Here is a 69,704-nt window from a genome sequence, read left to right on the forward strand (position 1 = left end):
GAGTGGAATAATACTAGTTTGTTTTAATAATTTGAGATAAATATATTCTCTTGCAAAATTGCACTGAACTGAGATTAATAGATGGATTCAGTATCTACTATGTGTTCTTATTTATGTTCTTGAAATCTAGGTATGCAAAGCTATTTGAAATCTTGGTGTGGATAAATTACGCAATTGCTCTGGGAAAGACTTTTGATCCACTGAATTTCCTTTCTAGATTGAAAACCTGGTAGCTGTTACACCTTAATTTTAGTCTCTTTTCAGTGTGAGGGACGATATCCAGTCTCTCTGATCTGAGTCTCTCTATTGTCCTTTGTTACAGGTTGCGAAGATGGCACAGTCCGCTCTTGTGTCGCTACTGCTGGCAGCGTAGAGTTTAAGACAGCGTGATTATCAGTTGCTGCTGCGCTCGCTATCTGATGTTTCAGACCGATTCAAGGAAGTAACGCTCTCCTCTTTGGAGAGGCCGTAAAATGCATGTTATGAATTGTCTCTCCTTGGTCAATGATAAAGAAAATGGGGCTATCCCAGTTGCAACGGGATTAATGAACGAGGATACGACAACAGCTTCTCAACCTTCCCAACCTGCCGCGCCACCGCCCCCTTCGCCATGTCCCCTCACAGGGGCGCCCCCGGCCCCTCCGCTCCCCCCAGGGATGCCGCCCCCCCCACCGCCCCCTCCTCCGCTGCCTGGCCCAAACGTACCTCTGCCTCCGCAGCTGATCAATGGGCATGACAACCACAGCAAAAAAAAACGAATGCGGAGCTTCTTCTGGAAAACTATCCCTGAAGAACAAGTCCGTGGTAAAAACAACATCTGGACGATTGCTGCAAGACCGCAGTATCAGATTGATACAAAGACAATCGAGGAGCTTTTTGGGCAGCAGGAAGAAACCAAGCCCCAAGACCCCCGAAGTCGATCTTTAAAGTCTTCATTTAAAGAGAATAAAGAGGAGGTAAGAATTTAAGTAAAACCTCTCTTTAACATAATGCTGTAGGAATTGATGTGAATTCTGACTCATCTTTGTCTCTTTTTCTGTCGTGTTTCATCCTTACAGCAAATTTGTCTTGATTTGAAGGGGAGGGGAACGACAGGGAGGGTAAACTCTTTGTTCTTAGTGGCACAGATTTGTTTTTCAAAGAGCTAAGTGTTTTATTATTTTAAGTTGGTAAGCGCTGTGATTTGATCACCTGTTAAAATAAATACAAGTAAGCGGAGGGAGCTGAAGGCATCTGTGTTTACACATGTTGGATAGCCCTTGAGTTTTCAGTGTGAAACATGGGTGTGTTGTATCTTTTTAGCTCTTCCACTGTGTCTGCTGTGCAAACCAAATGTTCTGCATGCAAATGTGCACCAGGTGGGAGGGAAGAGAATCCTATTGCAAGGGTTAATGCTGTAGACACTCTTGATGTCCTAGAGACATCAGGCAGGGAAGTACCAGTATGACAGCAAGGAAATAAAATATAACATAGCGATTAAGAGAATTTTTTATGTAATGGTAAAATTTCAGCTTTCATAAACATTGCTTTCTTGCTAATGAAAACTTTGTCATTTGCCCTGCTTTTTCTGGACACTAAAATAACCTTCCAAGAAGGTCTGAAGGTTGTTCCTGATTTGTGTTCTGGTGGTGAGAAGGTATATAGCAAACACTTTCAGGTTCAAACACTCTCCAGTGAACTGATAAATAGCTTTTCTAGTTCTTAGATCGTGATTTATAGACTGCCTCTGTGAAGCTCAAGCCTCAAGTGATCATTCTGTGAAGTAATTGGAGGGTTGACATGCAGATGTAATCACTGCTGTGTTTGTATACATGTTAGCTTGTAAACAAAATGCAGAGGGCACAGTGTTGAGAGATGTAACAACGTAGCAGTTTTTGGTGAGAAAATAGGGACTTGATGGTATCTTGTGGGATTCAGAAGATGTTAAAGTAAGATCAGCAGGGACAAGGTGAGAAACCAGCATACTGATCGTGTGCATGTTGTACATAGACTAAAATAAGGGGTTTGAAACAGGCATGTGTATCGCAGACTCGGAAACCCTGACATCGGGAAGGTGTAATTGGGGCCATCGTCAGAGGTAGTCATTAACCTCTGCGCTGTTTTCAGGCTATGTTCATCTTTGAATCAGGACCGCAGTGAGTGGACTTCCTGTACTGCCTACAGACGTACACAACTCCAGCTCTGTGGATTTCGTTAGAAGTTCCCCCTTTTTCAGGACTGCTGTGTGGTGAAGATCCCGTTACAGTAAAAACGATGAGAAGTTTCATAAACTGAATGTGGCGTCTACTGTACAGTAGCCAGGGCAGAGAAGACCCCAGCGTGCTCCAAAACTCAGGCATTTTCATGTACAGCTTGAAACTCAGGGCATCCTGTGGAGGTTAAGAGCAGTGTTAGAGATTAAAATTACAGGCCGGCAAAACAAGAGTTTCACCGAGATACAGTGCCTTGGAAACAAAAACCTGCCTTGCTACAAGTTAATGTTTTCATGCATCCGTCTAGAGCCAATACGGTCGTCCAGTGCATCTCTACGACCTGACGTCTGTCCGCCCTGGTTCAGGGCTCCCACAGTGCCTTTGCACAGGGCAGGCAACAGGATTTGCCTCTGAGTTATGCTTGTGCCACTTAAGCGACAGAATGTTCAGCTCTGTTGCTAAGCTTTGTCAAGCGTGCTGCAGCAGTGTGTCAGACAGTGATGAGCAATTTAGAGTGTGTTAATGGACTTTGCAGTGCTAGCTGCTTAGTAAGGAGGGAAGGAGATAATCCTGAAGAGCTATGTGCTGTTGGAAGTGCGGAAGCACAGGTACGCAACAGCTCACATGCTTCACGTTACTACAGGCATCGTTCAGTAAGAGTGCGGAGATTTGACGCATAGGCAGTGTTTGTGATTTCTGTCATCCGTGCTGTCAGCTGCTGCTCGCTTACTTTAATGGTATGATGGGTGTCCTCAGTTCACTGTAGGAAAACCTACGGAGACTGAAAGGAGCTGGGGGCAGGCTGAGGTACACGGCATCCGTGTGACCTTGTGGAGAGGGCATTAGCGTGGTGCTGAGGAAGCTGTACCTCCGTTCTGGCTGCGTCACTGTCCTGACAGGGGAAGGTGGACAAGGCATTTTGTGTTTCAGTATCTCTGTTCTTTTTGTGTAAAATACAGTTGATTTTAGAAAGTATGGTCTAACAGTGAAAAATGTTCTTTGGAGTTTAAGTAGTCGAATTATTCCAATTGCTGTAGTGTATTAACAGTGAATTTGCAAGAGAACTTCAAGTGCCTAAATTCAAGTACTGCATAGATCCAAATCTGGAAAAAACAGCATGCGTCCAAAGTGCTGTACGTGGCTGGAGAGTCAGCTCTCTTGGCTCAGTGGGGTTCCTCTCGGGGCAGTGGCACAGCTTCAGTGGGAGCAGTGAAGGGCCACTCGTCAGCCAGGGTTGAGGGCGCTGCCCCAGAGACTGTGGTGGAGATAGTTTTCGTACCTTCTCCAGAGATCACTGTTGATTATGAAATCATAGGCAGTTGTGGAAAAAGTTCTCTCATTGTGTAGCAGCTTACTAACTACACATCCTTTTTAATTCCTTGCTCACCGGTGTTTTATACAGGGAATTCAGGTGCCCAACACAGGTTATTGAACCCCGATTCTGGGGGCTCAGCACTAAACGTCGTCATTGTAACAGAAGTACCTTTTCAGATTTGAGTCAAACTCCTACAGCAAATGCTTTCCTTTTTGTAAACAATCTCTCACCAAACCCTTAGGAGACTAATTAACATGTTTTCTTGACTAAAGGCTTGATTTGCCCTACGGTTTAATGTAATTTGAGCCTCTAAAAAATAGGGGGTGTAGAGTTAAGTGTACACACCAATTTACTTTCCCCATCCTTTAGTGGTGTCACAGTGTGGCACAACATAGGCTCCCCTAGGCTATAGCTAGCCAGGCAGTGGAGCGGGCAGAACAGCTCCAGTTTCCAACCAAGGGAGCTGGTCTTGCTTGCTCCTTTGAACTGTCCCTCTGTCCCTGTCCCTCATCTTTCCCCATCTGTATGCTGGCTCTGGCATACATTGGACCCTCTGTAAACAGATTTAAGTCAGTACAGAATGCTGTTTAGGTTTTCTGTTTGTTTTCTGCTGTGTCAGTGAGTTTTGATGGCTTGTGAAAGGGCACAGTAAATTCCAGAGCCTGGGCAAGGGGCTAGTGAGAGGAGGAGAGAAGGAAGATGGAAGGAGCAAACAGGATGTCTCTTCTCCCCTCTCCTGGCTATGCCCTCTCTCTGTTTATCTTGTGCTGGCTCTGATGCTCATTCCACCTTCTTGAGAGCTGATTCAACCTGTTAATCCAGCAGAGGACTAACACAGCAAAAAAAACCAATGAAATGAGTACCAGTGCCTGCCTAAGGGAAAGAGCAGGCTAGGAATGTGACAGGGAGGATGACATGGAGCGGGACAGCCCTCTAGCAAGCTGCTAGGTTCACTCTGCCATACTGTGGTAGTGCACCTTTCCTCAGCTACTCCAGGCAGCGCGCATGACTCGGAGAATAGAGGCCGAAATATTAAACTCAACCGTGATGGTTAGTGTGTTGTAAAGCGAAGTAGAAGCTGAAGCAGAAAGCTGTTTATATCCTTCCTAACCTCTGCCTGTGTGCCGAGCCTGCGCCGCCAGGCTCTTCCATGCTTGCTGTAATTTGTAAACTGTGTCTCACCATGTGAAACCCCATTGTTCTTATCCAAAGAATACGTATAATGTTTTGCTTTCACTCATCTGTCATAAATCCACTTTGTCATCTTCCTGTTCCTCATTGACAGTCTCATGGCAATAAACTCCTATTGCATTTCGGCAGTCACTACAAAGCCAGTATTGAAGTAGGGCTGTTTGTGTCTCGCAGAACACTCTGAATCTTTCCTGCTGATTGCAAATTTCTGTCAGAGTTCAGGAGCAGACTTCCTCTTACCATCATCACAACTTCACCATGGTACTCTAGCTAATATTCCCCTTCTCTTAGTACATCTAAAACAGTGAATATTTCAGTGGTGGATTAACATTTGTCAAACTGATGCTGTTATTACCCTACATGATCTGTGCCTGCTGCAGATTTCAGAAATATACTCAGTTGAATACTAATTTGCTTCAGTGGTGAGAAGCAAATTCATGAGTGAATCAGCTGTTCTTGCTTCCAGGATTGCGCTATTTATGAAGGAAAGGTGGCAAGTGTGTGAGGCAGTGACATTTACATTGGCTGGCAAAGTGCAGATGTTGAGATAGTGCAGAGTATCTGAGAGAACTGTAGTATTTCAAGAGGAGGATAAATAAAAAAATAATCATTTTCTCTGGCAGGGGAGTTGAAGATGAGAATGGAGAAAGCTCTCCTGAATTTATTTAAAGTCTATCATAAGAAACCATATGAGAGTTTTCTCTGGCATAGAGGATCCCTGTGAGACTAGGAAAGTCTCTTCTCAGTTCTTGTAGTCCAGTGTAACTTCTAGAGTCAAGAAGTCAAAGGATGTTAGTGGTGGACAGCACTTTAACGTCTCTAGGTGTTGAACATAGTTTTGGAACATGCTGTGCTAGCACCAATGCCGAAGGTGTGTATGAGTAGAAGATAGGACCAGATTTTACAAAAAGCTTGCATAATCTTTAAAGGGTACAAAGCGACAGCTTGGTAGGAAGTCAGATGCAGAGAGCTTTCTGCAAGGACAAAATCAAATGGAAGCTCAGTGGGGAAGAACAGTAGACATTAGGAACAGATGTTCAGGCTAAGATTGTGAATCTAATATGCAGCATGGTACTGAATGTGAGACGGAAGATACCGTATTTGTGTGCAAGGAGTAGGAACTTGTATGTACGGAGGATCTGCCAGGTTCCACTTTTCTCCTCCTTGTACTCCCATCTGGAAGCTCCTTGAAAGTAGTTAAGTAATGGCAGCTTTTTCAATCAGTTCTGGTTATCTTGAAGGGGACACCAGGCAAAGAATGACTAGAAACTTAGCCATGTGTTTTGATTGTGTGCTTGAAGAAGAAAATGGGAAAAAATAGAGTACAATCATATATGGAGCAAGAAGTATCCTTGTACTTAAAATGAGGAAACAGTTCTGACATTTAGTTATGACATTTGTTTTATGTTGTGCTGATAAGGCAAATGCAGCTGTATATGTTGCCATCTGTTGTTTTTCTTCAAGAGAAGATGTTTAAAAAACCTCTAGTTTTGTTTGAGGTTGTACTGTAAATCTGAATTGTGCCATGGAAACCAAAGGTTTACCCAGCTGATGGTCACTTTTATTGTCACAGTTACCAGCTGTGACTGAAAATACTATGTACAGGTTAGCTGTGAAAACGAAAAAAAAAAAAAAGAAAACAAACACCACTACAACAAACCAAATTATAAATAATGATGGCAAAGGTTATAGGCTTAAACTAGTACAGAGAAATTGGAGAATTAGGAGTGAGCAGAGCCATTGGAGACTGGAGCTGCAGTTTGAGAGGTCACTGAGAGGTCCCTGCAGTAAAACGTTTGAAAAAGATCAGATACTGCAAGGGGAGAGATAGTTGAACCTGTCCTATGCTAAGGGGCTTTCCCTTAATGATCTGTTGGGGGCCTCTCAACTCCTAAGATAACAGAAGAATAAACCACAATCTGTCTTCTTATTTTTGCATTTGCTAAAACTGAAGGGCTTCAGGCTGGCAATCATCTAATTAAAACTAATACCCTGATATTTCCTGTGTTTTCCAGTATTTGCTGGTTTCGGAAGAGAGCAATTCCAAAATTTCAGAAAACCTTTTAATTTGACTCACTCTTTTCAGCAGATGAGGAGGCTGTCTCTCGGGTGTTTGCTGAGGATTGCACATTAATCATACCTGTATTTTCGCTGTCACCAGCTCACTGCAGGCTAGTTCAATTTCATGATGATGCCAACATTGCATTTATTTATTTTTATATATATATATATTTCTAATCTGTGCACTGTCACAGAGATCAAGACACCTGTCCAGTTTTCAAAACCTCAAACGTCATGTGAGTCCAACAGCAGTCGTGAACATCTGTGTGTACTGAGTTGGTTTATTGTAGCAGTCGGGTGGCACTGCTAACGTGAAACAGTTCTCTTGTCCTTGTAAATCTGAAGACTTTTGTAGCTGTTATCACCAAAATAGCTGTGGTAAAATTTTAACCTTAAGGACATGATTCGCTAGAACAACACAAACATCTCAGATTTGAATTTGTATGCCGCTACAGGAAGAAAAACAAATATAAGAAAGAATCAACACTTTTATTTAAAAAAAATAAAATAAAATTAATTACGGGAAAAGAGGTTTGTTTGGGTTTTTTTCTCTACTTAATCTCCAGAACTGTACAAGTGAGATAATATAGCAAATCAACTTTAAAATATAAAGCAGGGAAGAGTTTTATCTTATTACGGGTTTCTGTTTGCTTCTAGGTAAAGCAAACAGATTTGAGCATTATCTGTCTCAGGTTTTGATTCAAGATTGACTTACTTATCTTTCCATGGATCAGCGTGGCTGTTAGTTCGCATGAATGAAATCAGTAGCGCGTAGGGATCTCTGCTCCGAAAGCCCATCCTCACATTTGTTACGTAACCTCTGAAATGCATTTGTTTTGAAGTGTGGTGCTCACCAACTGTGAGGCCTCCAAATGCCATACAACATATTACATGATGAGCAACGTTTTGCAGATGCAGCTTTATGAAATAAGCAAGAAAAATGTTTTTACTTTGTAATGCAATTGAATTTACCTTGATTCCTTCCTTCTATAAATGTTGCTATGGTTTTTTTTTTGCTTCACTTGAAGAGAGGTGTTATGGATGTGCTGTGTATTTCCCTGGTAAAAACTAGTTCTGTAATATATGGTCTTTGTTGAAGTGACTCCATGTGTTCATGTGGCTCGTGATTTGGTGGCGACTGCAAACAATTATCTGTAGCAATTTGAGGAATGATATCTGCATTAGATGCTTTTTTTTTTTTAGATATTAGTAGATTAATCTCTTGTTTTCTCTCTCAGGTTTCCATTTTGGATGCAAAAAGAAGTATGAACATTGGGATATTTCTCAAACAATTCAAAAAGTAAGATTTGATTTTTCCATGCAAGCTACAGATGTGTGAAATTCTTTGTAGTTCTCATCAACTGTAGTGTTTATTGTGCTCAGTTCTTTGTGGAGTTTACAGTTCTATACAAGTTTGTTATAAGTAACCACATTTCATAATTTGTTTTCTAATATGTTTAATTTTGAGTGCCATTAGGACTTAGCACTAAACATTCAGAGTTTGCTACTGTTAGACCAATTGAAGATATAGTTAAGGGAAGCCCTTATGTCTCTTCTAATACTACATGAGAGCTGCTTTGCATTGTCTGTCTGTCTTTATAAAGAATTAATAGAAAGGGATGAGGTGAGGATTTTTTTTTTTAAAAGCAAGGTGATTTAGTGCTGTCTTTATTCACTGATAATGTTGCCCTTTGGTAAAAGCATCACTGAAAGCAGTGATAGAACAGTGCTGCTGCAGACATTGATACATAACCTCATTATAATTCCTTTGAGTAGCCCAGACACGTTTTTTTTTTTTTTTCAATGTGTGTAACTGTTCACTCTTCAAGTGTTAGAAATGTGTATGCTCAATTGTTTTTTCAAGGTCTGCTGAATCCATCATTGAAGATATTTATCATGGAAGAAGTGAGCCCTATAGTTCTGAACTGCTGCATGAATTTCTTAAATTATTACCAGAAGCAGAGGAGGTAAATAATGGTTTTACATGGAACTTATTTTTTGTAGAGTTCTACTGCCTGGGATTCCAGCTGGAAGGTCTGTAAACAAGGAATCCCAAAGTCTTCCTGAGGTCAGGGGATAGGAAACCACCGAGTGCAAAGGTTTAATCTTCATTTGACATGTGGTATTGAGGGTGTAGTGTAGTCGTTCCCTTCTCATCACATAATTTCAGATACTTTTGAGGTGCTTCTTAGTGCTAAGGTATTTTTGCTTCTCTGATAACCATTATGATGTCCCTTTTAACCCATAAACAGTTTGCCAAGACCTGGAACCCTTCTATGTGCAGTGTAGATAACTGCTCTGGCAGGTCAGAAAGCTCAGAATCAAAGTAGATCCTAATGCAAATAAACTGAGTTACACTTCTTCTGCATCTACCTCATATTTTGCCATTGCAGTGCCTGCAAGTTGATTATTGGTAGCCCTATGCTACTTCTCCTCTCCCTTCTGGTTTGCTACATGCTTGGTACATCTGGGATCTGCCTGCTCCTAGGCCCAGGTCATTGAATTCCAACATGAGACAAAGGCTGCTCCGCTGTGCAGCACCCGCAGAATTTGCTAGCATGGCTTGGTGCTCCAAAGGAAACATGTTGGAAGGCACAGAATTACCAGCAGCGCTTTCTGCAATGTCCTCCTGCTTGCTGTATGACCAGCATGCAAGTGCTGCTTTCTCCCCTCCCAGTTCCAACCTCCAAGTCCATTCACATGATTAAAGAGGTGAAGCTTCATCGACTGACCTGGGAGCCCTGCTTAATGATGCACAGTTCCTTGTCTGCTCATGTATTTGCACTGACCCATTTGTATGTACTTGGGAGAAATGTATACCACAAACTTGACAAAATTAGCATTAGAATTGCTTGAGTGCATCGTATCAAAGCCATGTCTGAAAGCTGGGAAATTGCTAGTTAACGTGCACCTATAGATCAACCTCAACTCACATGCTTCACCACTTCAAGGTCATACTGCAAAGCACTGTTTCCTCTGTGCAGCCGCCAAGCTCAGATCCAGTCAACAGCAAAACACGTATTATTTTGCTGTCAAGTATATAACCCTAAATTGGGCTGCTTTTGCAGGGGATCTTGTTATAAGTGTGTTATGTTATTATAGTTGATTAATATGTTTTTTTAGAGTTGGGGGATATCAACAAGCTGAAATATAATTAATCTGAAAAAAAAAAAGAGGTGGCAGTAGTTCTGGGAGCTGAAAACTATTTCCCCTTCCATCTTTGTTTGAATTTCAATACATATTCCTGTGTTTAAACAGAATTTATCTCCTTCCTCTGAAATCAGTGTCAGACAGAGGAGAACAGTGAAGTACTAACTTAAAGTAAAGAAAGTGACTTCTAGTTAACTTTGGATTCAGCAGGTTAGACTGGCATAAAGGTTTGGGTTTTTTTCTTTTTCTATTGCTGGTTTAGATCTTGACTGTTATTTTACCATAAGCAGAAAATCTTTCAAATAACTTACTCCTATGTGATATAAATGTTGTAATTCAGGTAGCATTGTAATGTAAGTTGTTTAATTTTATTTTTTGGTGCACGACAGTAGTGAAAATGTGCCCTTCTGCTATTGGTAGGTAGTGCATGGTTTCTGCATCTGGAGGAGATTGTCTGCAATACTCAGCTAGACACTTTAGATATCCACTATATTATGCTGAAAGTGAAAAGGTATATTTATTTCCTAGTAGATGATTTGACAACTGGCCTGCCCCTCAAGATAGTGGGGCCACAGCGCTTAAGAAGTGCTTTTAAGGAGGTGCTTGAGAAATTAACGGAAGAGATTTCGTGGTGCAGAGGAGTATTAGAAATTACGAGGCATTAGGTGTTAGATTTGTTGCTATTCCCAAGGGAAAGCTGGAAAGAAGCTTATTCCCAAATTGCAGGTATTTGTATGTATTTAATTATTTCCATGCTTCAGAGATCTCGCTACTTACCATCAGGAAAAGGAAAGACCCCCTTTTCCCTTTGCTGTTCTCCCTGTAATTGTTTAACTTCTTGGGAGATTTCCCTGCTTCTGGGAAGCACCACAGTAAGAGCTGGAGTGGGGCTGCAGGACAGGAGAAGGATCCCAAGTGTGAGGACTGATTCTTCTGCTGGTATGGAAAAATGTTTCAGTGCCTTCATGCCCTCGTGCTTTAAGTGTTCAAAGAATAACTCATTTATTGTTTGAACTCTAGACTCCCAAGTCCAATAACTCATTTTCTGCTGTGACTCCTGAAATTTTAGCATAGTCGGTTAAAAAATGCATTCTCTTTAGGAGCCTTACAGCTTTTATTGTTCATCTTTCTCAACATTTTTTTTCCCTAAATGTATTTTCATTATTCTCCTTGTATATCTCCATCTTTTTTGTTAGTTTATTGTCTGCCTCCTAGTCTGCATACCTGTCTCCTAGAATACTGATTCACTGTTTGCTAAGGGGAAACCATCAGAACTATACAGTCCCTCCCCACATATAAATAATCTAAAATCAGGAGAGATATCGGATGAAGTGATGTTATTTGTTGTGCTGTTCCCTGTTCTGTTTCGTAGTCCCTAATTTATTTTTGATCTGATGGTCATATCACATCAGGTAGCTCTGGCAAGGTGTCATCGCATCGGCATGTCCCTGTAGAATGTTGTATCCATCCTCAACAAGGGTTTCCTGGGATTAACCTTAGATACTTCCCGTTCTTCTAAAGACATGCTTTGTTTTTGTGAGGATTTACTCTGAGCAGAGACTTAAGCAGTCATATCCTAAGAGGTTAGTTGTTATTCAGTTACCAGTGCTAACTGTCTTGGTGTAACTGTGGGTGGGCTTCTGCAGTTCCCCTTTGTAGACTCCTCTTTTCAGCAGCTCAGCTATTTACAGTCACGTTTCCCAGGAGCACAGTTGTCTTGCAGGTTGGAATGAGCCAAGTACCCCCTGCCAGGGGTGTGCTCCATCCACCCCAGTAACTGTGTTTGGAGAGGTCTTCTACTTTTTCTTTTATATGCTAACGTAAATCCTTTGTAAAAGTGAAAGGAGGGGAGAGAGCAACACCATGCCCGTCATAGCTGTAGAAAGGGCAACTCTGGATTGTCACGTTTCTTACTTTTCACCAACGATCTTTACGGTTTATCTGGTGTGAATAAACAGTGGCTTTATACTCTAATCTTATCTAGAGGTGTTGTTATATATAGTCACATTACCTGAATGTTCCCCTGGCCACCACTCTGACGTATGTAACGTATGTAGATCATTTTAGTCTGTATTATCTCGGGCACCTGCTGGACGTTCCAGTGGCTTTGAGATGAAACAGCTTTTTTAGAATGGAGGCTAAGTATTCGGGCAAACAAATACATTATTTGTTCTTTTTGCAGTATTGTAATGTGACAACTCTGTTTACATACAGAAATAGATGTCAGTACTAGTAATTCTCTAACTGTTCTCTATGAAAAATCCCAACAGCTATGAAAGCTGTTGGGATTTCTGTGTGTAAGTGGAAAATACTGGCTCTTTGCTGGGTGTTTTTGTCAAACTCAATAAGACTATTATTGAAATATTGGCACTGCTGTGAAGTTTTTTGTCAAACTGAAAATGTTTGGGTATTTTCTAATGTTTAGTTTTAAAAACTTGAGTTCTTGAAGCTGGCAAACCTTGCTCCAAGGTTCCACTCAAAGTTTTGTTCAGGGCTGTGAGTGCGGCACCAGCACCTACCCATCACACAGTGGTGAATAAAAAGACCAAGTAAAGGTATAAGAATTCTCAATACATTAATAAGTAAGATGAAGTCAGTGATTTTGTGTAAGCCTTGTTATAAGTCCTGCTGTTTGTACCTTACTGTGGTTAGCAGTTTTGTCAGACAAAGAAATGCCTGTTTGGTATCTCCTCTGCTTCATCCGTCTTGCAGTTCGTGTTTTTTTCCAGGGAGCCTTTGTCTTGACTGAAGCAATGGCCTTCTCTGCTATATCAGTTCTAAAAAGAGTCCTAGCTGTTTCTTGACGATACCCTGCTAAATTGTCATTTACTGCCATCGTGACCAAAGCAGAGGAGAAGCTTTTCGCTGCTTTTACGTGCATATCATTGCACTCTTCAGCAGGCCCAGACTGATAGAAGTTGAGAGTCCAGTGTTTAATGAGCTAGAAAAGCCAGGATTTGTACTTTAAATACATACAGAAGAGAGCTTATCATACTGCTGATCAGCTCACCCACACGCATGAACACCCAGGTTATCAACACAACGTCTTAAATTCCTTTATAATGTCTCAAGCCTGTCCTTTGCTCGTATACTCTGTTTTAAAACCCTAGTCATCTGTCACCTGCTTTACTGGAATTGTTTCTGTCTGTCACCTCTACCCTTTTCAAACCATGTTTGTGTAGCTAACTGCCCCCGCCTTTCCTCAGCCAGTGCTGTATATGGCTTTCATCTCCTTCTTTTTTTGCCTCTTATGATAAAAGCAGGTTTTTCTCCTTTTTTTTTTTTTCTTTTAATCATTTGCTGATAGAGGTTTGCCACTGCCCAAGCATGTGCCCCATAGTGCTTCCTCACCTAATACATTAGTTTCTTTCCCACATGCCCTTGTAGTTCCGTTCCACTGGATGCCTTTTGGGGTTTTGGTATTTCTTAACTCTGTTTTTCTTTAGTGCTGTGAATGATCACAATGGTATGAAAATATTAAAAAAAAAAAAGATGAAATGTTGACTCCTCTGGGCTATTGTACTTGGCTTTACTTATCTATTTGTAACGTGGGGAATATTTGACATACCTGTTCTATGCCATAAAGTACCATCCCACTAGTTGTGAGTAAGTGCTACTAGTACCTCAAAAATAACTGAAAGCTTGAGTGGCAGGAATGCAGTAGCTTTCCTGTCTGTAAGGAGTGATGAGATACTTGCAATAGGCACATCTACTCCAATTCTTCACAAATCAAATCAAAGATCAGGCTTTCTCTGCTTCTTAACTGTTTTTAAAATTAAGCAAATTACATATGTGAGAACCTTCTGTATCTAAAATCTGGTTTAGTGTGCACGGGCATGCATGGACAGTGCAAATGCATATTCCATATACAAATATAATGAAAAATTAAATTAGTAGCTCTGCACCCACTTTGAGTAATACAGAACTGAGCACACATGTAATTAAACTCTCTTGCATGTATACATTACACTACCATATCTTGGTACATGGCTGCATATTGTTATGGAAAAGATTTTATTGTGCTTGAAGAGAGGCAGTCAAGGCCAGAACTGACAGAGTTATTCATTGCAATTTTAAAATAAACCACATTTTTTAGCTCTTTTGTGTTCTCAGGCTAATTATAAACCTATCTACTATATCTGTTAACATGATTAATAGTGAACATTGTTGTCAATCCCCATAGTTTCTTTAGTTCCTGGCTGCATTTGGTATTTGAGTTTGACCTCCACTTCTAGGAGCCATCAGAGAATTTCGGTTCTCTTTGGGAACTCCTGGACAACGTGGCTGCAGAGAGAAGAGGCCAATCCCGCTGGCTTTTGAGTAGCCTCCCTTGGAATGTGTAGGGGCAACCATCCAAAATGTGTTTCAGTAATTTTTAGCTTTGGAGTTCAGAAGCTGTTATTTTAGTTTATAGGTAATGTCAAGTAAATCAAGTAACTTTTTTTGTTCCCTGCTTCATGGTGAGATAAAAGGTCTTTTTTTTCAGTTATGAAGTTTTTAATAAAGAGGGAACACAAATTGTTTTCACAACTTTACCTTAGCTATTCTCCAGAATATTTACTGTTTTCAGGCCAAGTTAACAGAAGATTTAGTTTCTTGTCTCAAAAACTTAGACACGTATGGAGAACCAGGCTATGTTGTACTGAATTCCAGGATGAAAAGGACCTTATAACTCTTGTGTTTCTGTGTGTCTGTTTGTGGAATGGGTCACTATCCTCCACCTTGCTTGAGGTTTGGGCCTTTCAGGTGAGCTTCTTTGCTGCTTCTTATAAAGATAGTTTTGGACATCTAAGGCAAAAACAATGGAAGTTAAGATGGTCGATGCCCCATTCAAGGGGAATGGAAACATTCAAGGCCAGGTTGGACAGGGCTCTGAGCAACCTGATCTGATGTGAGATGTCCCTGCTCCTTGTTGGGGGGGGTTGGACTAGATGACCTTTAAAGGTCCCTTCCAACCTTAACCATTCTATAAATCTGTGGCTGATGTAGGATGGAAGAAGTGTAACGAGGCAGTAAGCACATCTTTCTTTTAAGGCTGATTACACAGACTGTCTTGGGTTGACCGCTGCCAAAGCTTTTTGCATTGTGACATTCACACCCCGTCCTACCCATCAGAAGGCAGCCTCGTCTTCTGTTGTGCATGTATAGGAAAGTTCCTTCTCTAGATGAATTCTAGGATTTAGTATTCCCTTGTACCACTCCAGGCATTTTCCATAATATAATAGAGTAGAAGAAAGATGATGTAATCCAGTGTCTGTAAAATGCTTTGAAAAGTTCAACACTTGGGAAACAAACTTCACATTGCAGCATTAACATTCCACACAGATAACATTGATTGCTACTTACTGTCAAAAGTATATTTAAATATAGTACAGGTGACATGAGTAAGTTAATATTCCTGCGAGTATCTCAGGATCTCTTGTTCTTTACTTTTTGTGCATGTAAATCTTAAAATTGCGTTTTTTTTATAATTGCCCGTGGTTTATACAATCTTGAGTTTGGTGATTTGGGGTGGTTTTTTTGGTGGGCTGCTTCCCTCCTACCCCCAAGATCTGAATGCCTGTATCCTTTTCAGGCAAACTTTGATATTGGAAGCACACTAAAAGTTAGGTTGGAGAATTTGCAATTATTGTTGTTTAGGTTGCAGACGGCTATTTTTTGGAAGCTAAGGTAAAGAATGCCTGCAAAGACTAATTGAGATTGTAGATATCTTCCCACCCCCCCCCACTTCATCATGTAGGAAAAAGTGTTTATTTTGGTTCTGTTTCTTGCTCATTTAACACCTTAGAAATATCAGGAATGTCAAGTCTGGTCTGTCCTGTTTTCTGTTGGCAGACTTCTGGAATGACTGTAAATTAGGAGTTTTCTTAGGCCTCAAAAAAAAAAAAAGGGTATGCCATTTATCTTTAGAGGGAGCTTTTGTCTGAGTGTCATGAGTTAAATGCGGGGGGGGGGTGGTTGGTTGTGGTGTTGGGAAATGCAGTTAGATAGCCTGAATAAAAATTGCCCTTTGATTAGAATTCTTGGTCATGTTTTTGGGTGGTTTTTTTTTTTCTTTTTTTTTTTTTTTTACAATTTGAAAATGAAGTTTTTTGTATTTTAGATTTAATTTCTCATTTTTGTTTTCTGTTTCTTAATGTGCACTCAACATTTCTGCTTTTTTATGATGTGGAAAAAGACTGTGAATAAAGCAGAACAAAGCTGTTAAAAGAATCCTTTTTTTTCTACTAGTCCAGAAGTTGTTCTAAATCCCTGATTTAGCGTAGCGTATGTTGTCTTCCACTACAAATCAGTTACCTTTTTTTTTTTTTTACTGTGAAATCAGAAAAATAATATAAGTTATTTGAAACCTGATGCTTTAGAAAACCTGTGGATATCTTGCTAAATTTTGGCAGCATGCAAATAGTTGATGCCCTGATGTAGTGTGGCTCTTTCCAGGGTAGCTTAATATGCCCTCTAAAACTGAAGACCGCCTGTGCAAATGTGGTTATGAATGGACTTTAAGTGTAATGTTGTAGAAAGGAAGGATGATAGGCTGGTGTGTAAATCAGTGGAAACGTACAGCTGATACGGGGTGTGAATTTGTTGGTTGGATGAAGAAATAGTGAAATTGAGAAGAAGCTCTGCTTTTGGACACAGTTGCTGTGTTGGAAAATGTAGAAGAAATTCCAGTTACACTTAAACATATGCGCATGGATTTTTCAGTTCTTCTGTATAAACAGATAGTAAGTATGTGGACAGATCTGTGGCTGCCAGATCATGCAAATATATGGATTTTAGTGGAGCTGGGAGGGAAGATTGACAAAATTAATGCGGTGCTGTTTCCTTTGCATGTAAATGGTGTTCTGAAAGTACTGAAAGCAAATAACTTACAGTGTGAGATGGCATTTATATTTAAAATATTTTGTACGAATGAAAAAAAGTAAAAAACTCAAGAGCATGAAGTTTACCCCTTAAGAGAGTTTTAGAGGAAATGGTTGAAGCAAGTATCTGGAAAAAAGAAAAGGTAACTTAAACTTTAGCTGCATTGTGCCAGAGAGATCTAGGCAGTCGTATGCTGGAAATGCTGAAGACAGTTAACTTCCAGCTATGCCGAAGTGTGCATCACAGTTATTGAAGAGTCCAGGATCATTTTTCAGATAATTGCTTAAGCAGCTATTTCCTGGGAGAACAAAAATTCAGCTAGAGAACAGCAAATGAACCAGTCAGAAAAAAAGCCAGTTCTCCTGAGCAAACTCAACAGCAGTGTCGTAAACGTAATGATGAGAGCAGTCATTGATGAGAAATCAGAATGATGAATTGGAAATCAGATATCATTGACCAGAAATCAGAATCACCAGTCAGACTGGTGGCATCGTATTTTTTTCCGCTAGACTGTGTAGATAGATTTTTGGGAAAAGAGTGGTTACTGGTTTTATTTTTTTTTCTGTTTGAGGTATCTGCAAATTACAGGAGCTTGGACAGTGAAGCCGTTCAGTCATTCACTGAGTGGACTCTTTAATGCTTCCTGTTAAATTTACTGCTTTTCAAGATGTTTTCCTTCCAAAGTCAAGTTAATCTTGATCTTTGATAAAGTTCTTTGCTCGTGTTTTTTTCTCTTTTCTAGGTAAAGAAATTTAAAGCCTTTGATGGAGATGCATCAAAACTGTCTCAAGCTGATTCCTTCATGTATTTGCTAATCCAGGTGCCAAAGTAAGGAGATAGTAGGTCTATTCTGTTCATGATAAGTGTTCTTTTTTGGTTGTCACTTCTAAACATGTTTGTTTGTGTGCTCCAGCTATGCTCTTAGGATTGAAGCCATGGTGTTAGAGAGGGAGTTCTCACCCTCCTGTGCTTCTCTACAGGATGACATGAAAATTATAAGACGGGCAACAAAAGGTAATTAAGCATGTTGGGACATGCATAATACTCTTGTTTTTGTTAGCATGTTAATTAGTCTGCATTATGAAGACCAGAGCTTGAATTTCAGGTACCTTAGCTGTTGAAAAGAAGCGAACTCCTCTCTGACAAATGCCATCGGGGTGTGCCTGGCGAATCTTTGCTTCCAAAATCAAAAATCTGGAGGCTTTGGACACACTAGCAATGAGTTCATGACCAAAGCTTGCCAACAGTGTATCTGAAATTGACAGAAGCAAAGGCGTCTAAATTAGGATAAGTTGTCTTTTGAGTATGGTTTGCTCCTTCATGCATCGCTTTCTCTCTGATTCAGTGCAATTGTTACACCTTTCTGCTCACCCTTTCAGAGATCCGTAGAGAAAATCACTGTGTAGTTTCCAAATTTCTCTATATGCCCTTGCCTTTTGAGTTGGCAGTATTGATGGGCTGAAATCTTTTATTGTAGAGACTTAATACTCTTTCTGTTCCTCTGTTTTATGATTTTGTTCTCTGTGTTTCTCTACATTTTTATTTTGTTCTCTACATGTTCTCTACATTTCCCAAGTTTTTAAATGTTGCAGCTGGTTATTTGTAAGGTAATCTGGTGTCTTCTACTCTGCAGGAAAATAGTTCATTTCCTGGTTTCATTTAAACATTAATGCTGACCTTTTCAAAATGCCTTGAGTGCCTATTTGTCCTGTTTCTTAGTATGAAATTCCCATCTCATGCTGGCAATTCTTTTGACAGGCTACTAGAGCACTGTTTAGACTGCTTCCAGTGGTATAAAAAGGCACAGTAGTAAAAATGAGCACTATGAGAACTACTGCTTAGGGTAGTAATTTTTAGTGAAAGGAAAGGGAGAAAAGCCCTGTTGTGTTTTTCCTACCAGTGAGGATTGAACTGGTCCTTCTTGACTCAGAAAAATGTGCCTTAGCTTAGGCTGAGGTTTGAGTTTGGCTTTATATTGGGATCTCTTTCAAATCATTGTTCTTTCTGTTTTGAGCAACAGACATATGTGAGGGAATATGTTATGTATAAAAGCAGCCGCACCCTCTAGTCCTTCATGTCCTTCACCCAGGACATCTGTGAACTGTTTAATTCCTTCCCTCCAGAGGAGACACTTTGGTCTCCAGCTCCTGCACCAGGCCAGTCATGCAAATCTGACTGACTGAGCTTCCCTGTTTTCAGTCCACTTGTGTCATGTGCTCTCCTCCATTTGATCTTTTCACTTCAGGGTTTGTTGATAGCCCGAAGTTGTTTAGGAATTACGTCTGCTTTTCTATTCCTATCTCCTATGTTTCTTTCCTTGTAATTAGACTGAGAGAATATTTACTTAAATTCTAATGCTGATAATCACTAAGGATTAGGATGGTCTAAATAGCCTGATGGATTCTCATCTAGCCTGCAAATGGATGTATCTAATAGTGATGCTGAGCAGGCTCTTACTATGCAAAATCTTCAGTTGTTGCCTTCTCTCCTTGGCCTTATGAAATTTGTTATTCTCTTTTGTATTCTCTCCTCTTTCTTCCTCACCTATAGCTTGTTAGATCAAATATTATTTAATTAGTTCTGTGTTTTTAGGCTGCTAATACTGAAATCCAAAGATACAAGGGCTGTCTGCTTCCAAAATGATAGATTAGTGTATTGTGTTGAGCAGTTAAATGCAGGGTAAAATATAGAATGTGAACTTTGAAGCAAAGCAATTTTTAAAAAATATTTACACAGCAGTCAAAAGGATTCCATCTTTTATTATGTTCATCAGTGTAAAATATATTACCTTACGTTAAAACCAGGTCATGTTATTTTTTTTTTCCATACAGGAACTTGTAAATTTGGCATTACTTGGTTTGCTCTGCCACTTGTGTAATGCTGATTTATTAACTCTTTACAGTTCTGAATTTCTGTATCTTACTTCTAAGGCACTCCCTCCCGGTGACTTTCAGGCACATATATTGTTTTGTGTTCTCGTGTGGCTGGATGAAAAGGTTTATGGATTCAGATAGAGCACTATTGTGCATTTTGAAAAAAATTGAAATATGTACAAAACAGGTGTCTGTGATGGAAAAGCTTTAAAAGGCAGTTTTACTCCATTTGACTCTTTGCATCACACAACTCTGTGCTAAATCATCTTTGATATGACTGAAGTAAAATAAATGCTGCTCTGAGTTGGTGATCGTACAGAAATAAAATGATGATTCATAGTGAGAGTGGGATAAGCGAGAAAAATTTAAACATTGCCTGTTATCTTTTCAGACCTGATGGCTAAGTCTCCCAAAAAAAGAATAATTGTTCGAAAGCCCATTCCTGGCAGATGGCAAATGGATCATGCAAGGTGCAGAACACTTGCCTCACACTGAACGTAGTAGGTGGTGAGGATACTTGACCACTTGTGTGAAAAACTTTGCCCATTGCAGGATTAGGCCCCAAACGTTTTGTGAGCTACTGGGGGTTGCCTTCAAAATACTACACTTGCTAAGCTAAAAGCTGAACATATACTTGAGGTTTGTCAATTGTTCTTGTAGCTTTGAATTATAAAGTACCATTTTTTTCCCACAACCTTTTCAGTTTGTGGTAGTTTTCTGTTAAAATAAAATTCTGCACCTTTAAAAGCTTGAGGTGAAGAAGAGTTTGGTAACTGACTTGTGTATTTCTAAACAAACAATTGTTAGACAGCAATTTTCTTGTTCCTTACAGAATTAATGACTTGTGAGGAACTACATTCCATATTGCACTTGGTCCTTCAGGCTGGGAATATTATGAATGCGGTAAGTGACGTTCCACATGGAGATGGCTAATTGACCAAACTTCCTTGTTAGTGTGGCAGTCCATTGATGTCATGCCTCAGCTTTTTGCTCATTTCTTTTTAGGGAGGTTATGCTGGCAATGCTGTTGGATTTAAGCTGTCATCACTGCTCAAGCTGGCGGACACAAAAGCAAACAAACCTGGGATGAGTCTGCTGCATTTTGTTGCTCTGGTATAGAAAAAATATTTTGCTGGTGGAAGCAGTTGCTACAAATGTAGAGCTGTAGGTGTAGAAGGGGCCATGTGCCTCAGAAAAAGTAGCTTTTTTTCAGCTTTAATCCTAATCTTCACCTATCTCCTGCTGCCACAGAATTCAGCAGGTTACCTGCATCTGGTCATCCTCTCCAGAAATCCATGGAAAACTTCAGGTTTTTTGTATCATGTAAAAGCTTGCCTTTGTCTAACTTCCTCATTGTAGCTTTTCTCTTATTGTCATGAATTCTTACACTGTGGAAGTGGCTTATTTTGATAAATAGTCTTTCAGTCTTCCTCTTGAATCTTACGAGTAGCATTTTTATTAAGGTTTTTTTTTTTCTCTCTCTTGGTGACTGACATGTATTTTTAAAGCTGCTGCAGACTTTTTTTCAAGTTATTTTTCCTTCCTTTCAAACTTACTGATTTTAGAAGGGAGAGAATTTCAATGCTTCCATGTATGACTGGTTATCTGTATACAGACTAGCTTAACAGATTTCCAGTCAGCTAACAATGGGGTATTAATTGATGTTTGTGCAGGAAACATCGTATCTACTCAAACAATGGGCATCAGTAAATTGTTCTTTCCCTGACATTCCCTATTAATACATGTGGCTTGTGTTCACTGGCAGAAGCAGCTATTATTGTGCACCGCGAAACTGAAGCCGTTGTTTAAAGTTTCTAGTTCTGATCCCTGCCTTTCGTTAAGGGATGTCCACCGCTCCATTGTGTTAGGATTGAATGGGAAAAAGAACAGTGCAGGAGAGAAACCTTTAAGTGCCCTCCTAGAGGCTTTAGAACTGCTAGACTTAACGGATTTTGGCATGATGGTGGAATGTTAATGGATTGTGTGTGTTTTGGTTTTGTTCTGTTTGTTTCAGGAAGCCCAAAAGAAAGATGCTGCTCTTCTCAACTTTTCAGAAAAAATTAGGAGTGTTCATGATGCTGCCAGGTAAGTCAAAAGAAAACAGAGAACTTTGGGTTGGATTGTGACTTGGAATTTTCTTATTTGTGAAGCAATCAGGCTTACTCAGAGGAGTCTTGGCACGAAACCAGGGATCTTTACAAATGTTTACTATAGCTTTGAGGGCTTCATTTCCATTTGCTAGCAGAAGTATGCCTGCAATGTTCCTTCAGGTATGAGGCTTTTTATGACGTGATCTCTATAGGGTTTTGGTAGTTTTGTCTCTGTCAAATACATATGCATGTATGTTACTTTTAAGAGACTGAACCAAAGCATGTTACTGTTTTTCCTTAAACCAATTTTCATCTGTCTTTGAGCAGGCTACAGTACTTTTCCAAATCTGGTATCAGGTACAGGTACTGGCCCTGGCTTCTGTTAGATGCTTTTGGATATTTCGCTTGCCGCTTCTTTTCTGTCTTGGATGGAAGATCTGAAGGGTTTCGAGCTCTGTATTGTTTTCATCTTAAAATCTCTTGCTGCATAATTTTAAGCTGAACCTGATCCGTACCTCGATAACTGTACTTGCTTTTGTGAGACCATGTGATCTAAAGCCCCAAACTGGAAGCTAGCAGTACTTGAGTTCTGTTCCCAGTTTTGCTACTTCCTTACTCTTGAGCTTTGGGCAATCTATTTACATTCTTTTCCCACCTGTAAAATGGGTCCAATCTCTTAGATCTGATTCAGGGTTAAGTAATGTCTGCAAAGGACTCTGAAATCTTTTGAGGAAAGGAGTGGCCATGGAGTTAATCAGAAATTTTTTGAGGGACCACCTGTGTGGCTCTCTGCCATCCAACCTACACACACCTTTTTGGCAGTCTGCCGTGTGGCCTGCTGGGGAATGCAGCTTCACTCGGCATCCAAGCCCCCTAGCAAACAGCAGGGGAACAGGCAGAATCACAAATCAGGTGATATTTTTTCTAACCACTTTGATGTTTGATCACATTTGTTAATGCTGAAAATCTTCTGTTATAACTCATGCAGAAATCCATTCAGGGAATGCACTTTGTATGGGAAAATGAAACAAAATGAAAACATGTCTCACCATTGGGCATGAGGAAGAGACAACTGTCATGTACAAGTTGCTCATAAATCCCCCAATTAGAGCATGTTAAAAGAACTGCCGCTATGTTCTTTCTTTTTAATTGTTTTGTCTTCTTTACTTGTAGGCCATCCTCTTCCTCCTTCACAGGCAGAAAAATACAGCCTGTATCTTCTACTGCTTTTTTTATTTGCAGAAACACCCATCATCTGCCCAGAACAGGGAACTAACCTTTGCAGATGAAGTAAGCAGAGAATAAATGGCACACATGATACTCATTTCTCTGTGCACTGACAAACTTTTGTCATTTTGGAAACTGTAGGTAAATTCCTAGGCAAAGCTCAGTTCTCTTGTGAAGGAAGTGTCATAGATTTAGAAGCATTTACCCTCAAAGTGACTGAGAGATTTGGGTGGAAGCTCTTGTTTTATGGAACGTGGATCTCCCAGGATAAAGCTTAGATTACATCAGATCAGAGCTCTTTCCTGTGGTCTTCGATTTCCGAGTTACCTCTCCACAGGAGCAGCTCTGCTGCTGATAGATGCTAGAAGGATGAAATGTTATAACTGCTGGGTTGAGACTGTGTAGGCTGCATTGCTGGGACTACTTAGAAGAACATAACGTGCAATTTCATGATGCCAAGTGCTACTGACAAAGTGGGTAGTCCTGGCTGACAGTCCCTTGGGACCCCCTTTTTGTGCCAGCTACTGTGCTCGAGCAGTCATGTAATCAGCTGTACCAAGCAAATGATCCATCTGGAAGCAAATTGTTTTTTTCCTTCTCCTAGGTTAATTTTCAGTACATAGATACAGCTGGCCATCTAGAAAATGAGTGCTAGCACAGGCACCAGGGACAGAAAAGGAACACCTGGTCAGAGGCAGGGCAGCATTACTCTTTCTGCTGGTAAGGTTGGGTAGGATTGGCAGGAGTTAATCATGAAACCACACCCAGTGGGAATCTTTTTCAGGTTTCAAATAAGAAGAAATGTGCTTATCTCTCTCCTGACTTTCAGTGTCTACTCTGGAAAGATTTCCTGAACAAGCAGGTCTTGTTTGATAGCCAGGTTGCACCTCATATTAAAAAATCCATTTTTGAAGCATATTGTGGCTAACCTGTGGGCAACTCCTTAACCCTTGATAAACATTCTCTGTATATGCTATTTTTAGGTTATCCATTGACAATGTAGAAGCAGAGCTCCACTCACTGTCTTTCAAGGCAAGATCTGTTAAAGACAGCATTCGGCGAGACCCAAAGCTCTTTCACCAGATGGAAAGCTTTCTCCAGGTTTGTAGGATATCCATGTTAACATGCTGCTGTCACCTGAATACAGGAGCATTCCTCAGCTCAGTGTTACGTGTGTGGACATGTTAATAAACAGAAGCATTGTTTTAATATGCCTACCCTATCAGTTGTACAGAGGTGTTCCAACTACATGCTGTTTGTCAGATAAGAGTGTAGGAAGGACTGTTTTCAGAGGGAGGGCTATTGAGTGTACATTGCCCGAGGCTTGTTAGGCAGGCATGTTACATGCCAGTGAAATGACTGATAAAGATCTGTAGTTAAAATATAAGACAATTTGGATCAGTCTTTGGTTTTGTACTTCACAGCTGCCCAAAATAGAGCATCTGCATGTTATGTTGTACTGGAGCATGTCAATTTTAGCTGAGGCTGTGTGCTATGCATATGAATCCTCATTGTTGAGTGACTGAAGAGATATTGTTAGAAGCTGGAGGGTTAAGGGACTGTTTTCTCTACTAATTTACCCCTAGCACAGAATGTATTATTCTGAGCCATACCATTACTTCTGGGTGGATTCTCCATTTCATTTTTAGTACTGCAGTGACTTTATAGACATGAATGTGCATAGCACTTAACTTTGGAACAGAGCATTTAACTTTGAAGCAGAGTTCTTGGTATTTTCTGATGGTGATGCCTGGAGAAATATGTATTATATTTCAATTAAATCATTTTTCTGTTTCACACTGTAGATAATTAGTAAGAAAGCAGGTGTTGATCTGGAACTCAACTCGCCCTGATTTTCAACTTGCAAATGTAGTTAATAGTCCCTGCAATTTTTCAGGAGATGAGAAGTTGATGAAGAAAGGGGCAGGTTAAGATTGAAATACCTGTCCTCATTCACTCTGAATTATTGGCTTTTATCCATTGCACCCAGACTCTTTAATGTTATGTTCTAACATGTTTGGGATTTTTTTCTTAATTTAATAGCTGGTTTTATGTAACACTACAACCTTGTTTGGGCCACATTCCAAAAGAAATGTTGGGAAAAAAAAATAATTTTACGAATGCATACCTTACATAAACACTTCCGGTTTTTGTTTCTAAATTACAGGTGATAACAAAGCTGATTTAAAAGTCAGCTTTCATTATCACATCCTCATGAATAAATTATTGACATATGTGAGAGGAACTAATTTTCTGTGTATGCTTTTATCAATTGTCCAGTTTATCTTCAATCCAGCTTTTTATTGGGTGCTTTTTTTTTGTTTGTTTGTCTTTAAGACTAACAGGTAAGATTTGTTCCTACCCTAGTGGTGTAATTTGCTATGTAACTTTCTGACAGCAGGGTTGGCTTAAATGGTCACCAGTCTCTCCAGCTGGCTACTCCCACCTCCATGCTGCAGTGTCCGAAGTATTTGGTGATCATGAGTTAGACAATGTCAGAGAACAGATTTGTGTGAAAAGTAACCTTTCTGCCCAGTTTACTTTCAGCCACATGTGTTCTGGGATTGTGCAAGAATGGGAGTGAATGACTGGTGATGCACACAGGGGAGACAGAGGGGCAGCTGCTGGAAGTGCTTTAAGCAGTTCTGCTGCTCGGAGTCTAACCACAGCCTTATTCGCTTTCTCCTGAATCTTTTTCCACTGGTCTACTCCAACCATACCTGTATAGCAATACATTTACGACTCCAAGTGCTGCTTTACGGGAACGTTTTCTAGTTGTCTTAAAATATACATATTTCCAGCAATTCCTTACCTTTCGGGCATGAAAACCTTTTTTTACTGTGGTGTAGGGTCAGTTTAGGAAGGAGTTGATTCTGTGATGTATATCCATTAATTTATCCACACGTTTTTTCTGGGAAAAGTAGGGGGGAGGAATTAATCCATTTATGCTTAGATGAAGGTTGCAGGGAAAATGGGAAAATAAGGCACGTGGAGCTTTCAAGGGGCTCCTAGGTGGTCTTTCAGTGTCCTAGTACAGTCTTTGATTTTACTCATCTAAAAATTAAAGTTCTAAGTTTGTTTAAGGACTTTTGAACTTTTGCCTGGTTTGTATCCTAGTCACAAGAATTTACATTTTGATTGATCAGTTTTCCCTGACCCTACTTACTTTGCTGAAATGACCTATTTCCTTTTGTTAGTAGGATTCCTCCTTCAAAGTATTAATTTCCTAGGCTCTGTAACAGCTTCTAGGTTGGAGGAATTTCATAATTGCCTAAAGTATACCTAACCTGTTGTGACTTTAGTTTTTCTGCCTGCTTCATGTCATATATGGTTTTTTGGCTACAGTTTGCTATAAGACATCTAAAGGAGCTTGAACATCAGAAACGAGACTTAGAAAAGGAGGGAAACGCTCTCATTGACTTTTTTTGTGAAGACAAAGGAACTATGAAGTTGGATGAATGTTTCCAGATATTTAGGGACTTCTGCATAAGATTCAACAAGGCTGTTAAGGTAAGAGCACCGAATGAAATTCTCACGCATTAGAAATGGATATTGGCTCACACGAATTCAGTTGTTTTTTTCTGCTTGAGGAACGTTTTATATTTTGTGAGATCCGATATCTTTGCTCAGATGGCTATAGCAAGCTGCCCTCTCGTAGGCAATCCTTGCCAGAAGCCAGGAGCGAAATGGTCATTCTGCGCAGACCCATGTGCAGTCCTGCTACTCTGCATCTTCTGCCGCAGGCTGACTAGACCATGGGGATGATACGTTAGGGTAGCCTATTGGCCTGCTTGTAAGTGGGTGCCTTCCTTGTCTTTTGGTGAGGAGGTTGGTGATTGCTAAGCTGAGCAGTGAAACAGATTGCGCCGCTTTCCTGACTGGTGCTGACTGTTCAGGCCCTGGACTGGTAATGTTAGATCACTGGAAAGGCCTTGAGATGTGGCATGCCATTACGTGGACATACCATCCTGAATCAGCACTAGCTCGGGCTCTCCCCTGCCCTCCTTCACGTGACTAGGTACTGTTTGTCAAGTAAAGTAAGGACCGTGTCTTCTACTTTGTTCTTTCAAATGCTTTTTGCAGGTGAAAACTCAAGAAATTAAACAGGCCTACAGTACAAAGATACTTCATCCCCAGTGTGACTGTTCATTTGCTAAGTACCCTGAATTGGTCCCAAATAATTCAAGAAGTATTCTAAGAGGAAGGAGCAGTATTGGCGTTGTTTACAGTTTTAGTTCAGCAAAGCCTGCCTGTTGTTACAAATATTTTTTTGGCCTTTATAAATAGCATGACTTAGATGGATCCACACATTTCTTTATTTTTTCTGCCTTATGCAATCTGCATTTGACAGCACTTTGTATAAGAGCTTTAGTTCAGAAAAGAGAGAACAATCTTGATTTATAGCAAGCTGACAGGATGTTCGGTTAACATGCTTGTTCTATTGTGAAACTCTTCAGTAGGCCCTGTTGCAATAGGATGAGGGGTAATGGTTTTAAAATAGAGGGAGGTAGATTCAGATTAAACATTAGGAAAAAAATTTTTACACTGAGGGTGGTAGAACACTGGAACAGGTTGCCCAGAGAGGTGGTGGATGCCCCACCCCTGGAAACATTCAGAGCCAGGTTGGATGAGGCTCTGAGCGAACTGATCTAGTCAAAGATGTCCCTGCTCTTTGCAAGGGGGTTGGACTAGATGGCCTTTAAAGGTTCCTTCCAACCCAAACTGCCCTAGGATTCTATGATTAGCGTCCCTACCCTTTACCACCCAAGACGGCAGGTAGTTATGCATGTAGGTTAGCATTATACAAACATATAAAACCAAATGATGGTAACCATTGCAGACGTTTTAGTGAGAGGTGACTTCATGCATACATGTTCAGTGATTTAGGATTTAATTGATAGTCATGCATTACAGGTGGTTGTTGGATAGCTGTTACTTCGAGGTCCAATGGGGATCTTCCTTCCCCTCTGTGTAGTAAGTAGTTACAATCTAAAAATGACAAATTAGTCTCTTATTTGCAAATATTGAGGAGATTTGCTTACTAGGTGTTTTGTGGGAATTAATATCCCTGCAAAATTAACAGAGCAATTCAGAATGAAGATTGCAGTTCTGACAAATGAATATGCTGTGTGGAGAGCACAGCCAGGAGTCTAAAAAGATGGCTCATACCACAATGGCCATGTGCACATATTTCAAATGTTTAAACATTTTTTTTGCAATTTTTTAACATGTCTGTGTGTGCTTAAAATAGTTTTTTTTATTTGATTAAAATCTTCTGAAACATACTTTGGGTGAGGGTAAAATGTTCTGTGTCTAATACACAATATGATAATATCTACAACTATTTTTAACCGTTTCTCTTGACAATGGGATTTTTAAAGTTGAGCTTTTAGCATTTGGCAAGAATTAATTCTGTAATTCCATACCTGTAAAAGAAAGCTCCCTGCCACAGACATTTTTCCTGAAATGCAAGTTTTTTTTCTTTTTTCCTTTCTTTGCTGTTCAGATTTCTTAGGCCTCTAATGCATCTTATCTTTCAGAGCCTAGTGTAGTATCAAATCCACTTTAAGAGGTGTAGATTAACCCATTCATCAAAAAGAGCTTCAGCATTAGGCTTTTGTTTACTGAAAGCTTTCAGGTGACTTTTTCTAGTTGTGCAGCTCTTCTGTTGTCACAACAATGCTTCAGATAAATATAGGTGTGTTTTTTTTTTAAACAGTGTGTCATTGCCTAGAAGAGATTTAACAACATGCTGGAAAATTATGTAACTTTTGAATCCTCTGTCAAGACTAGCCTTCCGCTTCTTTTTTTTTGCTACAGCTGTACTGGCTCTAGAAAATCAGGTTCTCCATTTCAGAAAATAACCTGGAAAGTTCAACATGATGCTTCAGCTAGATTAAAACTGAAGCCTAGAGGTGACAGTTAAAATGTTGATTTTGCAGTAATCCACTGCTAATGATTTTATTAAAAAGGTGTCACTGTGTTATCTTTCAAACACAAACTGCCTCTTTCTATGGCTTCCTGGAACAAAACCCCTTGGCCTAGCTGCCAAAATCTCTAGCCTGCCCTGGGCAACTTCTGTGCAATACTTGCCAGTTTTTGAAGCCAACAGTGAATATGAGATCGAAAACCGGAATGAGGCACTGATTAATGGTCCTTGAGTGGCGTCAGTTGATGTCTAAGTAATGGTTGTGAGGCATTGTGCAAACTTTTCTATTTGCTTTCATATGCAATTAAGTAATGTCTTTTCTCAAAATTTCCGATTGGGAATGTTCCAGTCAGAGGTAAGTAGCACCCTGTAGAAACTGCACTTGCTGAGGAACCATTGTAATTGTAATAAGGGAGGATAGAAGGAACACATTGGTTATGTGCTCATCAGGCAAGTTTGTTTCAAAATTTGAACGTAATGATCAAGTAGAGGTTTGTTCACCTGATAAAACTGCTGACTTTAAACCTAATGGGGGCTTGAAGCTCCCCCTGTTATAGCAGGAACTCTTTGGCTGGACTTGACACCTAGTTGGGTTTGATAGGTCAAGTTCTTGGTCTCTGCAGGGACTTGTGCGTTGTTTTCTTGATGCGTCGCCAGCATTAGTTATGCAGGGCACTGCTCTCCATACGGTTAATGGTTGCAGGCTGTGGTTGCCATAGTGATCTCATGTGTGTAAGTGTTGGGGATGAAGGAGAGTGGTAGCAGTAGGAGCAAACTGTGATGGGAAGAAATAAAGGGAAAGATAAAGGAGTGTGACGTGTTCTCATGCATAGGACATTGTCCTCTGAGACATGTATTTATGCTTTTCCTCATCAGGAAAATAGGGAACGAGAGATCCAGGAACTTCATAGTCTGCAAAGGCAAAAGGAGCTGGAGGAGAAGCGTCGATCCTGGGCAGCTGGAGAGCTTGGGAGCTTTGGGCGGAGCAGCAGTGAAAATGATGTGGAGATGTTGGCCAAAAAAGGACTTGAAGAATTTCTTCCCTTCCTGCAGCAGAGACCTCAAAGCCCTTCATACAGAAACCCCAATTCCAGACGCTCTCGACTTTCCCTGGGGATTACTGCAGATAGGGAGTTGCAGAGTTTCCTGGAAATCTCAAAAGATGAGGATCCAAACAAGTTTAACAGCCTTCCCCGTGCAAACACCCGACAAGCAAGACCCAACACAGCCTGGACTGAATCCAAAGAAACAAGAGATCTCAACTTAAATACCTTGCACTTACACCAGCAGTCTGAAACCAAAGTGAAAAGTGATGGCCTGCTGCAGGTGCCTCCAGCTCAGCCCAGTCACTTCGGTGGCTCAACCGGTCCTGGTGCCCGTTACTCACAGAGAGGCATGGACTACAACGCACACACTTCCAATGTGTCCTGTGAGGAGTCCGCAGATATAAATGCTCTGGCCCTTGCAATTGAGGAGCGTGAACTTGTTAAAGGGTTACGTAAGTTTGATATTCAAGGAGCAAAGCCTGCAGAGGATACACCTTTAATATATTTAGAGGATACTGGTGGAACAGACTTGGAGACTTTAGATGATCTAAGCTTTCATTCCCTTAGCACTGCCGACGATGACATGCCTCCAGCTTGCAGAAGTTCCAGAGAGGCCCACAACCATAAAGCCAAGGCTGTGGCTTGCAAGAGTGAAGCTTCAGAGGCCAGCTGCAGCAGCCCCATGTCTGTGGATACAAGTGTTTCAGGAAGTAGGGAAGATGGGCCAATGTTCTACGTGTCAGATACAACGACTGATTGTTCTTTGACATTGGACTCCGAAGAGGGAAATGATTTTAAATCAGCAGGCAATGAAATAAGAAGTGAGGCTGGCAAAGCACACTCTTCTGAGAATGATGCTCAATACAGAGCTAGAACATTCTTCTCAAACCTGAATTCTGCTTCTGCCAAGGATCTGTCTCTTCACACTTCTGCAAATGATAAGGATGATTCCAATAGCAAGCACACCCTTCCTAAAGAAAAGCCCATAAAAAATAAAGACCCAGCAGGGTCAAAGAGAAACTCTCTAAAAGATAGATCTCCAAGCTCCTCAAAATCCAGTGGCACTCGCCCTAGCCACGCAGCTCCTTCCAGACCCGTAAGAACTTTGAATGCCTCTGAGAATGAAAGCATGAGGAAAGTGGTGCCTATTTCTCGGTCAAACAGAGCACCAAGTAGCGTGAAAAAGCCGGAAGCCAAGCCAACACTTCGTGAAACTAGTACAGTGGAAAGTCGTCTGTCTCGTCGCAGCTCTGTCCGAGGCACAACAGACACACTGCCGAGAAGTCCTTACAGGCATAGCATGTCTGTAGAAGAGCCAAAGTTACAAAGGGGCACTGTCACCTCAAGCAGTGCTCATTTTGAGAGGGACAGAGTCTCTCTCAAGAAGCCAAGCTCTAAACCTGTTAGAAGTAATGTCAAATCAAAGACAGACGAAATGAAGATATGTCGCTCCAGTGGAAAACCCCATACCCCTACAGATGACACCAAAGTTGCCACAGTCAGTGTTCCCAAAACACCATCCTCTGTCCCAAACTTTGCGAGGAATACAGTGGCTTCTTCTTCAAAGCGTGCGAAAGTGGATCTCTCCAGCTCGTCCAAACCTCCAACTATCACAAGGTCTGTGTCCCAGAGGCTGCCTAAAGTGAAGCCAGCAGCGACTTCCGATGATCTGAATCCAAAGGAGAACAGTGTGAGTACCTTGAAGAGAGCAAGTAGTGCCAGAGTGATAGGAAGAAGCATCCTGCAGGGAGAAGCTGTCAGCACTAAAGCAGAGCTTGCACCAAAGGAGCAGGGAGCAGCAGAAAAGGCCTCTCTTAAACTGAAAGATGCAAACCGGACCACAATTGGTAAAATACTGAAGCCATTACTGAAATAAGAGAGAGGGGTTTTTTTAATCTTGGAATGTGAACACTTGTTCAAGCACTGGATACCTGTGTCATGAAATTCCTTAAAACAGTAACATTGCTAGTAAGCAACATCAAGTGGTCGTTAAAGTACACGCTGTTGGAAAAGGGCAACTGGTTGTGTTCTGGTCTAAATCCTTCTTACGAATTTGAATGTATTTGAAGCTACTGTGATGGGATACGAGTGCTAACAGAAAATCATTGCGTATTTGTGATACCGAAGGTCACCAAAAGCCAAAAACTTTAAAGAATTTAAACTACAAAATGAAACACTTTGTGACAGAAATGGATAAAGGCCAGTTTTTGTGTACATAAGATTCTTCCTAAGACTCGAGCCGTTGTGCTGGTTGGATTCTTATTCAATGTCAAAGTGAATCCTGTGGAACAGTACTGAAAACGAACATAGGTGATTGTGCTTTCCGTTGCTTTCAATGCCTTGGATTCAGGAACTCTTTTTTTGCCTGTTGCGAAGTCCATTGCTGGCAATTGGACAGACTGGGAACTGCTGGCCAAAAAATAGTAAAATGGAACATTTGCTGTTTGTGGCTGTCTTTAACCTCACTGAAGAATTTATAGCATGTTATATGAATGTGTATGTATGTCTGGAGAAGGCTTTCTGCTGGGCAGGAGGCTCCAAGAATGTGGCAGCATTGTCTTGCATGCACAAGTAGATACGGCTGGTGCGCATCGAGTAGCATGGCTGGAGGCTGTGCCTGTCGGAAGGGCCATCGAGTAACCACTGGGATGATGACTACTCCTGACTTGTTTCAGTCACAAGCAAACTTGCCAGCTTTTGGTCAAACAAAAGTGCCATTTATTTATGATACATATCAAGGATGTTTGCAGTTCAACTCTTGAAGGCTGCAATGTAGTGCCGAGCACTTTCTTACCATTCCATGTTTCCACTGGTTTATCTACTACCAAATTACTTGAATGTTGCAATGGCTCTGACTGAGCCATTAGTTTCCCTGCCTCCTCCTCCTCCCCCTCCTCTCCCTCTCCTTGTCAACATGAATATTTAGCATGAAACACAGAGCTTACGCATGACAATGTTTTTGTAGACTTCTTTGGTTGCTTCAAATGTGGTTTTTAATGTTTAAAGACTCTAAAGGATGAATTAAACTAGTATTTGATAAGCTTTTTACAAGATAAAACAACTCTTTTTTCCTGCAGATACAAATTTTAACTCCTGTCAGACTAAAGTAGAGAGAATGAGGGAAAACTTGTTCAGCATGCTCTGCATCTTCCCAAGAGAAATGTATGTAGGTGGGGAAACTGATCGCTGTTCTCCTAAGCATCTTATTTAAAGAGTTGCCTTTTTATTCACTTACGAATGAAGCCTCATTTAAGAATGAAATAAAAAATAAAATCTCTTTGGACAAGTGACATTGCCTACCAGTGGTAGATCTGTTTGTCTGCTCTGTCCCTCAGTGCTGGGAGTGCGTAGTTCAGTGAGAATGAGCCATTTAATTGTTCAGTTACTTCACACGGGCTGGTGTCAGGGACAGCTAGCTTTGTGTTTGGAATCTGGCACGGGGCCTTTAGCTCTTCCCACGTACCAGCAAATCTTGATGCAGACATCATACCCAAACACCATAAAGTATTACATAGGGCCTCTTGTTTGAGTCTGTCCCACAGGGGGAATTTGTATAGCCCACTTTTTGGCAAGGGTGAATTTTTGCTTGAAAACCCTGTAAGCTTTTTGGATACTGCCTCCCTTGTGGGTTAGATACAAAAGCATCTCCCTTCTTATTTGTATCTGTGTGTATGCGCATCTGCAAGGGCAGATGATTGACTTTTTTTTCCTTTTTAAAAAAAAAAAATGAAAACTTTTATTGGTAGTAAGCTTGAAAAATAATTTAAATGTGTTTGGATTATGTAAATAAATTTCTATAAATGTGTGTAAAAGAAAACTGAATGTATTTAATGGAACATTTATACATTTCGGAGTAACTCGGTAGTTTAATAAAGTTCCCATTTACTGGGTATGAGGTTTGTACTTTCTCCTTCCTTTTGTGCTTTTGACTTTGGTCCTGGAGATCTCAAGCAACTGGAGTCTGGGTGTAAGTGACTGTGGGAAAGTCCCAAAATGAAGGACTTTGCAGCAGAAAGCCTGGCATTTAAAACGCTAGGTTTGTTTTTATACCAAGACACGCAATTTAACTTCAGTTTGTGAATGTTCCAGAGGTGGGACTTTCTGCACAGGTTGGAGTATAATGTGGAAGGTATTAGATGGTAGATGCGGCACTTCGTGTACACATTTTATGTTGTGGCCAAGACAAATGTTCGTGGCACTAACAAGTCTGGATCTGTCACTATCTTCATGCCTTTTAGCTTAGCACACTTTATTGAGAAATCCTGGTTTACAACTCCCAGGACTTTGGAAATAAAGAATAGCCTGTTTTGCAGGAGCAGGTGCTGACTTTTACACTGCAATTCTGAATTTTTACATTTTGTCCTACTCTCCCATCATTTTTCCTTCTCTACTGCACACAAAAGAACATCTATTCAGCAGAAAAAAGCAAAAACCAGCCAGCCTCCTTGTCCTCAGGGAGCACTTCCTCCCCTCTGCTATGGAAATGGGTTTTGGACTGGAATTGCTGCTATTTGCAAACTTGTTTAGCCCCTGACTTTTCTCGTTTGGTGAGTGCATCTCTCCCCATGCGGAGTGGCAAGCACCTGCTGTCTGCCAGTGCTGAGTGATGGCTGCTGGTGGAATCTACGTGGGAAAGCCCTTCACCATCAAAAGGTGTGTCTCAAAAGTTTATGTTTTTTTAAACTTCATTTTTATTTCAAAAGGGTTTATAATTACCAATTCATTATTTAAACTACCAGCTGTCAGAGACAGGGATGCCCTGTAGGTTTAATTTCCCATGTCATGCAATTTTCCCAAACACTGACAGGCCATGGGGCTAGCCAGGTTGCAGTTGGTTTTTGAGAAAGAACAGAGAGCTTTCCTCTAGCTTTGTTCTGCCCAATGGCCGCTGCTTCTGACTGTGACCAGGGGCACATCTGTCTCCCTCGGTGGCTTTTGAGGTGGCAGCGAAGTGGGGGAGAGCAGGAGACCATGAGGGTATCTGGGGCTGTGGAGCTGGTGGAGATTAGGAGATAGGGGAAAGATCTGTGGGAGTAAGAGGTGCTGATTCATACTTAGAGGAATTTAATATTCACATCTCATGTGGGAACTGCATACAAATGAGGGGCTCGTTGCATCCCTCATTACAACAGCTCATTAAATTATCAAGAAAGACAGAAAGCGTTCCCATCACACCTCCCACAGTGTGCAAGTCCGGACCATGTCATTCAAAATAACCCTTCGGTATCTTTCTCATCTCAAGGTACGTCTGCGTGGACGGATGCAGACAGCCGCACGTTGGCTCCGACCTAACCAGACCTGAGCCAGCTCCAGGCTGGAGGCGTACGGCGCGTTAGCTCGGCGCTGACCCCGAGCTCGTATACTGCGGCTGTAATTGCATACCCTCCTGCCTCCAACTCTGTGCGCGCTGGCAGGGCTACGCTGCTTCGGCAGCGCTGCCGCAGAGCCCCGGCTGTCCCCACCCAGGGAGACCTGCCCTCCGAAAGTCATTGCTGCTGCTGCTACACATGAGAATGTAATCCCTGCGAGAGAGGCCCAGCTAAGCACGGCTCCTCTCAGATTTGGCTCTCAATGTTTTCCATTAACTTGATAGTCGCTGTTTACATCCTACTGCCGCCAGTGCCGGAGATAACTGCCTTGGGAACAGCTCCCTACAGGTATTGTTAACAGCTGCTGAAAACAAAGGAGTTTGTTTTAGCCACGTCACTATCTAAATAGCCAGAAATACATTACTTTTTTATTACTCGTAAGCCAATAGTAAAAAATCTGTCTTGCTCTCCTGGCTGAAAGATGCGTTCTGGAAATCTCGCGTGCTGTTAAAGCTGGCGGCTGAGCAAATATCCCTGCAACTGTAAAAGAGACACTGAGGCAAAGGACGTGTGAAGGTTCTTGTTGCAAGAAAGTGTGTTTCTCTTCCCAACAAGTGATCACCACCAGCATCAACTACTTGCACTTAGAGAAAATTTTTTTCAGCCAGCAGTTGTTCTTTGCCGTATAGTTGGTTTCTGTGTCTCTGAAGGCTGAGGTTGCAGGATACGCACTGCCTCAGATAGCAACTTGCTTCCTTAAAAAAAAAAAGAAAGAAAGAAAGAAAAAACCTCATTAACCTCCAGCTGCTGATGTCCTTCCTTTTAGCAGTGAACCGCTGGGGAGCACGAATGGTACCTCAGCACGTGGACTGTAGTGATGGTGTTTAGGGTGAGGTTTGTGGTGGCTGAGCAAATGCTGGGCAAGGGTGGCCTTGTTGGCAGAGGGGAGCGTCTCACACATTTCTGAGAACATCGACCTCGTCTGAAGCTGAGGCTCTGGACAGACTCCCTTTGAATAGGGATGTGTCTCTCTGCTTTTGATCAGATCTGAACAATAGCTCCTTTTTTATTCTGTTCCATCCTTACTTCTTGAGAAGAGAAGGGAAAAAAAAAAGAAAAAATCTTTGATGCCTCCTGGGTCAAATGGAGAAAAAATATGAACTATACCTACTTTAAAAAAAAAAAAAAAACCAAAACAATAGGACTTTGATAGAGCTGTTTGCTTCAAATAACTCTGCTGCACAGGGGCACCAGATGTTTTCAGTGGCTGCAGTGATCCAGCAGCAAAATAGGCACAAAAGCAAGAACTCTGGTTAGCTCCAGAGCACAAGCAATTGACTGTTTCCTCTTTACTCTGAAATCTAAATCCTAGCAACTGAACACAGACAATGTTCATTTGGGCACCCAAATGGAGCTGGCTAGAGAATATTTGATTCTACTTCTAAATAATTGTTTACAAATAATTTTATTTCCTGTTACTCTTCCATTTAATCGCCATTAGAAGTAAAAAAGTTACTTCCAACGCACAGCGGTAAAGGAGGGCTGATGGGTGCAAACCCACCACCCACAGCTGCATCATTTTCCTGGTGCTTACTCCTCATGGTCCTTTTCTGTAAGGCTGGGGAAACAAATGAATTGACTCTCCGTGCACTTTTGATAGTTTATTCAAAAGGGTAAGATTTTTACATCTTTTCAGTGGGCTAGCACAAGTTCTGGGGAGGAATCAAATATATTTCTAAGATGGATACATGTGCAATAGGTGTTAGGAGTTACTGAAGCCCAGTAACTGATCTGCTGCCTATGAAAATTAGGGAAGTGGGCATAAAGGAAAATGTGATGGTGGTGACAAATGGAGAGGCACAACTGGAGACACATTTTCAAAACCGATACAGGTCCTTTTTTCTCTATCACTAGCATCCTCATGCTTCTCTGAGTGTCTGCTGTTTCTGGCAAGTTCAGGTTTGAACCACAGTCTCCAGAAGAAATGGGGACTCCCCTGAGCCTGACTCCACCAAATCGCTGCAGAAGGCATTTGACGGGGAACTGCTGGAGTCGCCTGAGTGCTGGGGCTGAAAATACGACATGTTGCTAGCTTTGTGTTTTGGTTTCTGACGTTTCTCACGCAGCATTTTAAACTGATTCAGACGTATTCCCTATGCAAATCTTCAATCTTTTTTTTTAGAATGAAAAATGGGCGTAAATGTGGTTTTGATTTTTCCCCACCCTTTTACAGCTGTATTTGCCCCTTTATGTCCCACGACTGTTTCCTCCCACTCCTATTTCCTCTATTATAGTTTTCCACCCTCCTCTTAAATTTTCCAGCCTCTGCTAATAACTCATCCCTCTTCTTTATCTTTTCACACGGCAGGCTTTCCGTACTCGTCCATTCATTTCATCCTCCTTTCTCTCCATTTCTCGCCTCCAGTGGCCATTTTGCTCCATCGCTTGCTTTCTTCTTTCTGCCAATGTGAGTCTTTCCCCAAACGCCTGTCTGCAAAATCTGCAAGCTGAGGCTTTTTGCTGCCAGCTTCCAGTAAAACAGGGGAGTAGAGCAACAAGAACGGACTCAGTTTTTAAGGTTTACGTGTCTGTATTTTGCAGCTTTGCCTTGTTACTGCGAGCCAGTAGCTGGGGGTGGCTGTTACCAAGCAGAAGGGCATCTCTGGGTCTTTTCTAGATGAAGGTTGCTCACCCCCTATGCTGAGCAGCCTATGGGGGTGCAGGAGGGGGAACTGAGTGCATGGGGTGATTTTGCAAGGCTGGGTGAGGAAAGTCTGTTCAAATAAAGGTGTGAGTAATTTAGCTTTGTGGTTGGAGTCTAAAAAACCCTAATGAAAGACTGACGATGACAGCTTGAAGGGCCACAGCTTGAAGAGCCGTTTGGCGAAGTGATTCCTAACCCCACCCCTAATCTTGGTACCACAAGCAAAAAGATTTGTGCAGTCAGTCTGGTGCCATTTCCCTGTGCATCAGAGGAAAATAATTGTATTATTGTTTCTTAAGTTAGCACATAGCTTTTCATGGTACGGGTTCAGGCTCCAGGAGATTTTGGTTTTCTCTCATAGAAAGGACCAAGATGTTTTTACAACAAGAGAGGGCACTCGGAAACCCAAAGATGGCTCTTGGAGAATATCTACTCAATTTTCCTTCTGCTGCAAGTGACTAATCACTGCATAAAATGGAGAGCACTTGGAATGCATGTGCAGTGTATTTTATAGGGTATGCACTGTTTGTGGCTGCGAGGACTACGTACTCACACATGCTTTGTCTAAAAAGAACTGAATCCTGCTTAAGACACTCTTTCCTCCCAGGAGGTCTTAGCCTCAGCCATTGAATAGCTGAGCTGAGAAGGCATCTCTGGAGGTCACCCAGCCCAGCCTCCTGCTCCAGGAAGGGCTGACTTCACATGTAGGTCACTTTGCTGAGGGCTGGAGGATGTTATTCTTTGCACAAAGTGATTGTAAGAAGAAGGCGTATGATTTTGCACCTGAAATAAGGGTGCTGAAGATGGGAAAACATTAAGGAAAATGCTGGTCTTCTGTAGGCTATGGCTCAAAAAAATGTTTGCCACCTAGTCCAAGGGATATATTGCAATTTTTAATGCTAGTCTGCCTTAGGTAGCTGATGGTGATGAGGAGTCAGTAAAGCGAGTAAAGGCAGGAGCTGGGAAAGAAATCAGGAAGACCCAGAAAACAGAAGGGGACCTACAAGGTGCAAGAGAGAAATCAGTTTGTGGCTTAAGAGAAATCTGAGGGAAAAAAACACTGAAAGTTGCAGAGGCTTGTGGGAAAGGGTGGACAGTTGCGCTTTGGACGAAGAGAGGTGAGAGATGTTCAGTAGCCAGGACCAGGGCTGTAACCTGAGCACAGGCGAATGTGGGCAGCTGCTGGCAGCACTGTCACGGATCCGTGGGAACAGAGGAAGGGCCCTCGTGAGCTCCGGAGTCTGTCCCTCTGCCCCAGGACAACCTTAGCTCTAGCTCAGCCCTGTTCTTAAAGGACTTACGGGCTGTAGATAGACTAGTAAGTTACAGTAAGGATTCCTGTTGGCTAGCTTGTGTCCTCCAGGATGGGACGCCTGTTTATGTGTATAGAGCTAAGCAGCAAGTCTCCTGATAAATGTGACACCTGGACGCATGTCTCTTCTTGCAAGGTGGCTTTTCTAATGAAATCAGCACCCCACACTTAGAATAGAGCTGCTGTGGTCATCCCAGGTAATACAAATGCTCATATTGAGTGTGTAAAGCAGCAGCTAACTAGTAAGGCTAGAAATCCAGCAAATATTTTTCATTGCAGAAAGTACCGCCTGTGTTGCTCTGAAGGATTTGGTGCAATCTGTTGCCACAGACTTGTAACTCAGCTGGATGGAGCGTGGGCTGGATCATGTGGCAGCTCCTGCGGGTGCTTTTAGTGGCTGCTGCAGTATGTGACACTGGTCCATCCCCAGTGGAGATGGTCCCAGCTCAGAGCTCATGCTCTGAGGGACCTCACATTGAGTAAGGCAGCAAGGAGATGGCTACAGGGAAAAAATGAATGCTGAAGCCAAATCTTAGCCCCCGCCCTCCTCGTGTGTACCTTGCAGTAGGTGCATAACCAATTCTTACTGACCACTTGGACCCACTAAACAAAATAACCAGCCAAAATGGGACCCCTGCAAGACAACTTATAGATGAGTTTCCAGCTGAAGATACAGCACAAAGGCAGGAATGAGTGGCTGGGAGTGGGGTGTTAGCAGGGGGAGCTCTATAAACTACTGTGAGAAATATCCTTAAAGTCATGGGCTGCTCTTCCTCTGCACAGCAAGAGGAGGAGCGAGGCCACAGGTCACAGCCCTGGGGGCCGTGGTGTCCCCAACACCCACAAAGATGGTATCAATGTGAAATGGGGCATAAGCAACCCGTGGGAGAAGGGCATGTGGAAATACCGCAGGAGACATTTTGTCATTGTAGAAGCAACTGACAGCATTATAAAAGACTATAAAGCAGAGATTTGCGAGAATGGGTAGCTTGAAAATTCAGCATAAATTGGCAAAGTTGGTCCATGACTAATCACAGAGGTCCATTGTACAATCCAGTCTAACCTCTTGTTTAATGAAAATACTTCTCTGAATAAGTCTCATTTAAACGACAGTAAATATCTTTGAATAAAATGTCCAGCCTTAATATACAGCATTTTAAATAACAGAGCGGTCACCCCAACCTTTGGTAAATAGTTCGAACAGATAATCAAGCTCTCTGTTTAAAACTGTCATGGTATTTCTAGCACAAATTAATTGGGGTGGAGCGTCTAATTGCTGGTAACTGGATCTGTTACAATGCTGTGTGCCAAACTTGCGAGCTCTTATTATCGGATTTCTGCTTCTCGGATTAAGCCTTTGCAGAAAAGGAGCTGTGATTTCCTCTGGCGAAGACCCGCAGCGGCTCTGGGGCCAGTCCGCGTGCCGGGGGACTGTGTGGAGCGTGAAAATACGTGGGAAGGGGCGTCCTGCTGCTGGGCTGAGGTGGGGGGATCAGCAGGGCATGGTGGCTTTTGGCATTGAGGGCAGTTTTCCTGCTCGCAGGCGCTGGCTCTTGGCCTCTGGCTGGGCCCCCAAAGGCTACACCGGAGGCTGCCCTGGGAGAGCAGCTCTGGCCGGTGGGCTGCCACCTGCCCGCTGGCCTTGGGAGACACCCACAGGAACTCTTTAGAAACCTGTTCAGCAGAGTTTATTTTGACATGGGGTGGAAGCTCTTAGAAGGTCAGACCTGTGTTTGCTGAAGTGGTTTCCCAAAACCACTCTTGGTAACCCAAGTTTAGTCTCTGTCCCATTAAAGGAGTGACTAACAAAAGGGACTTGTTTCAGAACTACATGATGGTTCTGTTTAAATATTTATTTTTAACTAGGCACCCACTATCTGGCCAATTACAGAGCCTGAATGCTGCTGGAAATCACCAGGGCTGTCTTTTGTGGAACCTGTTGTACTCGCTGTTCCCTTCTCCCTGATGGGGACAATGTGGACGCTGATAAACCCTATCAACTCGCCCCTTTGTTGTCTTCCGCAGCTGGCCTGCGGCTCTTTGGCCTTGTCCTCCTGTCCCTCAAGATAGGAATATGCTCTCCCTCCCACCTTGGGACTCTGTTAAGCATTCTGTAATTAAGGAGACAGCGATAACATCTAATGATTCATTTACTGATATCCTTTAAAAAGGGAGCTCTGGCTCTGTCCCCTCCTCTCCTGGGTTTCCTTCCCTCCTTGCCTAAGGCTGACAAGGAGCCTGGAGCCATTCTGCAGATTAAATGGCAGCTATGCCACCTGCTTCTCAATTGACCATTTTTTGACTGTGTTGGCCATTTTCTCTATTTTAAGGCAGCCTTTTAGAAAGAGGTGACCCTTTTTATATTTCTTTTGGTTTTTTTCCCCAGTCTTTTTCCTTTTTTGAGCCTCCATGAGCCATAATGCTCCCCGATTATCCCTGTTCGCTGTGCTACAGAAGTGAAACTTCTCTCAGTTGAGCGCAACACCTTTGCTGCGGTGCCTCGAGGGGACTATAAAACAGATGGCCTAATCCCGGGTCATTTTTCTGTATTGATGTTATTGCGGAGCCCCATGCCATAGCAACCGCAGGAGTTGTACTCTTAGCTGGGAGCCGGCACGGGGTGGAGGGAGGAAGGACTCTGAAGCTGCTGTTTGAGACCAGCCCTGTTCCAGCGGGTGTTTATCCAGTGCAGCAGTGAGTCACGGGTGCCATGCTCCACCAAAGCCACCTCCGGCAGCTTCCCCATGAATCACTGCAGCCTGAGAAGACTTGCAGCAATTCCTGGGCCACCAGCAGGATGATTTCATTGCCGGCTGAGGGGAATAAGGATAAAGTCACGCGGAGCTCTGCTCTCGGAGACGGAAAAATGGCATCCCAGCAAAGAGTTTGTGGGTGACCTAACCGGCCACGTGATTCAGTGTTATGGGACCAAACAGACCAAACAGCTTGCAGGGAAGCAAGGAAGAGACCGTGAGATACATAAAAATAATTTGAGGTGGCTTTCACATCAAAACCTGTAAGGCATGAGGGAATGATACGGCACAGGCTCCACAAAAGACTTAAAGAATTTCTTTTTGCGTCACCTCTTTTCATTTATTTTTATGATTCTCCAAGTGGCATTGCCTATCCTGGGTGATCATGACATGAAGCCTGATGATGTAATCTTTGCATACTGTGTCCTGCCCATGGGGCTGAGTTACCGCGATACTGATTCAAATCACCAAACCCAGCTGAAGGATTTACTCAAGTTGAACTCCAGCTGAAATCAAGTGCTTTTGCTTCTTCTAAAAAACTAATTCACAGCAGCTTTCTGTTTCCATTGAATTTGTCATTATTTCAAAGGGGTTGCCTATTTCTGAGCAGGCATCAAGTGGTCTTTTCTGATTTCAAATAGAAAAAATAATTAACCCTCTGTTCCTTCTCCTAAGACAAATCTTGAAATGCTATGAAAAGCGTTAATTATTTATTTTAAATGTGTGACCTTGTAAAATCAAGATCAGTGCAGAAAATTGGTAGGTGGGTTTTGGTTTTTTTTTTTTTTTTTGTCATCTTGAATTTGTACAAGGCTGAGAATTTTACAGAAATTAAAAATCAACTCTTGTTTTGTCAAGAAAGACTGGCAGGGTGGATTTGATGAAGCTGAAATGTGCATCTGTGGCAATGAAGCAGCTCAAAGCTGCTCCTCGCCTCTGTTGCTGGCAGCCAGAGCTTGGACCGCAGGAGAAAGAGGAGGAAACTTCATCCCAGAGATCCCCGGGGTTTCGAGGTGCCGCATCTGCTGGCTCCGAAGCATGCGCTCAGGCTGCGGGAAGCCAGCAGGCTGCAGAGAGAAGCAGTCAGTGGGGAGCAACTCCTGTAGGTGCTTGCTCTCTGAGCTGTGAGCGTGATGGCCAGCAGCCCGCTTCCGGGGCAAGGCATCTCCAAACGTTGGTGCTAATTTGATAGTGCTGACAATCCCCAAAGTAATATTTTGTCAGCTGCTTTCCATTCCTTGACTCTGCTAGGTGTATGTTGGTGGCTAACCACATTTAACAGTGTGGGTTAGATAATGAAATCATTGGGCTAAGCAGTGATAGGACTGAAGAAACCAATCCCAGATGGGACCAGTCCTCACTGTAGACCATCAGACCATACCACCAAGCCCACCCCTGCTCACATCTGTTAATTTTCCCTTCCCCAGGCCCAATGTTGGCGTGCATCATGGAAAAGCTCGTCAAAATCTCAACTGAGGATGAATATTGTGGGTCTCGGTGGCATGTTGGCCCAAAGGTATGGAGCCCCACATGTGAAATACTTGTGAAAATTGTCCTGGTATGTTTTCCTCCTTCCTTTCAACTTCTCGGTCTGGTTTTAACATTTGCCATCTCGGGGCAGCCCAATTGCTTCCCTGGTAAAAGGGACGGGCTGCTAAGCTGGGGCAAAGGATCCCTCTGCATCTGCGGGATGCACTGCATGACCTGGGAAGCTCTCTAATGATTTTGCAGGTAAGATGGAAACTGTCAGATAAAAGGCTCTCTCTGGCCTTTTCCATAACAGCTGCTTTGGTAGTGGAAGCATGCATCTGAGCATGGCCCAAGCCAGAGCTGGAGCACCAAGTGCACTACTTGCTCGGCCTCCCTGAATACCAGCTCTGTTCTGGCTTGCAGGGTTTTAAGGAAGTGAGCTGCAATCGTGATGACATCAGGCAGCTAACGTCAAATTCAGGCTCGGTGAACTCTGAACGCGTCCGCTCCTTGTAGGTGAATCTAGAGCATTTTGAAAGGACTTTCCTCAGCCACTGTGCTCACTCTTGAGTCATAACCGCAGCATGCGCAGGGCTGCCCAAACGCAGCAAATGACACAAGGTCTGCTCTTTGAGAGAGGTGTCTCAACAGCTTTCAGCATGATGTGTTGGGTAATCTTGGAAATAGTTATTTTTTCCCTCTTGAACAGGGTTTTAAAAGTTGGAGAATGTGTGCGCATCTGCACGTGAAGGGATGTGAGGCGGTCACTGCTCCCAGCGTCTCACTCCTATGGAAGTGCAGCACCTGCAACTGGTTCCCTGAGGTGGCCCTCGCTCTCTGAAAGCGTTAGAGATGAGGAGGTGGGCAAAGGAGCTGAAATCTTTGCGTCGTGGCTATAAATGGAAGAGGGTTTTTGAGATGTTCTCCAGTGAAGTGGCTGAAAAGCAAAAGCATTTGGAAATGGTCTGAGCGCAGAGGAAACAAGTTGTTTATTATCCTGCAGCTCTCTTGGGCCCGGTTTATGCACAAATATGGCCAAAAAATGATTCTTGAAGAGCTTACATAGTGATGGGGAAGGACAAAGAAGCAAGGAGATCTCTTGGTTGGTTGCCCTGCTTGCTGGAGGGGAAAAGGAGCCCCCGGGGCCTCATCCTGGGGAGAGGATGCTCTGGGGAGGTGATGCTCCTGGGGAGGCCGTAGGCACCTGGAGGTGAAGCACAGCTCATGTATCCCTGATATTCACCATAATACAGCCAAAGAAGCCTGCTCTTAGTCCTAAATTTCACCCGTAGCCTCTGGGCCCAGGCAGGCTGTTGTGCCGCTGGGTGTTGGTGTGTTTGCAGTGACCAAGCTGGGGCCATCATCCCACTGGGTGTAGGAGGTAGTGCAGCTCCTGCCTCCACTTTCTGCGGAGGGGAGCATGTGGGTGCGTGGTGGGGCCTCGGCCCCAGGGGAAACTTGGCCCCCAAACTGGCACTCAGCCCGACAAGCTGGGCACAGGCACCTTGTTTTTCATGAATGGGAAAGGTCAGCATGCTCCAATGGTGGTTTTTCTTCCTTTTTTTTTTTCCCCATATCTTTTATCAGTTTATTTGTCATAATAGGATTATGTTAATGTTCATCTTGGCCTGATCCCAGGGATGCCTTGTATCTGCTAGGAACAACCAACAGCCAAGCTTTCGCGTTTCAGGACAGATATCTGGGGCCATGTGAACTGCACGCCCTAAAATTAACTGTGTGACTACAGGGATCCTCGCTGCCGGCTTGATGCCTTCATCACTGCGACTTCAGCGTAGCGCAGCGTCTGAACGGAGGCCAGCCTTTTGGTATGCACCTGAGCTTAACTTGTGAAATGTACCATGAGGCATCTAAAATACAAATTAGAGATCAATACAAAGCACTTTACAAGGCACTGGGTGAAGGAAATGTGCTGTATGGATATGGTATATAATACAAAATATTCTAAAGACTCCCTCCTTTCTTTAGAGTGTTTTATATCATCTGCTATACACAGAGCTCTGCTGCTTCTCTGGCAAATTTTGATATTTTGAGCTTTTCAGAAGGAGGATGGTGATGCTTTCTAGTGAGGAATCTGTTTCGACTGTCACACATTGGAAATGAAGCTTTGCTTTTTATTTATTTAGTTGTTTAAAGAAAGAAAGGAGGAGGAACCTGGGAAAAGAGGATGGGGTGGAGATGAGCGAGACGAGCAGAGCCAAAGGCATCAGCAGGTAGTGACCAAGAGGTGTGAAATGTCAGTAGGCAGGAGCAGGTGCCCGGCGTGATTCCTTGCCGAAGAAGCTGCTCCAGGAGCAGTCGGGTCGAGGCACGCACCGTGTAAGCGGTGAGCTGTTTGTCATTACTCAGGGAAGCAAGACAAATGAGAAATCAATTGAACATCAAACCATTGTTGCTGATTGCCTAGGTTGAAAATAAATGATTCATCGAGTGCTTTAATTGATTCATATACGTGGCAAGGAGTTCCAGCCTTGATTTACAGAGCTCTCCACCAGTCAGGCAGGAAAGTCTTGCTCTCACTCATTTTATTTGTGCAACAAACATCCTTTTCTCTCGGCGTGGATTAAGGCAACCCACTTACAAACTTTTTTTTCCCCTCTCTGATTGTTTACTTTGCCTTTAAGTGATTAGTAACGCCACTCACTTACATGGCGCTTTTTTTTTTTTTTTTTTAATTTTATACCGGAGGAGCCCGGAAGGGATGGGGATGGCTGTGTGCAAAGCGCTGGGCTCCGTGCCCAGCAGGGCAAGCGGGTGACCCCATCCTCGGAGAGCTGCAGCCTACCACGGATTCACAGCGTCCGCTGCCGAACCACTGGGAAAGGGGATGCTTGGAGATGTAAAAGCCTTTGTAACTCCTCGTGCAATATACTGTGGAGTACTCTGTGCCTTGAAATCTGTATGCCCTCTGCAGATGTAAGCGGTTGCGGGCAGGGGTTGAAGGAGGCTGTGCCTCCTCCCTGCCGCTGTGCCTCTGTTTACCCACCAGCCCGAGGAGGAGGAGGTGTTGGAGATCTGCTTCTGCTTTCCCACAGCGCTTCGATAGGGTCGTCAAAACAGAAGGGAAACAAGGGGGCGTTTGCTGTGGGTGAGGGGAAGGGATGGGGAGGGAGGTGCAACCTGGCTTGCGTAAGGGGTGGGTGGCAGCGGGGAAATGCGTGAGGAGAGCTGCAACAACAGGGATATCCCCCGCCGGCTGATTCAGGAAAGTGGGTCTCCAGCGGCGCTGGCCAGGGAGAACACAAGTGGAAAAAGGAGGGAAAATGAAATTTGACAGTTGTGTCAGGGTTTCTCAGGCGGCAGAGGCCCTGCGTGCCCCCACCCATGTGAAGGGGAAGCAGCCTGCCAGGCCCTTCACCACGCAGGCTGTATCATGGCCGCCATTGCTGTTGGATTATGTGGTTTTGCCGAGGTCTCTCCACATGTCCTGAGGCCGAGCTGCAGGGAAGCAGCGCGAGTTAGCTGGGGAGAGCCTTCTCCAGTCAAAAATGCCCTAATGCCACCAAACTCCTTGATCTGCCAGCAGCCACAAGAGAGACAGTGACCAGCAAACTGGGGCTGAACCAGCCAGATGGCACAGCTGAAGCGGGTTATCTGCATTTCTGTTTCCCTAATGAAATCCCTGAGTTCGGCAACAAAGCGGTTTGAAAGGCTGTAAGGGAAGAGCCTGAGCCGTTTGCCCCCCGTCCAAGAAGCTGTGCAGGCAGCGCTGGCGGGACGGCCCCTGTGCTCCACCACGACACACGCTGGCTCTCCGGCCGCAGGAGCTGGGGCGACAGCAAGCTCTGTTGAAGGGAGGTCCAGTTCTTCCTCTCTTTGGCATGCAACCTTCCTCACTCAGCTGTGTTTCAGTGAAGACAGCATGGACTGGGTATGGCGAGGGAAAGCAGGATTGAGGATTGGGAACCTGGACTTCAAAATAGGGATTTTTTGTGGGGGGATGTAGCTTGGGAGTTCCGAAAAAGAGGTCTGTGGTGAAAAGAAAGAGATGGTGAGGATGGTGCTGGGTAGATAGACATTGTGATCATATAGCTATGGACAGGGACAAAAACCTGGAATGATGCTGGTGTGCTTGTGCTGCTTGTTATTTCTTTTCTTGTTACTGGTTAAAAGACAGTGATGTAAATCTGGGGAGGATTTGGCGTTCCCCATCTGAAGGACATACGTTAGCAGGGAAATGCCTCTGTAAGCATTGCTTCAGCACTGGTTCTGCAAAGAGGTTGCAGGAACTAATTATTCATGATTTTATCTCACTACCTGAAATACATAAATAGCCTAAAGGTTCCTCTGATGGACTTCTTCCAGCTCTTTGATGTGCCAAAGATAATTTCTGTACATACTCCCTCAACCTGTCCCCACTCCCTACCTAAGGTTTAATGTTTCTACTTGTTGTGTTTACCTGTCTGTACTAGACTGTAAGCTCTCCAAGGCAGGGACCTTGCCATCTTTCATGTTGAAGAATCTTAAAGGACTCGTAACATCAACAGCTATAGAATGTGATATAAATTATCAAAGCAACGTCAAAGAAGACATCTCAACTCTTTGGCCTCCTGTGTCAGGCAACTTTTCCACGGGGCTGCCGGCTGCTCCTGACACCAACTTGGCGTGATCTGTGCCAGCAGCATCAGCAGCCGGGCCCAATGGCCAGCTGCTGTCAGGAGAATGCATGGTGCCCTGCAAGTGTGTCCCATGGCCGTTATGACAAGCAGGGTGATAGAGCCTGTGCCCGCCTGCAGCCGGACTCTGTATGAGGTGCCAGCACAGAAAAAGGACAGAAAAGGCACAGAAAAAGGACAGAAAAGGCACAGAAAAGGCTCTCCTTGCTGCCTGTCCCCGGGACACTAGCAGCAAAGACCTTGCTGCCTGTCCGCCAGAGAGAAATCACATTGCCAGTAGCAGGACTCCTTGTTTTAAAAAACCCATTGGTTTAAAAACTCTGGACTATACCTCAGAACTTTTAATAACTCAAGAGTCTTACAGTGCTCTGGATGTAAGTCCCCTCGTGTGAGAGCGTAACAGTGGAAGCAAACGGATGCATCCCTGCCTACTGCCGCTAACACAAGAAACAGGCAGAGCCAAGCAACGCGCGCTCTCCTGCCCCAGCTCCTGCACGGCTTAGGCACATCCCTGCAGCTGGGTCCACCATCCCGCAGTGTTTCAGGGATCCTGCTACTCAGACCCATAGTCCAGAATGCACTTGCAGCCAAGTCTCTCTCGCCTGCCCTTCTTTGGAGCCAGTTTCTTTGTGCAGCCTGGGATGTGTCAGGGAGAGACCTTGTTTTTATAACCTCCTGTTATGGCTGGAGGTGATGGCTCTGTGGTGGTGGCTGGGGAGCAGACTTTGATCTGATGCATTGATGCCTCCTCTGGGAATTCAGGCCTCTGAGTCTTGTTTGCCCTGGGCGATAGTCAAGAGGATTTCCCCTAAGTAAAGAGCCATCAGACTTTATCAGCTGTCTTGCTATTCCTGTGTCACCGCCCCTTGAAGACAGCATCTGCCACAGAGAGGTCAGGCAGAGGAATCTCGGGGTAAAAGCCCAGTGTGCAGCCCAAAGCAGTGCAGAATTGAGGACAGTGGCACTCCAGACTAGCAGCTGTTCAGCCAAAAACCGAAGTCCCAGCTCACTGCTTGCCAAGCACATGACCTCTCTGTCCTCCCTTTAGTTTGCGGTACATGTGGGCAGGCTGCCGTCAGCAGTGTCTCACCAGCATCAGGTGGATCCCACACAACTGGGAAAAAACTCCATGCAGAGCCCACCGAGCCCTGGCTAGTGGCCGAGGGGGCAAGCCAGGCTGAGGCTGCGGGCAGGCAGGCGTTCGGTCCTGCACACCGTCCCCAGCACCCACCAGTGACAACCTGAGGCCAGGCTGCGTGGCTGCAGCATGAGCAAGGTTTCCTCTGGGTTTTGCAGCTGTCATCACTGCAGCATCCCAGAAATCAGAGGAACGGGGGGCTGGCGGAGGAGTGGGGCCGGGATTAGGGAGGGGAAAATGAGACATCCGAGTTTTACTTCTGGCTTTGCCACACACCCTTACTTTTCCTACCTGTAAAAATGCTGTTAATGCCTTCATGTTTTCCGTGCCAGTTTGGTTTCTGAAGGGTTGACCGCGACATTTGGAGGGGAAATAAGCTGAGCTACAGCGCTATGGCACATACAGGTTGCTTTTCTCAGCAGTGAACCTTATTTCCAAAGCCAGGGGAGTGGCGTGCTGTTAAAGGCCCCGTAAACTGGTTCACGCGGGGAGCCGCAGACCCTACGCCCAGCCAGGCTGCCTTGCTCTACACCAAATCTCAGAAGCGCCTGCAGTGTCGGTTCCTTCTTTTGCACATCCGCTCCTGCAGGCTGCTCAAGGCTCTTCCATATTTCTTTCAAACAGAGCTGTTCTTTCACTGACCCAGGCTGCTGTTCACTGATGAATTGGATGCTCTTCACTGCAGCTTGAAATGCTATTTTGCCACTCTTAATGCTTCCCATTCATTTTCTGCGGCAATTGGATTCATAACAGCAGACATGCAGCTTTCATTGATACTTGATGCAGCAGCAATACCCTCAGCAAAGGCTTTTTTTGTACGTAGGGGCTCCAAACCTTTCAACCGCGCTATCATGGAAAGCCATAATGTCCCTTTTCTGCACTGCCCGAGCCACCTGCAGCCCCTGAAAGAGCACATTGTCTCCCCAATTAAAGAAACAAGACGGGCAGTGTCTGCGCTGGCTGCAAGGGAGGGCTCTGGGTAATCTTTTTTGCCCTACCCCCATCCTTCACCCCTCCCCCCTTCTCATCCTGTTTGAGGATGGATTTCAGCCCAATCGACCTTTTAAATCTAAATGGGAGGATATTTGCAGGGTGGGTTATTTTAGCTGCTGGATCAGTCTCCTGATGTTGTGCTACCAGGTAGGGCCAACTCCGGTGACAATCCTGCTAGGAGCGACTCCTGGGTGCTGAGTTTTTATATGAGCAGCCAGAGTTTTCTTCTTCTTGCTGTCTTGGGAAACCTGCATGCCTCTAAAGTGACCAGTGGGGACTGGGGGTGTTTTTTCTTTTTCCTTTTTTATTTTCCCCAAAAAAGCACTTGTGTGGGGGGAAGATGCTGCACTACCTTTTGCTCAGAGAAAAGGAGTCTGACAGCTTAGCACTGCTCAGAGACAGGAAAATTACTTTGTCTAGTGAATATTCTGAAGAGATGAAATAACAGAGCACAATCAAAATGCTTAAAAGAAGAGATGTCTCACTCCTGCTAAGCCAACAATTTCATTGTTTTGCCCCTCTTTTGCAGAATAACCTTGGAGAAGGAATGGTGGAAATGTCGGTAAATGCTTTTTTTTTCTAAAGAAAAGGAAGATGCAGGCTATAATCCATGTTGGCAACCAGGGGAAAAAAATCTCTGCCCCAACAGACAAGGTGTAGTTTATTATGGGCATAGCCTTGCTGGCACTTGCCTGTTTCACCCACTGGAAAGAGGAGTTGTCACCCGCAGCTCGGAGCTGTCAAGCGCCGCCACCCAGCAGCAACGCGGCTGCCATTTGGCGTGGTGTGATACCAACCCTTGCTTGTTTTCAATACACAGCACTATGTTTTGAAGGCAATGGCAATACTGTTTAAGAAAAACAGAGTACTTACAGAAAGATGGATCATACGCTGAGCTAGGAAAACACCAGAGACGGCAAAGATAATCCCTGAGCTGGCACGCTGCAGCCCCCCGGGTTTCGCGGTGCCAGGGGAAGTGGATGGCGGGTTGTTATCCCACAGCCGAGGGGTGCGTGGAGGGGGACACAGTGCTTTAAACCACGGCTTTTTCTCTCTGCCCCACATTTTGCCTTTCCTCCTCATGGCTGCCTCACAGGGAGTAGAAAGCTGAAATCACTTCTGCAGCTCAGGGGCAAGAGAAAGTCACCTTACGTGCCCAGCCCTGGTAAATTCCCCTCCTCCTTTCAAACCCTGTACCTATGTTTTCCTCCCGCTCTGTTTCAAAGCAATTGCTGACACAGAGCGGGCACAAGCCTGCCACCCCCGTGGCGTGGGGGGCTTGGGGTGAGGAGCTATGGGGAAGCGGGGGTCCGGCAGCGTGGCCCTGCTGGCGCAGGAGGCCATCCCCAGGCTCCCAGGCACGGCTCCTGCCAAAGCCCTGCGAAAAAAAACCTGGCAAGGGAATATCTCTCCGGGATTCCCCCTTCCTGGTGTTCCTCTGGAGGGCTGAGCCGCTTGTTTATCTTGTGGGAGAAGTCCGCAGCCACAGTTAGCTTTGCATATTTGATCCTGTCTGAGGTCATTTCTTTTCCTCTCCGCAACATTTCTCTCTCACAAGCGCCTGTAATTGTTTAACGGAGGTAGCGCTTACAGTTGCTCAACTGAACATATTGCTTCTATTGTCCCAATGATCTCCAATACAAATGTTGTGGCAGTTGCCTATTGTCAGTGGGCTTACTGACAGAGGCACCCATAAGCGAGCGCTGGAGCTGGCCACTGGCCATGGGTGGCACTTCAGAGCCCGTGCCTGCAGAAGCCCTGGCAGCCAGGCATGGTGCTACCACCCAAGGCAGGGGCATCACCGAACACCTCCAGGACATCCGTCGAGGTGGCTACAGTCAGTTCTGGTGCACAACTCATAGCAGCAAATTTTCTTTTTTTTTTTTTAAAGGGTGCAGGACCCAATGCCTTCGGTTCCTACTGAACAACCTTGGGGTTGTGGGTGTGCGGCACTCCAGAAATTCAGGCTGTGCTTGAACAGGGAAGGGCAGACAGATGTATGATGGGAATGATGTGCAATCCTGTCTGTATGAGATGAGTCTGAATCAGCTTCACCCTAGAAAAGAAAGGACTCTGGGCTACGGCAGAAGTCCACGGCGTGACAAACAGCAGGAGGAATGGCAGCAGCTGCTCATAAGACAGGAGCCGAGGGACGTTAAATGAAATCATCAGGCGGATATTTTTTAAGGCATAGAAGAGGAAGTCTCTCTTTCACACAACCATAATTAATTGGTGGAACTCATTGCCACGGGATGCTTCAGGTGCCAAAACTATACGTTGGTTCAAAAAGCAATTAGGTAAATTAATGGGACAGGAGTCTACGGAAGCCTGTTAGAGCTGCTGCTGCAGATGCAGCCTGTGGCTCGGGAAGTCCCTGGGCTGCCGAGTGCCGGGGCTTGCAGGGTCGCGCCAGCCTCGCCCCACTCTTCCCCCCATAACCCCTATGGGACAGGGCCACGGAGAGGCTGTAGTATGTCTCCTTCTCCCTGGGCTTGCCGCACTGGACTGGAAATGGTCCTCTGTAAGGATTTTTCTCAAATGTAAAGAATCAAAGGACTTCTGAATGTTGTAATGAGGTACTGGGAGGGAGGAGAACCTAGCAGCTCTCCCTTCTCTGAGATGCATTCCTGTGGGAGCACAGATTGGCCCCATTTGGAGGAGCTGTGTTTTTGCCTTCCGCCTGCTCCCTGACTTCATGCTGGCAGCGGTGCTGCCTGACCAAGGGGAAGCAAGCCACCAGGAAAGCCAATGGTGTGGGTGCTAACATGGGGTGTGCGAGGCTGTGGGCGCAGCAGGACGGAGAGGGGAGACGGGATCACGTTAGGTGCCCTGGCTGCACCCTAAGCCTCATGTCCATACAGCTGGACACCTTGCCCTTCACACCGGCATCTTCCGTTTAATTGTGGGATGTGAAAGTGCCGCTAGATGCAGATGTAACATCAAGAAATTGTGAGGAAACACCCCCCCACGTATATATAGATGGAGAGAGAGAGGGGAGTAATCTGCAGGCTGTGATTAAAGCTCAGTGCATTTACATTTTAAATGCTTCAGTACTCAGTCGGTTTAGATAGCTTAATCTTTGAGAATTAGATAGCTTAATCAGACAGAAATAGAAGCTGCACAAAGAAGGCTCTGTAAAACCTCAGGGCTCTGAGTATGGGAGCCCCACGCTCGACTTCATTTTTGTTTAATGCAGCAGTTTGCTAGGCAGTTTTTAGACAAGCATAAAGACAAAGTGCCGGAAAGAGATTTCATGTGTGGAGATATGTAAAATGAGACCTGGGATTTGTTTATTATATTAAAGAACGCAGCTGGAGCTTTAGGATAAAAGAGTGTAAAATAAATGGCATGGGAACCCAAGCGGCAGCATTTTTTGCCTGGCAAAGAGAAAGGTAGAATATGGATTGTGTCAGGTTGCCTCTCCTGCACCTGCCTGGAGTTGAAGCGATGCTAACGTTGGCCCTAGGTCTGCCCTACCCAAAGATCTCCTGGAGCTTTGCAAGGAGTCATGGTTTTGAATTGGGCTTTTGTAAGGGGCCATCCAGACCCACTGTGCTGTATGGTGGACATGGGAAACCTGATGGGGTGTTGGCTGTGGCTGCAGAAGGCATCCCTCAGGGGCTACAGGCTTGGGGTCATAAGGACACTGACTGTCCTGATAAGGGGACAGTCAATGGATGTGATCTACAGAGAATAAATCCAGAGCAACTCCAAGGCTCTTTATTGCAAACCAAAAATTACATTTGGAAATTGGTCTTGGAAAATAACAGAGGTGACAGCAGTGCTTACCTGTGACACAGCATTCCCAGGCTTCCACGGAAATTCATGAGCCCTGCTGTACAATCTGATCTCTTATTTCTGGTTATCCTATCTTGATTACTTGGAAAAATTATATTCACCTAGGAAAAGTGTACTCGCCCCAAGGTGTGCAAGCATGGGATTATTTACCGGAGCTCTGGAAGAGCACAGCTGCTCCACACAGGGGTGGGCAGTGCGTGCCTTGCAGGGAAACCCTGCGCAGGCCGTGCTCAACCTTTCCGCCACAGGATGGAAGGCACTTATTTTGCAGAACTGAGAGAAGCTGTTGTAAGGAAATACTGGAAGGATCTGCAAGGTGCAGGGGCATCTCCCATGCCCTTCATTCATCTCTTGGTTTTTCTTGGTTTAAACCCTCCAACCAGTTATGTCATACTTCTTCCTTCACTGTTTCTTACCTCTGTTTATTCTCTTTTTTCTCTCGTTTTCCTTTAGTGATGCTTGAGAAACACTCATTTCTGGCAGCCTCTTGCCCCTTATCCTTGCTTGCTTGCTCCAAGCACACCTGGCTATGCTCCCTCCCCTTTCCCTTTGCCCGTTTTCTGCTTTGAGGGTGGCCCTGGGGTTTGTCTCTGCAAACAGGCCACCCTTGGCAGGGCGATAGGAGCTCCCTGGGATGCAGCCCCACATCACCACCCCCCCTGCTCTCTCTCCCTGAAGCTGAAGCTGCGTTTTAAGGCCTGAAGCGAAGTGAAGATCTCTGCAGTTTCCATCCCCAGCCGGATAGCACAAGGCGGCAAGGAGGGAGAGGCTAATCTATTCAGGTCATTAAGACATGGGCAGAACTCAGCCTGTCCTAACGATCCCCTTTGAAATCCTATATGTATATAATTTATCTTGTGTTCCAGTGGATCCTGCCTGAAACTGGTATGGCAATTCTGTTGCTACGCATCTGCTTTTGTATTCAGTGCTTTGAGGTAGTTTACATAAATGGGTGGCTTTAATTTGCGTTCCCATTGTAACTGCCTCGCAGCTGTGTGGGGCTGGGCCCCCTCCACCCCATTTTTGACAGGGATGGACTTAAAGAGGGCGTAAGGGGCCGTGGCTCTCGCCCAGAGCCCTCCAGCAGGTACCAGCCAGCACGGCAGGTGCTCTGCGGCAGGGGATGGGGCAGCCCTGCGGTGCCGCCTGCTCCTCTCCCCCCTGCCCTCCCTGCCTCTCGCAGGGGTCTGTGCCACCCTCACCACACGGAGCGGGGCCGCAAAGGTGACCACAGTCTTCGTCAGCCTGCGAGGGACACCGAGAGCTGGCTGGAATGGTTTTCAAGAGAACTGGCTCTATTTGTACAAGGGTTTGTTTGGTTTCCTTTCTGCGTGATTTTGAAGGACCCATTTGCTCCCAAAACATGTTTTCCAAGCTGATCGGATTCCCATTAGCCATGACCTTCCCCACGGCCAGTTGTTAGCTCCCCTGGCTTGTTCCACATCAGAGTGGAAATTGTTTGTGGCAGGGTGTGGGACTTCCTGCACCAGCATATGGTTCCACAGCATCTACCACAGCCCTGCTCTGATCTTGATTTGGGGTCTTTGGCTGTGACCATAGCAGACACCTCAGGAGAGGCAATGCAGGCCATTTCTAGGCATGAGCCTTTCTGCTGTTGAGAGGCACCAACTTTATTTTGGCAAAGCAAATATGGCTTTCACAGACAAAGGCAGGACAGCAAGAGGCTTCTCTGAGAGTTGCTGTGCTTTCATCGTTACTCAGCAAAAGGGTCCTAGGAAAAAGACACGATCTTGCTGCCTGCAGGCTGTTGCACACCACTCTGACCAGCTTTAATTTTAGCATCTTGGCATAACTGTGTGTGTGTGTTTGTGTGTGTCTTTCATGTCTCCCTTTGCAGTCCAGCTCTGGAGGTTTTGCTGGACCTCATGGCCTGGAGCCTAAGCCACACAGCAGACAAACAAATGACAGGAAGATTTGTGATAATTGAACACTTTCTCCAACACTTAGAGCAACTGCATTGATCTCAGCTCAAAGCTGAAGCTTTCATGGTGAACTATAAATAACAGATGCTGGACTTAGGAACAATTTCTCATCTGTCCTGAGAGGACACACAACTTCTTTGTAAGTGCAGGAACCAGTCCTGGTGGTTACAAAGCAGAGAAGAAGAGGAGGAAGGGGGGAAAAACCAGCACCACCATGGTAAGTGCTCAACCTGTACTGAAAAGTGTCACCAGGCATTTACATGCAGAGAAAAGACACCTTACCTCACGTGTTTCCTGGCTAGATGTTAAAATAACTGTATAGACCTGGATGAAAAATGGATTTAGGAGTTTAGTGCCCAAAGAGAAAACCTGAGACACAAAATGTTGTTTCTGGCAGACTCAGAAAGTAAGGAGTCGTTCTGTCTCCAGGTTGTTCAGCTCTCTTCAGTGTCACCTGTAAGCTGAGCAGCAGACCCAAAACAACCCTTTGCTGTTTCATCCAGGTGACCCGTCTCATGTGCCAGCAGTTTTTAGTCAGGTTTTGCTGCTCCCCAGGCAGGGAGCACTGCTTTTCTCAGCTGAACCGTGGTATCCAACAGCACTGGCCCGGCAGCAGCCTGGCACCAGCAGCGCGACTACCCCTGCGCCTGGCTGGGCTCACAGTTTTGGCAAGCAACTACCATGGAGCAGAGGCTGCTTTGACTCTCCCTATCCAGCCACCTGTGCTGGGAGGCAGGGAGCTGTGTGTAGGCAGTGGTTATAGAGTCACTGTGCCCCAGTTATCCCCCTAGTTATCCCATCAGTGTGTGGCCTTTTGAGAGATGTTGCCTGAGTCCGGGCATCAGTTTGGACCAGTGCAAACCTGTCAGAGGACAAGGGATTTATTAGTCTCTCTTCCCCCACTACATCAGCCAGTGGGCAAATCCAGCATGCCCTTTAGCAAGGAAGAATGGTTATCCCAATTCCCTAACCAATTGGAAGGTGCTGCAAACTATGGCCACATGATGGAGATTTGCCAGTGTTACAAGTCCTCCCCCTGCTGAAAGAGCCTCTCTTCCTCCTGCTCCCAGGACAAACCACTGCCTTTCAGTGAAAAAAAAGTATCTTCCTTTCAGCTCGCTGTAGCCAGGGACCTGCCTTGTACCCAGCTGTACTGTGTTGGTGAGGGTCTCTGGGTAGAAACAGGGTCATCAGCTCCCTTTGCGCCTCTCTCCATGTGCTGCGACTCACCGGCTCTCCTCTTACATTCCCCACCAGAAGTGCAAGACAAAACCCCTGAACAGCAAAACTGATGTATGCTTGAGGTAAGGTGTTGCAGCTCATAAGCAGGGTTGCCTTTTAAATGAAAGGTGATCTGAAACTGGCTGTCAGAAATCCTCCAGTTGCCCCCTGCCACATCCCTAGCGCAGGTGCCAAACCCCTCCGTTCCCTTTTTATCTCTCTTTCCTCTTTCTTCTTCAATTTCTTGCACCAAGTGCCTTGGCTGCACCACGCGGTATGAACTTGTAAGTCGGATTAATGTGAGTTGAAACCTGAGGCTATATTCAGCTCAGATTTATGTCAAAAGGCACGAGGTTTGCGGTGCTGGAAAGCAGGCAGGCCAGCAGCAGCTGAAAGTGCTCGTCGTCACCACTGCATCGTGGATGTGCAGGAGATAACGTCGGGATTGGAGGCCGGGAGCTGGGCATCCCCTGGACAGGGCAGTCACGTGGCTCGGCCTTGGGGTCAGTGCCATGCTGCCACCATCCTCTCACGCCGGTGAGGATGAAGGAGGATCTTCTTCATAGGTACTGTGAACTGAGGTCAAACCAAGCTTTTGGGCAGTGAGGTTCGGTGTGCTGGCTGCTGCAAGCCCCTGTGAAATTGGGTTGTGCAGGAGCTAGAGAGGGCCCTTAGCAGTACGAGGCCAATGTTTGTCTCTTACAGGGCAGAGGCAAAGCTTGCAAACCCCCTCAGGACACATCTGTGCTCGGGACAGGCTTTGGCATGCTTAGCCCTCTGACCTGCATGCTCTCGCCAAATCACCTGGGTTGCCAGCTGCCCAGCTGGGGCACGTGGGGCTCGGTGCCCCTCATGTCCGGCTCCCCTGGCACCACACACGTGACGGGCTGGGCTTGCGTGAGGATCCCTCAGTTTTCCCTCTCCAAAGGTTGCCCTAGGGGAGCTGGAAGTCCAGACCAGAGGCGAGTGTGCAAGCGCGCTGGGTGGCTGACGAGTCTCGGCAGGTCTGGAGGCAAGCCTCCATGGTGGTGCGGGCAATGATGCAACGTGGGACCTGGGAAATGGAGCACCTCTGTACGTTTTAGAGGATGGCCAAGGAGGCTTTAGCATGGTAGTACCACATTGGGGCTTCCATTTGCTGAAGTCTAGTAGCACAGCTGAAGTCAAAGGCTGAATTACCCTTGGCCAGGGATACCATCTAAGTTTGCCTGAAGCTCAATAGGGTAGAAAAAGAGAGAGTTTTCACCTTCCCAGCATCAAATTTCAACTACAGTAGATACTGATTTGCTTTCTGAAGACAAACTTAATTATCAAATTAGATTAGAAATCATTGAAAAGTTATTTCTGTTTGTTACAGTGGGTCAATATACAGCTAGAATCTTGAAAGTTACCAATCTCCTCAAAATTGTTCACCAGGCACAGAGGGCACAGCTTTTCTCTGGGTATAATCCTACAGCTTCAGTCCTGGGTGCTCCTTGAAGCTTTCTGTAAGGCATGGGATGGTCACGTCACACTTCAGGGCATCCATGTAGCAAGGCTTGCTCACACTTCCCTTTAGTAATAATGAGGCTACCAAATGTCACCTGTCACAGGCAGCTAAGCAATGTGACATTGGTGACTCACTGCATGTTCCTGGGAGCACCTTGGCCACAGACACACTTTTGTGAGCGTACCACACCCTTTCCAACACACCATGACTGAAAAGCATCTTTGTATTGTTGGCTTGAGAAAAGTGGTCCTGCGACAGGTTAGCCACTTGGCTACCATTATAGAAACCTACTACTGAACGACTCACTTTGCATAACATACTGTTAAAACACCTTAATGGTGTTTGTCTGCAGACATTGGCCACTTTAAGAGCTAGGATGCGGAAAGCTTTGATTTCATAATAACCTAAGATCAAGGTTGCCACAATATGACATACACGTGGAATAAAGAAAGTGAGAGATGATGCACTGTATCTCTACATCCACTTGATTAGGTTAATACAAAAATAGGCTTATTTTGGATGATACATTTAGGCTTGCACAGAAACAGTGTATTTGCAGATTCATCCAATGATTTATTAATGATTTTTTTTCTCACGTGGACATGTAATTTGTATAAGTGCATTGCAAAGTTTAAGATGTGATTCTGTTTTCACAGTAGTTTCTCCAAAGTTTGTACTGGACCCACTGTAGTGCAGACTTAGCTAATCGCTATTCTCATTTCAACACATAACCTAAATAACGTTAAATGTTACAAGCTGTGCTTGTATTGGCATTCTGCTTCCAGCTCACTGCAGTTCACGATATTTGTCAACAGATACAATTCAAATTTAGCTTGACAATCTGCACCCTAAAAAATTTTTAGATGTTGCCATTACCTGGTTTGCTAACATATTTTATATATTTTTATTTTTACCTTTTCACCCTTTTGTTTCTACATTCATCTATCTGCTCTGCTTATAACATCTTTAAGAAGTTATATGCAGATTTCCCACCACCATGCTAGTTTAGATATGGGAGCACTTATAGGTAAACTAGTTGACAAAATAAACAGGATGGTTTTAACCACCTTTATGGTGGGATAATCCCTTCTGCCGTGGGGAGCTGAGTGCACTTTGCCCTGCCTGCCTCCAAAGAGGTGGAGACAGATCACTGCCAGTGCTCTGTGTAAACAAGACCTGGCTATGTTTCTTCTCTCAGGTGGGGCATCCCAGGGCTGCGTGTTTCCACAGCGCTGGTTTTCAGCCTCTCAGCACCACTACCCATGCAAGATGAGAGTGACAGTCATCTTGCTACCAGATGTACCTGCATTTTGATTGTTTTCCTGAAATTTCTGCTCTGTCCGGACCATGAGGAGGGGTTTTTATTTTTCTGCCACTTTTCCCTGTATTTCTTTCTCTCTGTTACCCCTCACCAAGGAAGACAGGCAGTTTCATGTCCAGTTTGCTGCCACAGGAGCATTTGAAAGCCTGGAGAGGCAACCACAGAGAAGCAGAGATGCTTCCCACCCATCTCCCAGGCTCTCGGGAGGCTGTCGACGAGCAGAAGTGTTTCACTTAAGGGCCAAGAGCTGCCAGACCCTGTGTTCCCTAGATAAGCAAAAGAAGCTATTACAGAGGAGGATTTTCCACCTCATAAACTGTGGGACGTACAGAAGCCCCTCCTTTCGTTTCCCAAACTCACTGCCAAACCTACCGGGACTGACATCATCCTCCGCTAAGGGTGAATCAGCGCGGTTGGGGAGTAGGCTTTTGCAATCTCTTAATGACAATTCGCCACAGCTTGTCCCTGTATCAACTGGCCAGGGCAACAACATTAGCTCCCAGTAAGCAAGAAACATGTTTAAACCTGTGACTTGGGCAACGCCGCTGATGCTGCAGCTGAGCTCATGGCCCAGGAGGAACTTGTTGCTCAGCTCCATCTAGTGGCATCGTCTTTGGAAAGATATCCGTGGCCATGGGAGGGTACACAGCCCGTGGGGATCGTGGGTGTCTGTCGGGTATATTTAATTATAGCTTTTCTCCTTTTGGATGGATGCACGTGTAAGGGTGCATATTGGTGTGCATCACTACAGTAATACGTACACAAAACGGTGCAGAAGAGTTGAAATGATTCAGAACAGCCAAAATTAGGCAAAAACCTGCTCTAAGTAACCCCTTATTCTCCTGTAACCCTTATGATTTCTTCTGGGGAATATTTTGCTCAGTTGCTACACCTTGTCCCAGTCAGAAGATGAGGTCCGGGACCACCACTGGGTGTGCTTGGGCAGCAGTTCATGAGACAGGTCCTTAATCCCAAGCTAGGGTGCTCCTTGCTCATGAAATATGGTAAATAATAATCCAAAAGAGGTGGTGAGGTGTGAAAGCAACTAACGTAAGCACAATCCTAAGCAGCAGTTTGGGTCTGGAATCTGTCCGGGGAGTGTTTGGGCTGGGTCTCAGCTCTGACCCTGGAAAGGACCTGGCCAACAAGCCTGGATATGGAGTCACAAAATGCTCTTCATTCCTGGCCAGGGATCAGCTGGGCTTCAGTGAACTGTGGAAAGCCAGTTCAGCTCTGGGAGCCAGGATGGATAAGATTCATGTCAACCCGTTGGCAAGTTGTAACACTTTTCTTTGAATTTTTGTATTTCCCATGGCAACTTAACATAGGAGAACCAGAAAGCAAGAGTGACTCAAAGCAGGGGAGAAGAGATAATGCCAAAATCAGCAGGATTGTGAAAAGCCTATTTGCATTTCTCCCCAGGGATGCTCGTTTTTAATATAGAGAGGTGCTAAAAGTAAGGATATTTGCTTATAATGACATGGGTTTTATTAATGACATCCTCAAATAGGAATTTCTTGGATATACTATTCCATTCAGAGACTGGAGTACATAGCAGGGATTCGCACTCTGCACTTCGCTGAGTAGAGGCACATTTTGAGTGGCTTCGCAAGTCCTCAAGATCAACAAATCCATATGAAATTCATGCTCAGCTTTTACACGCTGCAGAACCTTTCAACTTCAAAGTGCTTTGCACACATTAACTCATCTGACATGCGTTCCATCATGAAACTGTTATGCCTTTGTTTTTTTTTGTACCATGCTATTATTATACATATTAACCTAGTGCCTAGAGGCCCAGCTGAGCTCAGGGCTCTACTGTGCATAGACAGAATAAGAAAACAGCTTTTCTCCGGATGAGTTCATGATCTACAAAAGTAGCAATGGGTGGGAAAGGAGAGAGAGGCACGGGGAAGACAAGTATGCCTTGTGTCACTCAGCTGGCAGCTTGCGAGGTGCAGGCTTTCTGAGTTTGAGGCCAGCTTGCAATCCCTTGGCTTCTCTGTCTCCTGTTAATGTTGAAGTTGGCAAGAAAGCCTGCCAGCCATTTTGTCTCCAGCTCAGAGCAGGCTAATACAGACAAAATTGTACGTGACACCCTTTCACTAGTCTTTTGCTTGAGTTGTTTCCTTTTGGTCCCTTAATCCAAACTAAGGGTTATTCTCATTGAAATCACTTTTTACACATCATATGTAAAAAAAACCCCCTCAGTTACAGTGTCCAATGTCTGTGACCTCAGCTGGATGACTCACACATTGAATGTACAAGGTCGTGTATACATACACGTGCTGAAATGGAGATTATGTCAGGTCTGACATTTCTCCACTATAGATTACTGTTGTACCTGCACTGCAGAGTCTTGAGACCTTGGACACAGAATAAATAGTGTTGTTAAATCTGAAATGCTGCTAGAACAGCTTTTCTAGCAGCTTAGATAGTTAATTTGTTCAATGCTTTGAAGACACAAAAGAACAGAAAAATAACGTGTTATTATAACTAGCAGTACTAAACATAAAGAATTTGCCCATGCCAGTGAGAAGCAGTGCTGTATATCCACAGTAAATTCAGAAATGTGCATGTAAAGTGCTTAAGTGCTGTGCAACCTGGGATATCTTTGGGGGAAAAAAAAAAAAAAAGAAAAAAAAAACCTAAGGAAGCTTCAAATTCAAATAAGTTGGTTGCAACTTGTGTTACAAATGGCATGTCAGGAGACAACAGGTACAAGAGCATATGTCCAGATATCAGATATCAAACCGCATGCCAGGTTTGGAGACTTGCTACCAGGACCCTTGAAGCAGGGGGACCATTAGCTTCCCAAGAGTCATTCTGTGGAAAATGGGCTGTGAGAATGAGGTAGGTCCTAGGAGTTTACTACAGATCGGTGACCTTCCTGTGGGATTTGACACTGACTTCTGTGGCAGATCTCTGGAGGATGGCTCTGGGGCAGTATGGAAAGGCCGGCATTTCAAACTACCTGTGTAGACACTTTCCTCTTAGAATAATTTCCAGTATGTTTTAGAGTAATATCTTAACCTCACTTCCACAGCTAGTTCATCTGGCTTGTATTTTATCCTGCTCTGTCCTACCTTGCACAAGGAGAGTATAAGTATTTTTAGGGCAGAGACTTGTTCTGCTTTTGCATGCCTAACATAACAAGGCCCCACCTTGAGGGGCCCTAGGCACTGTCCTAATAAATAAGCTGAATTAATCGCACAATCATGTCCTTTAACATGTGGGAGGAATAATTTTAGTGGACCTTCTTCTTCTGTTGTCAGTTTTCCAAAGTTTCCTTTGGATGTTCATGGCAATTCAGGCATGTGCCACAGAACTTGCCCATGCAATCTGTCTTGGTGAAGAGCCCCACTCCTACGGCTTGTCTCTTTTCCGGGGCCTGACACCATTTTTTAAAAGTAATCTTCTGCTCTGGTGGCTCAGTTCCCTCTGATGGCTATCTGTCCCTCTGACCAATCTGACACTGGCTTGCCAATGACAGTCAGGAACAGACAAACAGCAAATCCACAAATTCTCTGAATCGTGAAGCAAATAAATACTTGTAAAGATTTTGCTTCATTTGCACTTTGCCTTTATGTAATTCATAATCTTTCAACGTCTTGCCTGCACTTTTTAATTACTGCAACCCTTCCATCATTTTTGTAATTTTAAAAAAGCCAATTATATGACAATCTTGATTGCCTAATAGTTGTAGTAAAATGTGCACATATGTAAGTACGGATGATTGTTCTTTCTTGTTTGTTTTTGTACTATTCGCCTTTCAGATTTCTAGGTTATATAATTGTTCCCTTTGGCTTGCGATCAAGTTTTCAGATTAACGATGGCTCTGCTGTAGTGCACTGGGGAGTTGACATATGGCTAATCCACTTCGCAGGCTCTGGCTCCTCATTCCTTAAAAGCGTGTGGATGGAGGATTTTGCTATTAAAATGGCACTGTCAGTCATGTATCAAGTGAAATCAAGGTCTTAATCTCCATCTCTAAACCAGTGCTAAGAACAACAAGTTCAGTGCTGGAAGACAGTGCTGCTAGTCCTTTTGCAGACAGGCTTGCAGTACGTAGGAGCCTCAGCTCCCTCTGGCTACCGGGGCAATTATACATGCTCAGCAGTTCTGAAAACCAGAAACCGAAACCCACTTTTGTTTTCCCCAAAGTAATCATAATTGAAAAACACTCTTTCAGACCCTTCTCTTACGTACGTAATACATATGATGTTTTGTGTCCTACCTCCAGAAAAACCTTACAAGTGAGGTTTCCATGCCTCAATTTATTACTTGTTGCTTATGTGTAGTGGCAGAGTACCTGGCAGAGCTTCTCACAGGCTGTGACACCAAAGTGGCAAGCACTGAACAAGCAGAGATGACAAGGTGGTCCATACACCTTAAGGGCTGTAAAATTGAGACAAAAAAAAAAATCTTAATCTTATCCTAAGCGTATCTTAAGACAACACTTAAGTGTAAGGATGTGACTAGTTTGTGCCCACAAGAATTTGCAGGAATGCGGGCCCAGGTCCATTCACACAGCTCACCAAGCAAGGTTTTGTGTGGGTATATGTGCCCATTAACAGCAATTTGCAAGGGAGAGGCCTGACAAACAGCTCCTGTGCCAGCTGTCATTGAATCTTTGACACTACAAGCTAACAGAAAAGCAGCTTTTTTTTTTTTTTTTTTTAAAAAATGCTGCTTAGAAACCTCAGGTGGTGTCCTTTCAGATGGAGAAGGGCAGGCTGTCCTGGAACACATATTTGCATTCCCCTCTTCAGAGGGAAGATGCTTTAAGTGTTCAAAAGAAAAGTATTAAACAGCAATGCTATGAAAAATGCTATTTTCAGGATTTGGAAAAAGGATTATAAAAAGCAAAAGGCTTTGAGAAGACCTGAGGAAACCAAGAATACAATTAGATTATCAGATCACTTCGCAGGTAACAAAAAAAAAACCCAAAACCGCTGTCATAAAAATTACAGGAGGTACAAAACAAAACAACTGGGAAACACTGAGTTGCTGTCTTCCCTGTGTATAATGACCAGTTCGTTGCTATCAAAACAAGACATAAACAAAGCTATGCCAAAGAAATCCTGTAGCATAAGAAGACTGAAGTATACAGCAGTGGGAAGAAATAAGGGGAGGGAGGAAGGAAGTGTTTGTCTTGCTGGTGCTGCAAGTGGGAAGCTGCATGAGGACTGAGGATACTCCAGAAAGAGATGGGGGAAGGAGTGTGCCTCTTGGGTGGGAAAGACAGACAACAGGAGTCAATTCAGACCCAGTTTGAAGTCTGCAGGTTAGCCATAATTAGATTTTATAGCTTAGTTCCTGCAGATGTTGAGAGGCAAGATAAGAGGTTGAGGCATTACATTAAAAATTGAGTTAGTTCACCTACTGTAAGCCGCAGCTCTGTGATATAAAAAACCATATCCTTTCATTTAGCTCATTATATCAGTTAAGTGGCTGAAGGAGGCAATGCATCCAAGGACATCTGAAGATATTGTTGTATGTCTCTTTCTTGCACCCACTTCAGTGCAAAATTCAGTGGGAATTGCTTTGGCAGCAATTCTTAGAATAAAATTGCATTTTTAAAAATTATATAGTAAATTTGCAGGCTTAGATCTCACAGCTGGGGGGTAGAGGAGAGGCTGCCTTTGACTTTTTTGTCAAAGTTGGGTTGGGTTTGAAACAAAAATGTTTGCCTTAAATGAATTTTCACTCTGTGAATTGGTTTAACAGAAGGGGAAAATCTGAGAAAACTCAAGTTGGACGCTTTATGTTTAGCAATGGGCAAACTTTGAAACTTGTATCCTTCACAAATATAACCCCGTATAAAGACAAGCAGTTTTTCTTATGCAAAAAAAAAAATCCCCCTAATCCTGTAAATGCAAAACCTCTATAAAAACACGCACTATGCATATACATCATTACTCCTTCTCTGCATAAGTCCCTGCAAGCTAGGAAGGACCTCCAGCCCAACGCAGCCGTGGGCTGTACGGAAGAGCTCCATCCCGACGGAGCAGGGCATTACTCAGTAGCAGCAACGTACATCGCTGTTGCTGCTGGTTTGGGCTGTGGCAGCATGGGGAGGGCCAGGACACAGCCATGCCAATTGCTGGCCGGGCACCGATGCCCTGAAGAGCCCGTGGTCAATGGCTGTTGCCTCAGCAATGAGAAAGGTCACAAAAAGCCAGCAGAGGTGGCCATTTCACATTGCTTCCTGTTAGCAGATAGCATTTATGGTGCTCTTTAGAAAGCACTTGAGAGCTTCTTCTCCTCCTGCTCATTAATGGGAGAGGAGAGCCTGGCCGAAGCTTAATTAACAAAGGGTGTGGGTGGCAGTGGTCTGCAAGGCTGCAGCCGACTCCATCCCCACTGGCCCTTGGCAGTGAGCAGGCCTTTACTGTTGTGGTATAAATTCCCACAAATGGTATCTTCTCTGCTTTTTGGGGAGGTGCTGTTTCATTTAAGCTGTGAGGTACTGCTCTGCAAAGAAAATACTGTTTATTGGGCGGGGGGGCGCTGGCAGTGGGTCCTTTGACACGAAAGCCTACTTCCTGTATTCCTCATGGCCTCAGAGAGGAGCTGGAGGGTTTAATCCTTCCCACGGGTCTTCCCTGCTCCCCGGGCAGGGCCTTTCTCCCCGGGGCAGCCGGTCCCGAAGGCCGCTCCATTCCGGGATCAGCGGCAAGGCCCCCCTCACATCCAGGGCCGGCAGCGGCGGCCGGCGGCGCCCGCTGGGTGGCGCCAGAGGCCTCGCGGCGGGCGGGCCGCGCCCCTCGCCAACGGCTGCAACGGTCGCTGAGGGGACCGGTAGCCATTTCCCTGCCGGCCGGCGGCGGCGGTGTCCGTTGCCGTGGTGTGCGCGGGCGTGCGGCGCTATGTGAACGCATAGCTTCGGGAGCGGGAGGGGACCCCCTGCCGTCGTTTAAAGCGCAGGGCCTCTTTCTGGCGGGTGTGCGTGGGGAGGTTGCATCCATGAATGGCACTGTAATGCTGCAGCTGTTTCATGTAGGATGAAAGTCGGGGGAGGCTGCGTGTTTCTACAAAGTGCTGAGAGAGTGTGGTGTGAGGCACGTTTTGGTCTTCTGCCTGCCAGGAAGAAAACAGTCCGTAGACTAAGGATTTGCAGGGTGTGTTTCTGAAGGCTTTCTTGCCCACTGGGGCAGAGGTAACATCCAAGTTACAAGGGAGGATGTGATCTAATGAAAAAGAAAAAAATTTTTTTAAAAGTTCTTTTTAGTGTGATCCTGGGACTTCTCTTCAGATTAGAAAAAGAAAAAAAGTGAAGTCATCTGTTTCGCTAGTTTTGTGTGAGAGGCAGAGAATGTGGAACACGTGTATTGGCCTGGCACAAGCTGTGCATCTTGTATTAGCAGAAAAAGAGATGAGGTCAGGATTGAGAGCAGTTAAAGTCCCTCTTAGCAATGTGTTATAGCTATTCATCAAGTGGATGATGTGGGTGACGTGTATTTCCCTGGGCTTTTAAATATCTACTTGAAAATGTTACTTTTTCTTTAATTACATGCATTAAAAATGGTCATGTTTACACATCAACCTGCTCAGCGATCTATGGCCTATATGTAAAAAAAACCCCTGAGACTTGGTAGTGGGAGAAGATGAATCTGAGCTGAGTGTAGGGGACTGGTAAAAGGCTTGGATCTCAGCACTGTGAGAAAGATCATGCACCCTCTGAAGTAAACTATGGGTGAGCACCACAGGCTGAAGACTGGTGCTTTTGGCGGAGTTTCAATTTTGTTTTCCCCTTGATCTGAAGAGTCAGGCTAAAGCTTCTGTGCTCCATGAAGACATCCAGTCTTGGTTTGGAAACACCAAGCAAAGATGAAAAATCTTCCCCCAGGTACTTTTCTTCTCTGATTAATCACCTTGTAGATTACAACTTTGTCTGACTTCCCAAATTAATTTGGCTTGAACCACTGGGGTTTTGTGTGTCTGTTTGTCTTTCTCTGCTGTGTTAAACATCTCTCTAATATTCATTTTCTCCTTGTGAAGGATTTCTGTACTGTAACCAAGTAATCTCTGTCTTCCTTTAGATATCCTGAACAGCCGGAGCTCCATAGGCCTTTCCTGCAAAGCATTTTCTTGAGCTCTCACCTCTTCTTTGTGTCTCTTTCTGCCTCCTCCCCAGTTCTTAGCCAAAGACCTGAGAAACGAGCTCCTCTTCTGCTGCTGCTCTCCTCCCCTGCAGTACAGTACAAACGCAAGGATTGTACTCACTCATTTTGCTTTCTCAGATGTGTCTGTAATCTCTTAATTTTTTGCAAACCCAAATTCTTTTTCAAGTTCTTTGTTTTTTAGAATAAACTCGCATCCTGTGAGGCCTGTGCTTGCTATGTTTACATTTATTGCATTGCATTTGCTTGAGTGCTGTGTGTTACTGGGCTGAATTTACTTATGATCAAGTCTTTTTAACCTTTCCATAAATATATATGTGTGTGTATCACACATACAAACATATACATGTGTTATGTACGTCTGTTCCATAGAAGAGGGAGGAAAACCCCTGCCTTTATGGGCTATGTACCCAGGATGAAACCCTGCAAAACCCCACTAGAAACTTACTCAACTGTTTGTGTTTCCCCACTCTCTGAGTTCACTAGTTAGCCAATTTTTAATCCATTTGTTGTGCTTTCATTGGTGTAGGATAAGAGCTGCCTTTTTAAGTAGACTATCCTGCAGCACTATGTCAAGTACTGTGCTGAAGTTGTTACACTTTCATGATTATCATTAGCAATCAATTCTGCAGTCTCAGAGAATGCAGTCAGGTTTGTGAGTCAGTGTCTGTTTGCCATATAATCAAGTAGAGCAGCCCTACTTATGTTCCCATCCTTTCATTATTGATTGCTTTGCATGGTTTTTGCCATTATCTTGCCTTGCAATAAGGGTAATGATTACTGAGGTCAACCCATTCTCCTCTTTAGTGAGTATCAGTACAATGCTTCATTCTTCTGGCATGTTTTCAGGTTTTTTTTGAAGGGGAATTTCTTCTCAGCATAATCACAAGAGGTATGAAATTAGATACTACTGCAGCCCCAAAGTCTCATGAGCAGCTTGATGCCGAAGGCCCGGATAAACAGAAAGTAGTTATGACACTGACACTGTTCTGCCAAATATCCTACAGTTTGCTGATCCTCATGAACGCCTTGCATCTCTAAACCTCCATTTGACCTTCACATTCCTGTAAATCTTATACTCTTTAAAACTGTAGTCTGGAAGGACAAATACTGTGCTCTACATCAATGTGTTTTGCACAATCCCTAGCATGTATTGAAACTCCATTTTCATTCTTAGGAATGTATTTTAGTCTCTTCATGGACTGTGAAGAGTAACTGAAGGGCTGTCTGTATCATTTTACCGGGCTGTAATCTTTAACTGCATTATAACCAATTAATCTGACGAGGAGCAGACACAGTTATCAGAGCAAACAGCCATCTGTTCATATCCTCCCTCTCAGCCACTGTATGAAGTGGTCTGAAGGATGCAGAGCAGGAGGGAGAATGGGTGGATAAACTGGCCTCCAGAATGATCCTCCAAAGTACCTTATCTTTCTTTCCAGCAAGAAAGGGATATGGATGGAATCCTCAAATTGCATGTGTAAAGAAGAGTTTCGTAATTAATTTCTTTCTGCTTTGCCTGATTATATGCAGTTGGAGCTGTACCTTTTGCTAA

The 69,704-nt window shown here is 44.1% G+C and overlaps 1 protein-coding gene across 1 annotated transcript; it reads left to right on the forward strand.

Annotated features, from left to right (window-relative positions):
* Positions 1-362: 362 nt before the first annotated feature.
* Positions 363-33,830, forward strand: FHDC1 (FH2 domain containing 1). Its single transcript, XM_010122516.2, has 11 exons — positions 363-956; positions 7,998-8,059; positions 8,624-8,726; positions 17,516-17,601; positions 17,687-17,787; positions 20,479-20,549; positions 20,652-20,759; positions 21,661-21,731; positions 23,947-24,064; positions 26,309-26,473; positions 29,769-33,830. Exons 1-11 carry the CDS (start codon positions 474-476, stop codon positions 31,812-31,814), a joined length of 3,414 nt encoding a protein of 1,137 aa, XP_010120818.2. The 5' UTR covers positions 363-473; the 3' UTR covers positions 31,815-33,830.
* The last annotated feature ends 35,874 nt before the right edge of the window (positions 33,831-69,704 follow it).

Source organism: Chlamydotis macqueenii, chromosome 4 (genome assembly GCF_036417535.1).
Source record: "Chlamydotis macqueenii isolate bChlMac1 chromosome 4, bChlMac1.mat, whole genome shotgun sequence".
NCBI lineage: Eukaryota > Metazoa > Chordata > Aves > Otidiformes > Otididae > Chlamydotis > Chlamydotis macqueenii.

Excerpts from the sequence above, each read along its gene's own strand:
- FHDC1 (XM_010122516.2), top strand. The coding sequence starts at position 474 with ATGCATGTTATGAATTGTCTCTCCTTGGTCAATGATAAAGAAAATGGG. Across the intron at positions 8,060-8,623 it reads TTTCTCAAACAATTCAAAAA|GTCTGCTGAATCCATCATTG; the intron begins GTAAGATTTGAT and ends TGTTTTTTCAAG. Across the intron at positions 20,760-21,660 it reads TGCTGCATTTTGTTGCTCTG|GAAGCCCAAAAGAAAGATGC; the intron begins GTATAGAAAAAA and ends TGTTTGTTTCAG.